This window comes from Oncorhynchus mykiss, chromosome 22 (assembly GCF_057628025.1).
Source record: "Oncorhynchus mykiss isolate SJ-2025 chromosome 22, ASM5762802v1, whole genome shotgun sequence".
NCBI classification, from domain to species: domain Eukaryota; kingdom Metazoa; phylum Chordata; class Actinopteri; order Salmoniformes; family Salmonidae; genus Oncorhynchus; species Oncorhynchus mykiss.
In genome coordinates this window covers 15,361,421-15,433,509 of record NC_143043.1, presented here as the reverse complement: position 1 = coordinate 15,433,509, position 72,089 = coordinate 15,361,421, and the positions used below count along the sequence as shown (strand labels likewise).

Genomic DNA, 72,089 nt, shown 5'->3' with positions numbered 1-72,089 from the left:
TGGCTTGTGGGCTATGCATGGAAAGCAGGCGATGTTAAAGATGTTTATGTTAATTAACGGTGAAGTACCATGAGACCGGCAATTATTTGCTTGACAATCACCAACTGTCAAAATGTCATGACCGCCACAGCCCTAGACACAACCCAGTCATTCGTTCTTTATGTTCTGTTGCCATGCTTCTCGCTGGCAACGTTCTTATCCCTTGCTTGCTACTGCATCTAGCCAGCTAGCTACAGCTAATACAGTCACAACCTCTGCAGCCAGAATAACATGAATACATAAAGTAGCTGTTCTCTATTGACATTCGTTTGGATACATCGCATAACAATAGGCTGATAATGCCCGATTTTGCCTGGCATAGCTAGAAAGGTTTGCCTTCTCGTCAGGACACTCAACACTGTTCATTACGAGGAGATCGCATTGCATATCAAACACTAGGCTAAAAGCTAGATAAATAGTTGGTTGCTAGCAAACCTGCCAATATGATAAGCAAGTAGAAAATGATCAGATGCTCAAAACAGCTGCTCAAACTAGAAACATGGGAGGATTTGACAGCATAGCGTCACTTGCAACAGTAGGACCAGAGAGATTAATCTTCATCACTCTTCATCAATCACCAGGTCAAATCTTCATCACTCACCGGGTCAAAAAATATGTCTCTGCAAAAACAAATCAATGCTAGCTAGCTACGCGTTTTCCATGTTGGACCTGCGTTTACAATGTATCCAATTTCGATTTGATATACCATGGCTGTAAGCCAATCAGCATTCAGGGCTCGAACCACCCAGTTTTTTAAATCTAATTTATACCACAGCATGTTTCTGATTGGTTAGAAGAGCATTCTAAAATGGACATTAAAACCTCTTTGGGCTAGACGTGCCGCAAGCAACCCACCTCGACAACATCCAGTGAAAAAATCTTAACTTCTTGTTAATCCAGCTGCTGTGTCAGATTTCAAAAAGGCTTTACGGCAAAAGCACACCTTGCGATTATCTGACAGTGCCCAGCACACAAAAGCATTAAAAACATTTTCCACCCAAGCAGAGGCATCGCGAAAGTCAGAAATAGCGATAAAATAAATCCCTTATCTTTGAAGATCTTCATCTGGTTGCAATCGCAAGGGTCCCTGTTACAAAACAAATGGTCCTTTTGTTCGATAAAGTCCTTCTTTATATCCCAAAAAAAGTCAGTTTATTTGGCGCGCTTCATTCAATAATCCACCTGTTTCCCCTCGTTCAAAATGCATACAAAATGAATCCCAAACGTTACCAATAAACTTGGTCGAAACATGTCAAACAACGTTCCTAATCAATCCTCATGTACCCTAATATGTAAATAAATGATCAAATTTAAGACGGAAAATAGTATATTCAATACCGGAGATAAACCAAGTGCGTGCCCTCACCGGATCGCGTCACAAACATTTTCCAACCAAGGAGTTGCATCACGAAAGTCAGAAATAGCAATCAAATAAATTGCTTACCTTGGAAGATCTTCATCTTTTTGCAATCCAAGAGGTCCCAGTTACACAATGAATGATCGTTATGTTCAATAAAGTCCTTCTTTATATCCCAAAATGTCTGTTTATTTGGCACGGTTGATTCAGAAATACACCTGTTCCAACTTGCCCAACATGCTTACAAAGGAATGTAAAAAGTAACCTGTAAACATGGTCCAAACATTTCAAACAACGTTTCTAATCCAACCTCATATATAATAGATACAATTTCAAACGGAATAAACTGTTTTCAATACTGGAGAAAAACAACAAGGAGCAGCCAGTCATTCACGCGCACCAAAATACTAGAGTCCTTCTGAGTGACACTTAGAAAGAATACGAATACTTCTGCATTAAAACATTTCAAAAAACATTGACCAATTTCTAAAGACTGTTGGTTGACATCTAGTGGAAGCCATAGGAACTGCAATCTGGTTCCTAATAATTAGGCTTTCCCATAGAGAAGCATTGGAAAGTCGAATGACCTCAACAACAAAAAAAATCCTGGATGGATTGTCCTCTGGGTTTCGCCTGCCAAATCAGATCTGTTATACTCACAGACATTATTTTAACAGTTTTAGAAACTATCAAACTACCATGCAATTGCATATCCTAGCTTCTGGGCCTGAGAAACAGGCAGTTTACTTTGGGCACCTAAGTCATCCAAACTTTCGAATACTGCCCCCTATCCCTAAAAAGTTTTAAGTAAAAGTCTTGCTACAAAGTTACAGAGAGCTAAACCAATAGTCTGCATGTGTAGAGGTTTATTGCGTCATGATTGCAAGGTGTCCCGATATCTTTTCCAGCTGTCCCAATATCTGCTTTTAATTAATTAAGTAATATTTTACTGGGTGACTTACTTTCGCTTTTACAGTCATTTTTTCAGTCATTTTCTATTTAGGTATCTTTACTTTTACTCAAGTATGAGAATTGGGTACTTTTTCCACCACTGGAAGTAGCCATTGCAACTCTGAGATTAGATGACTCATCTGCCAAGGCTGCGATGATGTGCAATTTTATGTGTTCGGTGTCTGAGTGGTACATGTTGAAAAGCCTGTTTTCTAGTGTGTCGTCTGCTCCTGCTGGATCCACAGATTTCTCCCCAACGAAATGCTGAAAAACCTTGTTGTACAGCAAAGAACAGTCTTCAATTCTCTTACAATATATGACAGTCCTTGGGGTCTCAAGACCCTTTGACTCCAACTCTGTGAGCAACTATGAAATCGTCTCTAGAGGGTCAGACAACACCTTCCTCACTGCCAGTCTGATGTTGTCCCTGTCAGGACTTTTCACCACCTCAACACATTGCTTCATTCCCAGGTGCATTTTAATTATGCTCTTCCTTGTAGCCTTGGAAGCTGTAGGTTTCACAGCCAATACAGGAACTGGAACTGGTAGGAGTGACGGCAGCTTGCCAACTATTCCACAACACTTCCGAAAGCCACCTCCTCCCCCTGTGCCTCTCTGACTTTAGGGGAAATAGGATAAAAAAAAGAATTTTATGAAATGCATTAGTTGTCATAATAAAGGACTAAATAAAACTGGCTCAATGACAACATTGTCATGTTGAAGGTAGAGCGTGTCCTTTGTGTTAATTGAAAGGAGTGTCATTTTAAGAGAAGGTCCAACATAATTTTATCTTATGTGATATATACTAAAGGCACAGAAATCTGATCAAAGAATTCGCAGGTTTCACACATCAGACACTCATTTTACAGGTCAAATAATACCAGGGCATATCAAATCATGTGTGGGCAATTAACATGTATACACATACACAATTAATACATACACATACACAATTAACATGCACACACATACACAATTAATACATACACGTACACAAAAACACATGGCATGCCGCCCATCCCACATACCGTAGCTGTAACCACATCTCCCTCCCCTCCCCCTCTGTGGACCTCGTTGACAGCCATTCCAGTGAGACGCTCGCGGAACAATGATGTTTGAAGTAGCCATTACTCTGAGCCATCAAATGTTTCAGGAGTCCTGAAGACAATCCTGTACTCACTCTTGGCAAATGTCTCGTCCTCCATCTCACTTTGACCCAGGTATGCGGCAGCAATTCCTTGAGAGTTCCAAACACAAACCTGATCCTCGAATATTGATATCAGTGGAGAAACTACTTTTACCATTGATTACTCCACTTCCAATTTCAATAAATCGCAGACTGACGACCACACTTGATACACTAAACTTTAAAATTGTTCTGCAAATGTTGCAAACTAGCCAGCATGAGGAACAACTTTGTACTAAATGGATCCTACCCGGTCTGAAAACAGTGATAATCATAACTTGTACTACCCCCTTCAACGGGAGAGTGGGGGAGGGTTTCTTGAAATATAATATCCAATCAACATCTTGCCGCTGGGAGCCAGAGGATCATTCAAACAGGTTTTGCAATACAAAATGATCCACTCCTTCAAGGGAGGTGTGACGCAAGACTAGATAGCACAAAACTCAACAATGATATCTTGATTTGTTGTCTATGAGGGGAAGAGATGACAGAGCAGAGAAAGCAAGATGGAGTCATAATTATGACGGTCAGATTGAAAGACATTGAGAGCAGACGACTGAAATGAAGCGGCAGTGCAGAATCTTGTACAGTAGAGTGTCTTTGACTGTGAAGAGCTCAGAATGGAGTGTTCATTCATGATGGAATGCAGTGTTTGATTGCCTCAGGTCACCCTGTTGTACTTCTGTCTCTGTCTATTGTCTCTCTCGCAAACTGTCACTCGGCTTTTCTCTCTCACCATTTAGGAGTGTCCCTCTTCTCTCTCTCTCCATCTCTCTCTCTCTCTCTCTGTCTCTCTCTCTCTCTGTCTCTCTCTCTCTATCTCACTGTGTGTTGGCTGTGCTTCTGAGAGGAGCAGGAGACAGACTGGGTCTTTGACTTGGGCGGTGATGTTATCTCTGCTTCCAGCCCAGTCTCCCAGCACAGGCCACATATTCTTCTCCTCTCCACCGCCACTGCTCTCCTTTTTCGCTGCGCTCACTCACTCTACCTCCTGCTGTTCCTCTCATCCCTGCCTCAATAGACATATAAATATAAACACAGGAAACAAACAGAGGGCGAGCAGAGGGAGCAGAGAGAGGTGTAGAGAGAGGGTGAGTGTTGGAGGGAGGATAGTTTGGTGCGATGGTTTGGTTTCTCTTTTCTCTTTCATCAATTAAAGGGGGGCAACATCATCAAGGGGACCCACCACCGCTGTTGGAGTCGTTACTGCAAGAAAGTTATATGTTACATATTATTTGTTACTTCTTTCAACAATAATACATTATTTTACTTATTACTCCCTGGAAAAAGTAATTCATTACATTACTTGTTATATTACTTTTGCGTTACACCTCAAAACTTTGAGCGTCTTCAACCAGTGTTAACACTGTCAACATTACGTAACGTAGGCTTATACACCAGCACAGGTAGCCTAATAATGACAGGTTCTACCATGGATAAGGGCAGCATTTCCTTACAGCAAACTAAGCTATAAGCTTGTTCAGCAGTTTCTGGGTTACAGCCTGTCCTCCTGAACGATCCAAATCGAGCCTGGGTTGTTTGGATGAGGAAGGCCTACAGTCATTTTCAGCAGCGGTGGTCAGGTCTGGGGGGTCTTTTTTCTACGAGTTTTGTGTTTGTGTGTTGCTTTTGCAGATGATTCAAGAGATTGGGAGTTGTGTTTATAGCAGTGGAGAGTTGATCCTTGCCTGGGCACAGTTAATATTGGACAGTTGTATCCTTGACATTTTGAATTTGGAGAGAGGACGAAAACAATTTACAGTTTGGGTGGGGGAATTTTTTATATTGAACCAACAGAGAGGGAATAATAATCCCAAATATGTATTTGATAGGAATATGTAATAGGAAAGGAATGATAACAAAAGTAACAACCTATTTCTTTGATCAGTAACTGTAATATTATTATTCACATTGGGAAGGTAACTATTTTATATTAGTCTTTACCGCAGAAAGTAATATTATTACTGTAACATGTTACTTTGTCATGTGTTACCCCAGCACTGCCCACCACCAGTCTCTCTGTCTGTTGTATTCCCCACCATCACTCATTCATCTCTCCTCTCCTACTATACAAGCACGCCGCACTGCCAGCTGCATACATTACCATAAGATATAATAGGCTTTAGTTCATTAGCTGCTGTGGTTGTGAGTTATGATCGCGGTAATGTGTCTTTCTCTCTCTCTTCCTACTCTCTGATGCACATTTATGTAGCCTATAGGAGCGTATACAAATGGATCATATTGTATATCCCTGGGAAGAGATTTAAATCTATATTCAGAGCCAGATATATTGGGTAAGTGTCTGTGAAAATGTCACTATGAAAGATGATGTTACTTATTAGAGCACACTCACAGTCATGATGTGAAGAACTGCTGCTGAGTGGAGTAAATCTAGGAATGGTTAAAGACATCTAAACACAAACCGAAACCTAAGCTAAATGGTAGCATTTTCCGTCTTATTGATCATTCAGATAGAAATGTATTGTGTAGATTAGAACAAATTTGATTCCTTGACATGGAGAGCGATTGTGCCAGTTCTGTATTTCACATTTATATCTGCAATGTTCTGAACATGTCAGCCTTCTGATCACACCTAAGATTTAAACACAACAATATTCTAGACCAGGGGTGTGAACTCATTCTATGGAGTGCCGCAGACACTCTGCCCTTCGTGGAATGAGTTTGACACGTGGTCTAGACTTTGCAGCGCTTGCTCTTTTACAAGGGTGTGGTAGCTTGATGAGACGGCAACAATAGAGCCATGTGGGCAGGCCAAAGGGAGAGCTCCTTGAGCTGATTGACAGGAACCCCCAATGAGTGGCTGGTATGTCATTAAACCTAATCAGTCAGTCAGTCTGTCTGCCTGTTTGTCTGCCATCTTGCACACATGACATACTCATCATCCGCCCACACACACGGCACACGCACGCATGCACAAACAACAACACACACACACACACACAAACACGAACACACCAATCACTTCACTACATTATGTGGGCTTCCCAGCATATCGCAGCAGCAGGAGTGTGTGTTTGTTAGGCGTGATGATATGAGTGAGTGGCAGGTCTGCTCTGGTGGTGAGTAGAATGGAGAGAGAGACAGAGAGAGCACAGGATCAGCGCAGTAACTCAACCAGGCAAGCCCATATACTGACACTGTTAAACACAGGGCTCAGACACAAGCCACACGGAACCATATCAATGGGTCCCAGTAGCACTGTGTACACACACTGATCTCACAGCCTCCCTTAACGTGTCCCCGTAGTGTTGTCTTATCATCCCACCACAGTCAACGAGAAAGGTTGAAATTGACATGGACAGTGAGGCGACCTAACATTGGGTTGAACTGGAAACGGGTCCCATGATTTATGTAATGCTATAAGAACAAGAATGGATGGTACAATATATATTCACCCCCAAAAAATCTTTGGATCTACTTAATTACATTTTGGAAAGTAGTTCCACGTAATGGAAACAGATCATTTTTACATTAAATTATTAATGCAGATCTATTTTATTTAACTGTGTTATTAAAACACTATCGAATTGAGAAATATTCATTACAAATTATTATGTCGGATTGAAAAAATACATTCAGGTAATCATGTTTTAACTCAATTAGAACAAGTGCCTCCCAAATTAATCAAATGTGTCAGTTCTAGCTCTTTGAGTTGAATTCATCCTAACTACTAAATGAGAAAAGTACTTCTTTACATTCAAAAGTTTGATTTCCAATTAACAATGGTATAGTGACAATTTCAGTTGGGATCTTTGTGCACCCATCTGCTTCTTGCTCATCCATGCACATCTCTGTTAGTTCTTAAACCAGCCGTTGTTGAAGTCCTACTTGACCCAGACCAGTTAAACTACAACAACATTCTCGGAATCAATTACATAAACATATTACTTTTTACATGTGGTTGTTTATCTATCTTAGTTGAATGCACTGACTGAAGTTGCTCTTGATAAAAGCGTCAACTAAATGACCAAAGTTGAAATGTAAATATACAAATGTACGGTTGCAAAACATGCTGGGTATTATTCTAATGAGCTCTGCCCCCTCCCAAAAAAGACAAACTGTTTGACCAAACAAAATTCAGACAGTTCTTTTCTACATTAATGAATCTGGTGTACATTAGGGTTGAATTCTGGCAGTCCGGTTACCGAGATGTAATGCCCAAAACCACTCCACTTTTCCTGGATAAATAACTGAGAGAAACCAGTCAATTATAAGAAATGATTTATATGAACAGCATGGCGTGAATTGGAAATGTTAAATTATATGCAATGTCTAAATCTGGCTTCTCTGCTCTTTGAAGGACCAATCATCAACGCTCAGGGTGTAGACATACAGCCAATCTCATTATGGAGCACAGTTCACAATGCATGTAGACCTATCATCTCATTATGGTAACTTTTTTTCTTGTGACAGGTAGACCTGCATTTGCTGCAACATAGCCTATGCTACATAGCCTATGCATGTTTAATTTACACATCTCCATCAGGCTTTTGCGGGACACCTTATTTTTTTATTGTAAATTGTCGTGGAATATTCTAATCAAGTGAGAGAGACTTCGTCATTTCTTCAAACAATCATCTTTATTTAACATTGATGAATTATTGCAATAATGAAACTGTTGACCCCACACTCTTGAGTGTTGGACCGAGAGCTTCCCTGATAATTGATAAACAGAGATTTTCTATGGGAGACCTAAACATGCTTAGTTGTTGCTGGTTCCACCACTCCCATGCAGATCGGGGGTCATCATAAGCCATCTTGGGCTCCTCTTATGATTATCTGCACCTCGTGCCATTTTAAAACCACCCCGGCTTAGTCTCCCAGATGCCAGGATGATGAGGAGAAATTAGGGTTTGTCTTATTCCTCCAGGCGCTTTCTATCTTGGGTCACAAACCACACATCTTATCTACGGAATGCCAGCTGTAGGTTTTTATCACCAAGTCATAAATCACTTGTCATCTCAAGCTATCTCTAGTACAACCAATGTCCTTTGCCATACGCCCAGACTAACTGCAGGAGGCTCGAGTTGATACTATAAAAACACAGCATTGGTGGAACAGAAATGTCTTACTATTGTTCAGTACAGTATATAATTGTTAAATATCAAACAAATCAGGTAAATATGTAATTTTCCTCTCACAAAATACATATGTATTATATATACGTATATACAGTGTGTTTGGAAATTCTTAAGACCCTTTGACTTTTCCACATGTTGTTACATTACAGCATTATTCTAAAATGTATTGCATTTATATGTTTTTCTCATCAATCTACACACAATACCCCACAAGGACAAAGCTAAAACGGGTTTTTAGACATTTTTGCTAATGTATTAAAAATGTAAAAACTGAAAAGATAGACTAGAGTAGCTTGCTGGAGGAAGTGATGAGGTGGCTGCCGTTTTACAGGCTCCTAACCAATTGTGCTGTTATTTTGTGTTATTTGTAACTTGTTTTGTACATAATGTCTCTGCCACCGCCTGGTATGACTGAAAAGAGCACCTGTATATCAGGACAGCGATTACTCACCTCGTACTGGACGAAGATTTTCTCTTTAAAGAGTTGGACGCAAAATATTTACTTCAGACACCTGACAAGGCCCAAATCCCCATCATTCGCATGAAGAAGAGAGATATTGGGGACGTAGGCAGGGGTGCCATGTTAGGATCTGACAGCGAGTGAGTAATCCGCTGTTACCATTAGTCCTATTAGCCAATGTGCAATCATTGGATAACAAAATGGCTGAGCTCCGATAAAGACTATCCTACCAACGGACATTAAAAACTGTAATATCGTATGTTTCACCGAGTCGTGGCTGAACGCCGACATGAATAACATACAGTTGGATGGGTTTTCACTCCATTGGCAAGATAGAACAGCTTTCTCCAGCCAGACAAGGGGTGGAGGTCTGTGTCCATTTGTAAATAACAGCTGGTGCACAAAATCTAATATTAAGAAAGTCTCAGGGTTTTGCTCGCCCGAGGTAGAGTATCTCATGATAAGCTGTAGACCACACTTTTTACCGAGAGAGTTTACATCCATATTTTTTCGTAGCTGTCTTTTTACCACCACAAACCGATGCTGGCAATAAGACGACACTCAACGAGCTGCATAAAGCAATAAGCAAGCAAGAAAATCCTCATCCAGAGACGGCGCTCCTAGTGGCCGGGGACTTTAATGCAGGGAAATGTAAATCTGTTTTATCTCATTTCAACCAGCATGTTACATGTCCAAAAAGAGGATAAAAATCTCTAGACCACCTTTACTCCACACACAGAGATGCGTACAAAGGGTCGTCAGCGAAATGGGACATATCTGGGCTCAGGTGTGTCCCACGGATAAATATACCTTTCCCCCATTCATTGAGGAGACTCTCTTCACGCAGACACACTGTATTTTTGGTTGTGGCATTTTGTGGCTTGTTTGTTTTGGCACCTCTCAACAATCCTCATAATCACCATCTATGCAAGCAACAACTCACTTACACTACTGATTACTGACAACGCACACCATTGTTAATTGTCTATAGTTTACTTAAGTTAATAAATATATTTTTGTTCATCCGTTATCTCCACAATGTCTCCCTCTTTGTTATGGGCTATGAGCCATTTCGTGACACAAGCAAAAACTAAAGCAGGATGTACCAGTGGTCAGACTGTTTTGCTAGCACCGACTGGAATATGTTCCAGGATTATTCCGATGGCCTTGAGGAGTACACCACATCAGTCACTGGCTTAATCAATAAGTGCATCGATGACGTCATCCCCACAGTGACCGTACGTACATACCCCAACCAGAAGCCATGGATTACAGGCAACATCCTCACTGACCTAAAGGGTAGAGCTGCCACTTTCAAGAAGCGGGACTATAAACTGGATGCTTATAAGAAATCCCGCTATGCCCTCCGACAAACCATGAAACAAGCATAGGGTCAGTACAGGACTAAGATTTAAGGCCTCAGGGCCAGACGGATTACCCGGATGTATACTCCGAGCATGCGCTGACCAACTGGCAAGTGTCTTCACTGACATTTTCAACCTGTCCCTGACTGAGTCTGTAATACCAACATGTTTCAAGCAGCCCAAGAACACCAAGGTAACCTTCCTAAAGGACTACAGAACCGTAGCACTCACATCTGTAGCCATGAAGTGCTTTGAAAGGCTGCTCATGGCTCACATTAACACCATCATCCCAGAAACCCTAGACCCACTCAAATGTGCATACTGCCCCAACAGATCCACAGCTGATGCAATCTATATTGCACTCCATACAGCCCTTTCCCACCTGGACAAAAGGAACAGCTACGGTCACTGTGGGGATGACGTCATCGATGCTATTCATTGACTACAGCTCAGCGTTCAACACCATAGTGCCTTCAAAGCTTATCACTAAGCTAAGGATCCTGGGACTAAACACCTCCCTCTGCAACTGGATCCTGGAATTCCTGACAGGCCGCCCCTAGGTGGTAAGGGTAGGTAACAACATATCTGCCACGCTGATCCTCAACACGGGGGCCCCTAAGGGGAGCGTGCTCTGTCCCATCCTGTACTCCCTGTTCAACCATGACCGCATGGCCACGCACGACTCCAACACCTTCATTAAGTTTGCCGACAACACAACAGTGGTATGCCTGTTCACCAACAACGAGGAGACAGCCTATGGGGAGGATGCCAGAGAGTTGGTTTGTGTTTTCTGTCTGTCTGTGTGAGTTAGTTTTGTTCGTTCAAACCTACCAGCGGTTTGCCTTGCTCATGTCTTTGCTATGGTCCCTGTTTTCTAGTTTCCTGGTTTTGACCTTTCCTGCTTGCCCTGAGCCTGCCCGTCTGTCGTCCTGTAACTTTGCCTTTAATCTAGGTTACCAATCTCAGCCTGACCTGACCCTGAGCCTGCCCGCCTGTCGTCCTGCAACTTTGCCTTTACTCTAGGTTACCAACCTCAGCCTGACCTGACCCTGAGCCTGCCCGCCTGTCGTCCTGTAACTTTGCCTTTACTCTAGGTTACCAACCTCAGCCTGACCTGACCCTGAGCCTGCCCGCCTGTCGTCCTGTAACTTTGCCTTTACTCTAGGTTACCAACCTCAGCCTGACCTGACCCTGAGCCTGCCCGCCTGTCGTCCTGTAACTTTGCTTTTACTCTGGGTTACCAACCTCAGCCTGACCTGACGCTGAGCCTGCCCGCCTGTCGTCCTGTAACTTTGCCTTTACTCTGGGTTACCAACCTCAGCCTGACCTGACCCTGAGCCTGCCCGCCTGTCGTCCTGTAACTTTGCCTTTACTCTGGGTTACCAACCTCAGCCTGACCTGATGCTGACCCGCCTGCTGTTCTGGTGCCTTACACCCTCTCTGGATTGTTGACCCCTGTCGTTTCCCTGCCCCCTGTTTAAAGAACAAACGTTTGTTTCTTCAACACTGTCCGCACCTATGTCACACTTTAAAACGTGATAGAATTGCATGTTATATCCCAACTACATCATGGTTTGAACGAGGAGGGAATTCCAGTCCACGTAATACAGTATAATACAATACAGCACAGTCCGCACTCAAAAATATGAGCCTACTGGAGCTTGTGTCATTTATTTACCAAGAGAAGCATATAGCTGGCTACATCTATGTGCTTTTATGTTTTTATGACATGTGTAATGTGCAGTAGCATATACTGTAGATCGGATAATGGCACAATCATTTGGGCTTGCTTGGGCTCATAAAATGTCTTCAATGTAAGGCTCACTAAACATATTTAATGTATGGCTCATCAGCCTCAGGTAGCATCGGGCTTGAATTTTTTAAAATCAAATCAAATGTGTTTATTAAGCCCTTCGTACATCAGCTGATATCTCAAAGTGCTGTACAGAAACCCAGCCTAAAACCCCAAACAGCAAGCATTACAGGTGTTGAAGCACGTTGGCTAGGAAAAACTCCCTAGAAAGGCCAAAACCTAGGAAGAAACCTAGAGCGGAACCAGGCTATGAGGGGTGGCCAGTCCTCTTCTGGCTGTGCCGGGTGGAGATTATAACTGAACATGGCCAAGATGTTCAAATGTTTATAAATTACCAGCATGGTCAAATAATAGGTCTGGGACAGGTAGCAAGTCCGGTGAACAGGTCAGGATTCCATAGCCGCCGGAAGAACAGTTGAAACTGGAGCAGCAGCACGGCCAGGTGGACTGGGGACAGGAAGGAGTCATCATGCCAGGTAGTCCTGAGGCATGGTCCTAGGGCTCAGGTCCTCCGACAGAGAGAAAGAAAGAGAGAAAGAGAGAATTAGAGAGAGCATACTTAAATTCACACAGGACACCGGATGAGACAGGAGAAGTGCTCCAGATATAACAAACTGACCCTAGCCCCCCGACACATAAACTACTGCAGCATAAATACTGGAGGCTGAGACAGGAGGGGTCAGGAGACACTGTGGCCCCATCCGATGATACCCCCGGACAGAGCTAATCAAATCCAGACAGGCCTATGTACAGTATATGCTTTTGAATTACACTACCAATTTTGATGCAAAATACTGGGTTACACATGAGAAAAGTGTTTTTTCTCAGAGTGGAACATTTGTAAAATACCTGTAAAATATTCAAACCTAGTGTACATCAAGTTCCACAGAGTTAAGTAAATTCTACAAGAAACAATTCCGCCACATTCTGCCATAAAACATGAATTGATTGTGTAATTTTAACAAACCACTACATGTTCGAACAAAACCAATTTTTATCCTTTGTAAAGTATTGGCCATCTAATATCATGGCTGTGCGTTTTCCACCACAAATCAAAGAAGATTTAGCCTGCGCCATCGCAGGACAAATATGATGTAATTCATGCACTACGGAAGAAAACGAGATTTTGACTGTAGTAACCATCCCCCATCCCTCTTTGTCACCTCACACTTGTCCCCGCTTCTCTCTCTCGTGCTCCATCATTCCATCATCTTCACTTCTTTCCCCCACCCCTTTCTCTGTCATCATCTCCATCCTCATTATTTTCTCTCCCACACCCTTTACTCCTCTCTCCCTTTTCTTAGCCTCTTTGCTTCAGTCTTGTCCGGCCCCACTAGCCTCTTCTTCCTCAAACACATCGCTCTTCCTCCCGCTCTTTCTGTTTCTCTCTCACACACACATAGGGCGCGCATATACATTCCTCTCACACATCTCTCTCTCTCTCTCATTTACTCTCTCTCTCTCACTCGCACACTTATCATCATCACCAGCCCTTCACTCTGATCAACACAGACCACCAATCTGGAGGATTGTGGGTAAAAAGGCTAAAGAGGGGTGTCTATTGTTTTGGCTCCTGTTTCCCCTCCCATTGTCACAATGCTCTAACCTGTCATTAAAGTGTCCTCATCGGGGCGGCAGAAGAGCTAATTCACCCATTAATATGTATATATGCAAAACCCCTCGCCAGCCATTAAAACAATGCCCGATGAAATTGAATCACCTTGGTAATTTGTTGCTGTTCCCCAAACCCCAAGACGGATGTGAATCTCAACCTCGATTTAGTCACACACCACTTGGCGTTAGGAAATAACATCAACATCCCCAACTTATAACGTTGATGAAACAGATCCTCGTCTTTACAATGGAGAAGAGGTGAGAAGGTGAGGAAGGGTGTGTGTGTGTGTGTGTGTGTGTGTGTGTGTGTGTGTGTGTGTGTGTGTGTGTGTGTGTGTGTGTGTGTGTGTGTGTGTGTGTGTGTGTGTGTGTGTGTGTGTGTGTGTGTGTGTGTGTGTGTGTGTGTGTGTGTGTGTGCAGGTGGAAGGTCTCTACTTCCATTGGTATGAGTATGTGTATGAGTATGTGTATTTGCACACGCGTGTGTGCGTTCGTGCCCATGTACAGTGGGGCAAAAAAAGTATTTAGTCAGCCACCAATTGTGCAAGTTCTCCCACTTAAAAATATAGGTCCACTTAAACTATGACAGACAAAATGAGAGAAAAAATTCTAGAAAATCACAATGTAGGATTTTTAATGAATTTATTTGCAAATGATGGTGGAAAATAAGTATTTGGTCAATAACAAAAGTTTATCTCAATACTGTGTTATATACCCTTTGTTGGCAATGACAGAGGTCAAAGTCTTCACAAGGTTTTCACACACTGTTGCTGGTATTTTGGCCCATTCCTCCATGCAGATCTCCTCTAGAGCAGTGATGTTTGCTGTTGCTGACTTTCAACTCCCTCCAAAGATTTTCTATGGGGTTGAGATCTGGAGACTGGCTAGGCCACTCCAGGACCTTGCAATGCTTCTTACGAAGCCACTCCTTCGTTGCCCGGGCGGTGTGTTTGGGATCATTGTCATGCTGAAAGACCCAGCCACGTTTCATCTTCAATGCCCTTGCTGATGGAAGGAGGTTTTCACTCAAAATCTCATGATACATGGCCCCATTCATTCTTTCCTTTACACGGATCAGTCGTCCTGGTCCCTTTGCAGAAAAACTGCCCCAAAGCATGATGTTTCCACCATCATACTTCACAGTAGGTATGGTGTTCTTTGGATGCAACTCAGCATTCTTTGTCCTCCAAACACGACGAGTTGAGTTTTTACCAAGAAGTTATATTTTGGTTTCATCTGACCATATGACATTCTCCCAATCTTCTTCTGGATCATCCAAATGCTCTCTAGCAAACTTCAGACGGGCCTGGACATGTACTGGCTTAAGCAGGGGGACACGTCTGGCACTGCAGGATTTGAGTCCCTGGCGGTGTAGTGTGTTACTGATGGTAGGCTTTGTTACTTTGGTCCCAGCTCTCTGCAGGTCATTCACTAGGTCCCCCCGTGTGGTTCTGGGATTTTTGCTCACCGTTCTTGTGATCATTTTGACCCCACGGGGTGAGATCTTGCGTGGAGCCCCAGATCGAGGGAGATTATCAGTGGTCTTGTATGTCTTCCATTTCCTAATAATTTCTCCCAGTTGATTTCTTCAAACCAAGCTGCTTACCTATTGCAGATGCAGTCTTCCCAGCCTGGTGCAGGTCTACAATTTTGTTTCTGGTGTCCTTTGACAGCTCTTTGGTCTTGGCCATAGTGGAGTTTGGAGTGTGACTGTTTGAGGTTGTGGACAGGTGACTTTTATACTGATAACAAGTTCAAACAGGTGCCATTAATACAGGTAACAAGTGGAGGACAGGGGAGCCTCTTAAAGAAGAAGTTGCAGGTCTGTGAGAGCCAGAAATCTTGCTTGTTTGTAGGTGACCAAATACTTATTTCCACCATAATTTGCAAATAAATTCATTAAAAATCCTACAATGTGATTTTTTTTCCCTCATTTTGTCTGTCATAGTTGCAGTGTACCTATGATGAAAATTACAGGCCTCTCTCATCTTTTTACGTGGGAGAACTTGCACAATTGGTGGCTGACTAAATACTTTTTTGCCCCATTGTATGTACTGTACCTCAGTATGTGGCTCTGCATCTGAACCTGCATTAGTAATGAAGCAAATCCTAATGCGGAAGAATGCAGGTGTGGTGGGGGCCGTCTACCAAAGGTAGAAGGGAAAACAAGGATGGAGGAAGGATTCACTGATCTTGAGAAAGCCTGTTCGCTCCGTGGGGGTCTATTAAGGTGGACTGGCTGGGCTCTAATGATGTCAGACTGATGCCCATGAGAAAGGTAGAAAAGGAGTATAATAATAAGGCATCGCCATGGCGACAAGGTGAGTGATAGGTCCACGTCCAGCGCTGACTGCATGAGATGACCGGGCCTATAAGTTAACAAGTGTTTGATAGGGTGTAATTGACACCTGCCTGGGACTGAAGCATCCTCAGCACTTAATGTGTTCAGTTAGGGACAGTTTGGAGGAGGACAAGGGTGATGAGGTTATCCTAGACTAGAGCTTTAAAGCTGCAATATGTGACTTTTCAGGGAAGCTGACCAAATGACCATAGAAATGAGAGTTATAGATCTGTCATTCTCATTGACAGCAAGTTTAAGAAGTGGCAGATCTTTTCTATGTGCACTATTTCTATGCTTCCCGTTCTTAAGCTTTTACTTTGGGTTTTGTACACCTGCTTCAAACAGCTGAAAATATCATATTTTAGGTTATTGAAAATATATTTCACAGTGGTTTAGATGGTACAATGATTAGCTACACTATGCATTGCTTGTTTTGTCACATAAAATGTAATTAGGCAAACTATCTTTAACCAAAGGTCTAGAGGTGTAAAAGCACCTGCTTTAGTTTACTTCCCTCTCAACCACAGAGAGGGTATCCTACACACACACACACACACACACACACACAAATACACACACATAAAGGTGAAGCAGGGGTGTCATAGATGTGTAATGAAAGGGGAATCTGTTCCGTAACTCTTTCCTCACTCAGAAGAGATGAGAGCTCTGTTAGTGGTTAGTATTAGCAGCTAATGTTAGCGTTAGCGACACAGAGAGACTCCCACTGATTAAAGCCACCATGTCGCCAGCAGAAGGCTTTGCCGCTCGCTAATGGGAGCCAGAACAGGGGACACTTCACGTTGACTGTACAATAATGTTAGTATCAGAAGGATATTCACTTGATCCTAGCCAATTACTGGAGACTCTCGGTGTGCAAGCCTGAAAAGGAATTCCATGATGTCAAACAGTTGTGAGCCTGACTGAAGTCATATGATTAACAGCTGAGAGACACGAGAGGGGAGAATGTGACTTTAACATGAAACGTGTTTCCATATAACAGAGAAAAGAGGAAGCAAAATAGCCAAGTTTAAAAGTGACAGAAAGGAAAAAGAAAGAAGGGCAAATGAGAGAAAGAAATGAGTGGGAGGAATGTGGGATGAGAGTAGTGAGGAACAAGAACATCAGAAAAGTATTTTCTCTTATTCCTCCTCTCTGTAACATCCACTAAACACATCCACTAAACACATCTACTAAACACATCCACTAAACACATCTACTAAACACATCTACTAATTTTTTTTTATTTTACCTTTATTTAACCAGGCAAGTCAGTTAAGAACAAATTCTTATTTTCAATGACGGCCTGGGAACAGTGGGTTAACTGCCTGTTCAGGGGCAGAACGACAGATGTACCTTGTCAGCTCGGGGGTTTGAACTCACAACCTTCCGGTTACTAGTCCAACGCTCTAACCACTAGGCTACCCTGCCGCCACTGAACACATCTACTAAACACATCCACTAAACACATCCACTAAACACATCCACTAAACACATCCACTAAACACATCTACTAAACACATCCACTAAACACATCCACTAAACACATCCACTAAACACATCTACTAAACACATCCACTAAACACATCCACTAAACACATCTACTAAACACATCCACTAAACACATCCACTAAACACATCTACTAAACACATCCACTAAACACATCTACTAAACACATCCACTAAACACATCTACTAAACACATCTACTAAACACATCCACTAAACACATCCACTAAACACATCTACTAAACACATCCACTAAACACATCCACTAAACACATCTACTAAACACATCCACTAAACACATCCACTAAACACATCCACTAAACACATCTACTAAACACATCCACTAAACACATCTACTAAACACATCTACTAAACACATCCACTAAACACATCCACTAAACACATCCACTAAACACATCTACTAAACACATCCACTAAACACATCCACTAAACACATCTACTAAACACATCTACTAAACACATCTACTAAACACATCCACTAAACACATCCACTAAACACATCCACTAAACACATCTACTAAACACATCCACTAAACACATCTACTAAACACATCCACTAAACACATCTACTAAACACATCCACTAAACACATCTACTAAACACATCCACTAAACACATCTACTAAACACATCCACTAAACACATCTACTAAACACATCCACTAAACACATCTACTAAACACATCCACTAAACACATCCACTAAAAACTGATCCATCAGTACATTGACACAATGAAGGGCTGGGCCGTACATGTGTACAATCAGCAGACAAACTGGCTGAGGCACATTTAGGTGAAAAGGAGGGAATGGCCAGCGGTGTTTGTAAACAAAGACACAGGGTTAGTTTCAGGGCTGAGAAGGTGTTGTCTACAGCAAAACAACTAGCTCATTGTCATGGCAACAGCACAGGTCACCACCACCCAGGGCTTAGCGAAAAAGTCCCCACAGTGAATCATACAGAGAGCTGTACTGTGCAAAAAAAACTGAAACGTGTGTGTACAGATCTGGGTATCAGTAGAAATATGACACACCATTTACACCAGTCCACACCAATCCAATTCAAGGAGAGCACACTTCAGGGAGAGAATCAGAATTGGGCCGCATTGTTTCTATGTTCGTCCTGTGCTACAGTACAGAGGTAATGAACACTGGGAATGGGCTGGGAATACTGTGTTAGGAAATGGATGCTACGCTACGGGACTGTTTTGGTAGCACAGACTGGAATATGTTCCGGGATTCATCCAATGACTAAATGACTGCCAAACCGTAGCACTCACGTCGGTAGCCATGAAATGCTTTGAAAGGCTGGTCATCAACAGCATCGTCCCGGAACTCTTGACCCACTCCAATTTGCATACCGCCCCAACAGATCCACAGATAATGCAATCTCAATCACACTCCACACTCTATGCATAGTCATTTTACCCCTACCTACATGTACAAATTACCTGAACTAACCTGTACCCTCACACATTGACTCGGTACCAGCACCCCTTTATATATCCTCATTATTGTTATTTTATTGTGAAATGTTTGTTAATTTAAAAAATATATATATTTAGTAAACAAGAGTAAACATCTCTTTCTTGAACTGCATTGTCGGTTAAGGGTTTGGAAGTAAGCATTTCACAGTATGGTCTACACCTGTATTCGACGTATGTGACAAATAAAATTAATAAATGACAGATGCACACAGAGCTTCAGCCTCTTCCCCTATGATGAACCAGAAACCTTCCTTGAGTTAAAACCATATTGAAGCATCGCAATGCCTCGTCGCCCCTCCACAGCCCTCTGTGGTCCCCGGCTTGAAAGAGAAGAGATGTAAAGGAAACTTTAAATGAAAAACATCTTAACTTTTGGCAATCAGAGCGTTACGCGCAGAGAAGATGATGACGGACCACCGTGACAGAGGGACGAGGGACGATTGGAGGCTTGATTTGGTTTCTCGCTTTGTTTGTCTGGCCCCCCCCCCCCCATCAACAGAGTCATCCTCCTCTGTTACAGTTTTTGGATCAACATTTAAGGGAAACCCCACACAAGCATAAGAACATTTGAATGATATACTGTAAAGTAAGAGTTTGCCAGAGAGCATGGCTATTGCACAGTTATATAGGCCTAGACTAGTGAATGGATTGTGATATGTTGCACACAGCACAGTAATCCAGGATGTGCTGTTATTAACCTTGACCAGTTGCTGATTTATGGAGATTTTGACCTCGACACAGGAATCTGTTTGGTGTTCGGGTCCTAGGCAGTAGCAATGGTGACATATGTAGCTAGATGGAGGACAGTGGCTGGGTTTGGAATACTCCAGCCCCTAGTTTAGACTTGGCCCAGGCAGGGCAGTGGCTGGTCTGGTCTGCACTAGGCTGTTGAGCTGTTGGGCCTATTCCAGAGAACCAGTGTCCCCCGCTAGGAGCCGAGAGGCCCCCTTAATCACAGCCCCGCTTTGACATCATCACCCCTAGCTAACACACAATGGACCACCCTGTACAGGGAGCAGAGCAGAGGACCACACCTATACAATTGTGTGTGTGTGTGTGTGTGTGTGTGTGTGTGTGTGTGTGTGTGTGTGTGTGTGTGTGTGTGTGTGTGTGTGTGTGTGTGTGTGTGCGCGTCTACTGACATGTACAGAGATACTGCTGCATTCTAACAGTATATAGAAATATTGGCCTGGACATAAACATACTCAGACAATGAAAATACATTTGCAGACACACAACATAGAGAAACACATTACTTTTTTCCTAGCAACTACACACGAATATGTAATTGTCTCAATGCTTATATTAACATTGACAGACCATATTGTAACCACAAGTCTTGCATAGTGTGATGTCCTGTAGAGATCCACATGTTCATAAACTCCATCTATTTCAGACATAAATACAGACAGACGGCATGTCCATAGGAAAAACATTTTATTGAAAAACATTTTCAGTTCGTAACAGACTGGTGGAATGTGTGTCATTTTTCCTCACTTTCATTTCTTTCTGTTGTTGAATGTTTAACCATTTCAACGGTCTGGCCATCTCAAACTGCAAGGGGAGGGGCTACAGATACAGCCACCTGGAAACCTATCAAAACAGACTAAAGAAACCAGGGAGACAAATGAACAACGCAATCATAATACTGTGTTACTTAAAAACTGGACAGAAATCAAATCAAAAACAGAAGAAAAAAAACGAATTCAATAAATATTTATGGTACACACTTATGGCACGAATATGCAGCAGTCGGTTTGGCAACTTTTTCTCAATTTTTTTTTAAAACCAAATTTCCATGGAAACAGTGCAAAAGGGGAGGGAGTGGGAGGACACGGGGCTTTCCAACGAGCACTAGCTAAAATACATAGCAAAAAATTGAAATTTTATACAAAACATCTTACTTTAAGAGTTTATAAAAAAAAATGTTTTATTGGGTTCTTGTCAATATTTACACAAGCTATTTACCAAAAAAAGTAGTATGCTCTGTTTTACTGAAGTGTATTCTGTTTTTTCATTTTTTTTTTCATTTACTTTCCTAAAAAGGTGAATAAGGCTATCGTAACAACCCAGGATCCATATACAATACAAACATTAATGTATTTACAGTTTCTTACCTACAGAAGAACGGTGCAAAATTACTGAGTCAGGTGACCAAGGGCTGACCAATACGAGCAAGGCATTTTACAGTAGCCTGAAGTACTTTTCCTAGCCAGGTTACTAACATTCTCTCAACATTGCCGCGATATTTCATCCATGTAGCAAGACAGAAAATCTACCCTAGTAATGTTAGGAGGATATCAGTTGTACGTTAGCTAGGATAAGGACATCAGATTCAAAGAAACTAATAAGATTGTCATATTCTGCCGCAGACAGACAGCAACTAAACAGCAATTTGTTTGTGATTCCTAGTGTTTTTCGCTATTTCTTAAATAACTGTCCAGGTGCATTTCATTTTGAAAATGTTTCTTTTTTCACAGTTTACCTTGGAACTACGGCACACAGTAAAAAACAAACAAACAAAAAAAAAACGTTTAAAATAATACTACAAATGAAAACCTAACAGCAGGCTCGTGTGACATACTTTGCTAGTTTTGTTTTGTTTAGTTTGTTGTTACATCTCTCAGTGGTTTAAGAACACTTTCCATAGGTGTAGGTTTCTCTCAATTCTTAAAAAAATAAAGAAAAATTGCATATTGCAGATTTTGTAGCCTCTTAGAGGCACAAACCTTGTATCATACAAGGCTTGGCTTTTTCGGTGAAATTTGATGTTCTTAATGAACTAATGAGAATGTTGGTAGTGAGCAGATACATGTTTGGGGTGTGGTCTAAGTCACAATCTAGTTCTCGTTTTCTTTAGTCAGTGTTTTCACGTATGTGAATAAACAGACAAATAGCTGTCTCACTGGACTTGCTCAAGAAGAGGTACACACACACACTCTCACACACAGAGAAAACACTATCACGTGGTAGTGAGGGGGAAGGGGGGCACAGGGTAATCGTGGGAATCTTCCCATGGTCCTTTGGGAGATGCTACAGTGGAGTGTGGGATATACTGCTGGTCAGCCTCGTGCACCCGGTTATGCTATTTTGGGTCCAAAAACCTCCTCTCCCCTTCGTGACATGCGTCCAGGCTGCCCTCCCTGTCCCCTTCCCAGGCCCTAGCCCTGAATATCTGGAAAAAAAGGCAGCCATTTGGGTGGGAGTTGATGAAAAGGTGGGACATTATGGGTGAAATAGATATCAAGTCATCAAAACCCTAGCTTGCATAATGTGCACTTTTATACCATAATATATTAACGTTAACTTCTCATTACCGCCTTTCTGACAACACCTGTGCTCTGTGTCTATCATAAATAGATTCTGCTTTTTTTTCAGATGTTTTTTTGCCTTCCTTTTTTGTGTTTTCAAATGTCCTCCTTTAAAATGTACACCTATTTTGTTACAAAAAATGATAATAATCAAAAACTCACAATAAGGAAATGCTAAAGATGATGCTTGAAAAACAGTGACAATGCGCTTTGATGTCCCTGTGCTTTTTAAAAGTTGAGAATGAGAGCACCAGTCCACCTGTTTGGGCCATTTGGGGGCCTCCGGGGCCCTTGCGGCAGCAAGACAATACAGTACCTAGAGCTGTTTTAGCCAGCGGCTGGGTTAAACTCAACTAGACCTGGGACTCTCTTATCTTTACCTTTCTTCAATGTCTCAGAAACTGCAGCAGTAAGCAGGTTGGGATATCTGATTGCCTGTACTTCCAGTTTAATTAACACCTCTTCATGTTGTAAAGTCCTATCTGTGGAAAATTCAAGCCAGCCCTCGCTACTGTGATCCCTTTACTGAAGGGATACAGTCTCTCTCTCTCTCTCTCACTTTCTCTCACTCTCTCTCTCTCTCTCTCACTCACTCACTCACTCACACTACCACTGCCACTCTCTCCCTCTCTGTGACTGACTGCCTGGGTGGAGGGATATCAGGGGGGTTAAAAGTGCTGCTCTATTGTTCGCTTAGCTCCCACACCCTTCCCAGAAGCCACCTGGCTAGCCCTGACCCCACAGAGGGGGTATAATGGGCACCCTATACCCTGACGGGGTGGAGCCCACATAAAACCCCTCATCTTCTTCTCCCTCTTTAAGTCCTGCTCTCTGCTCTCCCAGTCCTGGGTTGCAGGGTGTTTGTTTGTGTGTGTGTGCGTGTGCGTGTGCGTGTGTGTGTGCGTGTGCGTGTGTGTGTGTGTGTGTGTGTGTGTGTGTGTGCGCGCATACACCACATACACCATCACGACATGAGCTGCGACAATACCACATCACAAAAAATATATATATCTGCAAGTTCAACAATACCAGCAATGAAAAACAGAAATGAACCAACAATATGACACTACGAAAAGGAATCATGTTCTTTTACAAACCTTTTTTTTTCAAGTAACAACTTTAATGAATCTTGACGCTAGAAAGTAAAAGGTGTCTTCGGACAATGAGGGAAAAGTGGGCTGTAACTAGTACGAGGACCTGAACAGTTCACAATGAGTGAGAGTGGGTGAGTGGGTGGGTGGGTGGTAGGGTGAGTGGGTGATGTCCTTGTGTCAGTCAGGAAAGTCCCAGAGTGGATATTTCCAAATCCCCCTTGTTTTTTTCTCCCTCTTCCGTCATTTAATCCACAAAGTGTCTCTGGCCAATGAGGAGAGGGACTGACTGACATTACTGACATGAGTTCATGGTCGGGCCCTTCCTTCCTTTTTCCTCTTCTAGTCTCTCTGCCATCCCTCTCGTTCTCCCTCCTGTGTCTCTTCCCCAGCAATAGTCTGTCTCATGGAGAAAACCAGGGTAGGATATCGACTCCTCCCCCTTCTCCTCTTTTTCTCTCCATCTGTCCATCCTATTTCAAAACAAACGCGTGGGTGCGTCTTTCTGTCTCTCCGTCCGTCCGTCCGTCCACACACAAACACACGCGCTCGGATCCCCCCAGCGTCAGTCGTAGTGCGCAAAGAAACAGAGGGCTACTGTTAGAGGAGAGGAGCAGAGAGGAGGGATCCCCAAAAAGCCCCAGAGAGCAGCAGCAGCTTTACTCTGTAAGTTCTCCAATGAATCCCAACAACGAAGAATAATAACAGGAATAGTAAAGTTTAACAAGAAAAACAACAGAGATGTGGGGAAGGAAGGAGAGATAGAGCGTTCTGGGGGGGCGGTGCCTGGGGGGAAGGGGGGTGGAGCTGAGCTCAGACCTTGTAGTAGATGTTGGCAGGGCTCTGGGGGGGCATCTCCTGAACAATGTACACCGGGTGACCGTAGTCCCCGCTGACTTTCTCGTAGTGCGGGCAGAAGACGCTGTCTGCAGTCCTGAGCGGGATGATGATGTCACTGGGCTCCGAGCCGTTGTTGTTGCCGCTGCCGCCCCGTTTGGGCGTGGCCAGTGTGCTGAGGGACAGCGCTGTGGCGTGCTGTGGCGAGTGCTTGCGGTGCCGCCGCCGGTACTTGAGCAGCAGCACGACCAGCATGATGATGATGATGATGAAGATAACGCTGCCCGAGGCAATGCCGGCAAACAGGGCCACTTCGGAGCCGATGACACTTGAGGATTTCCCGCCCGTCCCTTGGTCGCCCTCGCCCTCCCTGTACGACGGACCTGAGAGGAGAAGAAGGGAGAAAAGTGAAACAGAGTGAGTGAAATTCTTTCTAAAACAGAGTGTCAGGTCATACAGATTGAGAGTGGCATGGAGGGAGGGAGAATGGAGAAAGCGAGGGTGGGGTCGTAGAAGGATTAGGGGTCTCCTTCCAGTTTTATCTTTCCATTCTCTCTCTCTCTCTCTCTCTTCCCCCCTCCTTCTCTCCCTCCCTCTCTCCCTCCATCTTCATTATGTCAGAGTGAAGGTGAAAGACAGGCGGACGGAGGACAATGACCAGAGAGTAAGGGCTCCTTTCACACAGCTCTACCCTTAAGGTCACATTCGATCTCTGGTCTATTCAAACACAGCTGGTGGTCACTACGGCCTTGGAGCTACGGCACAGCACAGCACAGTCCCACATAGCACAAAATGGCTGAAGTGGGTTTTCAATGCAGTAGCATGTCAATGAAAAACATGGTCAAAATGAATGTAGAGCCATTCCTTTTCTACTTACGACTAAGTCCACAAGGAAGTTGATAGTATTATACGATGAAGCCACATTCACTGTAAAACCCAAGCAAGCTGTGTCATCTCTATTAATTACAACGATTATTGTATACATCCAGGACTCAAGGACAGGTCGGTTCACTTCCCCCCTAGGATTGGGGCCTGGGAAGCAGGATTACTGTGTCTCCCTGTCTGCCTCCACTCCCCTGAGGGCTAGTGCTGGAGCTATGGTGGATGGCAGTGGGCCCAACGCAGGTACCCTTCCGTTGTTTTACAAGGGGATTATGCTGCCTCAGACACTTTTCTCAAACCACTGACGCCCATATGCTCCTGTTCCGAGCCGGGGAGGAGGGATGAGGTGAAAAGGGAGGGGAGAAGATGCTGAGGTCTGCAGATTGGGGTGCCAACGCGGATTTAGTGGCGCGCTGGCAGATTTGTGCGCCGGTTGTCAGAGGGATTTGAGTGTGAACACAGAAAGGTGGGGCTAAAGGAGCCGCGCCCTCGGTAACAGGGCAGCGAGCGTCTCTACGCCTCCACCGCAGCAGCGTTTATATAGGTCAGCTTGTTTTCTCTCCTCGACTGATTTTTTCCCCCTCAAAATAAAGTTCATTGGGGAAATTGCGGGTCTGGTTTTCTTTGGCGATTTTAACTGCTATTTAATAAGAGAGATAAGAGCGGTCGGTGTGTGCGTGCGTGTGTGTGAGGAGAACAAGCGTGAGTCTGTGCTCCGAGGCCGGTAATATGTTGGGTGGCGATTGGATCATTTTCCTGAAAATGTCACTTTGCGGACAGGAAGTGGGGCGGGGATGGAGATACTGTAAGTTTGGGAGCCCAGCAGAGATGCCTATCAGTTTTATAGGCAACTTTCAATTACCAGGAGAAAAATTGCTGACCTATACTTCCTACGCTTACCCACACTCACACTCACACACACACACTCACACACACTCACACACTCACAGACAGTCTCAACCTGCTTTTACCGAAACTGTCTTAGAGCGGTAGACTTGAATGCCTGATGATTTCGTCTTTCTTAGCACGCTTACCTTTCTTCTCCAGCACTTCGTTTGGTTTGTATGACTCCTTGTCGGGGTGCTTGGGAGGGTATCTGGTGGGGTAGTCTTTGGGTGAGATAGGGTCAGAGGGATCTGGAAGACATAGATAAGAAACACAACTATCAGACACAATGGACATGGATGATTCACGTTCACTGTGTGTGTGTGTGCTGTGCATATGTCTCGCGCAGTGTGTGTGTAGCATGCTTGCACGTGTTTGTGTTGTGTTGTGTTGTGTTGTGTTGTGTTGTGTTGTGCTGTGTGTGTGTGTGTGTGTGTGTGTGTGTGTATGTGTGTGTGTGTGCGCGCAGCGCTGCTCTTAATGAAACGCAGCACTCCTGATTAATTCCCTGACCTTCAGCAGTTTTCAGTGAGCTGCTGCTGTTGTGGATGGCAACCTCAGGAAATTACCCCATTGGGTGGCGAGGCAACTGATTTATGAATAATCATGATCATTAATTACCGGCAGGTGCCGGGCGGCGGGTGTCGCCACAGAGGACAGATGTGGTGTGTGTGTGTGTGTGTGTGCGTGTGAATGTCAACTGGGGACATTTGGTCAACTGGGGACATTTTGCTCGTCCCCAAAAGGTCAAATGCTATTTCTAGGGTTAAGGATAGGTTTTGGGGGTAAGGATAGGGTTAAACCTGGAGGCCCACCCCCTCTCTCTCTCTCTCTCTCTCTCTCTCTCTCTCTTTGTCTGTTGTAAGTGTCATGGAGGCTATTGGGCTGAATAATGAAATACCTCACAATGCCTCAGATTACCTTACTGTGTGTTATGCAAATACAGTCCTCATACAATTTTCACACATTCTGTATGGTTATCTGTTTATAACTATACGCCACCAGCACTCACATACACTTACAAATGTCGTTTGAATGAAGGAGTAACACTCACTTTGTCCCACTTTCATGATTATCTTCATGGACTTCATCTTGCACACCCCTCCTTCCTGGTTCTCCAGGCCCTCCATTGTGCCATTTGATGTTGCTGAGAGAGAGAGAGAGAGGGGGGGGGGGGGGGGGGATTAGCATTAGCCACTGTGCTAACATCATCGCAAACAGCAAAATAACAGTACAGTGACATGTACATTACGTCTGTCTTGGGCTGTACAGCCACATTTGAAAGACGTCAGGGAAACGTTGAAAGCCCCTAACAAGCGAGTGATTTCTTTTTAATAAAGTCACAATCCATCCCCTCGCCACCCCAGTCACCACAAACTGCTGCCAGAATATTCCACGTAGCCCACGCCTCCAAAGTCAATTAGCTTGAGTAATTATGTTTGTAATATCTCTAACTGAGCTGACTGGCCCAGTGGAACAGCCAGTTACGGAGACAGAGAGAGAGAGAGAGAGAGACGGAGACAACGGGACAGGAACAATAGGTGCTGGGACACAGGAAACTCTACAGTGGCTAACAGGACATTAACACGTACGACACTCTGTAGAATGCTACAGTGGTATTAGAAGAACCAACTACCGCAAATACAACTCTCAAACACTCCCCTCTAACCGAAACCTGCTGAAGGGTATAGAAAAGAAGAAGAAACAGGAGGAAATAAATGATTAATAAAAGAGAGGGAAATAAACAATCGCAGGAAAGTCAAGTGGGCTTTTTTTTCCCGTTGAAGGCGAGATGAAAAGGCAGTGAAAACAACCGAGGGAATGGATGGAGGTGCTAAATATTTCAGTAACCCTTAAATATAAAAGAGCTTAAAGGGTTTGAGAAGCTGTTTAAACAGCGGCAAGAGCCGCAGAAGTGGTGCACTAAACACGGTGTTTTGGGGCGCGCCGAGCAGCGGTGAGCAGATGTCGGAGAGCGGAGATGAGGGAGGCGAAAGACTTCCCACATGTGATAGAGGAACAAAATGGGCCCCTAAACAGATGCTGGGAGGACTTTTAAAGACAGAAAAGCAGATTAGAAAATAACATTAAAACGCTGTATACAGATGTAGCCTTGCACGCCCATGGGCAGAATCAGTAGACTGTGACTAGCTACACTATAAGCAGTGAGTGCTGCTCTGTGGATATAGCCATGGCATGGACCTCCATACTGATTTCACACTGGACCTCCCTGCCTATTCTCTCCCAAACCCTCCCTGCTTCAGCCTATTCTCTCCCAGTCCCTCACTTCCTGGGCCTTTTCTCTCCCAGTCCCTCTGCTGCCCCTAGAGGCAGCGGGTAGCGCTGCACCTGGCATGGGGGGGTTGGGAGAGGGGGCTTGTGATCTATCAGGTCAGTAACACAGTGGCTAACGAGCAGCCAGGGTTTAGCGGGTTGGCCTCCTGCCAGCGTGCAGTGGCCCGCATTCAATGTTCCCCCCTCCCGATCCTCTCTCTCTAAACTCCCTCCCTCTGTCCAATGCCCCTCTCTCTCTCTCTCTCTCTCTCTCTCTCTCTCTCCACCACTCCCCTCCGCAAGAAGACAGGCGCCTCACAGCCTGCTCCCTCCCTCCCTCCTACCACCCTCACCCCCTCCCCCCCTCACCCGCCTTGCCCCTCACCCCCTGTCCCCATCTCTCCCACCCACACCTCCTCGCGCCAAAGCCTTTTCAGCAACCGGAAGGGAATTTAAAAGCAGGTGCTTCTGTGCTATCCCTTCGGAATCGGCGTTGGAAAAAAATTCAGCTCTGTACTGCCCACCACTTTCTTCAGCTCTGTACTGCCCCCCACTTTCTTCAGCTCTGTACTGCCCACCACTTTCTTCAGCTCTGTACTGCCCACCACTTTCTTCAGCTCTGTCCTGCCCACCGCTTTCTTCAGCTCTGTACTGCCCACCACTTTCTTCAGCTCTGTACTGCCCACCACTTTCTTCAGCTCTGTACTGCCCACCACTTTCTTCAGCTCTGTACTGCCCACCACTTTCTTCAGCTCTGTACTGCCCACCACTTTCTTCAGCTCTGTACTGCCCACCACTTTCTTCAGCTCTGTACTGCCCACTGCTTTCTTCAGCTCTGTACTGCCCACCACTTTCTTCAGCTCTGTACTGCCCACCACTTTCTTCAGCACTGTACTGCCCACTGCTTTCTTCAGCTCTGTACTGCCCACCACTTTCTTCAGCTCTGTACTGCCCACCACTTTCTTCAGCTCTGTCCTGCCCACCGCTTTCTTCAGCTCTGTACTGCCCACCACTTTCTTCAGCTCTGTACTGCCCACCACTTTCTTCAGCTCTGTACTGCCCACCACTTTCTTCAGCTCTGTACTGCCCACCACTTTCTTCAGCTCTGTACTGCCCACCACTTTCTTCAGCTCTGTACTGCCCACCACTTTCTTCAGCTCTGTACTGCCCACTGCTTTCTTCAGCTCTGTACTGCCCACCACTTTCTTCAGCTCTGTACTGCCCACCACTTTCTTCAGCACTGTACTGCCCACTGCTTTCTTCAGCTCTGTACTGCCCACCACTTTCTTCAGCTCTGTACTGCCCACTGCTTTCTTCAGCTCTGTACTGCCCACCACTTTCTTCAGCTCTGTACTGCCCACCACTTTCTTCAGCTCTGTCCTGCCCACTGCTTTCTTCAGCTCTGTACTGCCCACCACTTTCTTCAGCTCTGTACTGCCCACCACTTTCTTCAGCTCTGTACTGCCCACCACTTTCTTCAGCTCTGTACTGCCCACCACTTTCTTCAGCTCTGTACTGCCCACCACTTTCTTCAGCTCTGTACTGCCCACCACTTTCTTCAGCTCTCTTACTGTCCACCACTTTCTTCAGCTCTGTACTGCCCACCATTTTCTTCAGCTCTGTACTGCCCACTGCTTTCTTCAGCTCTGTACTGCCCACCACTTTCTTCAGCTCTGTACTGCCCACCACTTTCTTCAGCTCTGTACTGCCCACCACTTTCTTCAGCTCTGTACTGCCCACCCCTTTCTTCAGCACTGTACTGCCCACTGCTTTCTTCAGCTCTGTACTGCCCACCACTTTCTTCAGCTCTGTACTGCCCACTGCTTTCTTCAGCTCTGTACTGCCCACCACTTTCTTCAGCACTGTACTGCCCACTGCTTTCTTCAGCTCTGTACTGCCCACCACTTTCTTCAGCTCTGTACTGCCCACCACTTTCTTCAGCTCTGTACTGCCCACCACTTTCTTCAGCTCTGTACTGCCCACCACTTTCTTCAGCTCTGTACTGCCCACCACTTTCTTCAGCTCTGTACTGCCCACCACTTTCTTCAGCTCTGTTTGTTTTTTACATTCCTCAACTTCAATGACTTTTATACGAACATTTTGGCCTGGGATGGAAATGGACCGACACAAAGAGCATGTTTTCAAGGACTGTGTTTTTCCTTTCTATCTCTCGCTCGTTCGCTCTTTCTCCCTCTCTCAAGCCAACGTATGGATTTTTGTGGTGGGACGACAAGCACATTATGTGCAAAGCATCTTAAAACCTTGTGCGTTCTTGTGTGTGTGTGTGTGTGGGTGAGTGAGTGTGCGTGCGTGCATGGGTGTGTGCATGTGCATGTGCTTGTTTGTGGCTAGCAGGACAGGGTGCAGGCCTGAGGTCTCAGGATGAACTGTAAGAGCAGGCATATCTCGGTCTTCAGTCCCTCCAATACCTTAAAGGTGCCCCCTCTCTCTCTCCTCTCTCCTCAGCCACTCCTACACAACCCCATTGCACCACCAACACACACCCAAACAGTCTACCCCCTATAAAAACGTGACAACATAGGCTGCTAAAAGTAGTGGCCCATAGGCACAGCTCTAGGATCAGCTCATCCTCCCCAACTCCATACCTTAACCATTAATATAAAAACACACAAAACTGATAAGTCTCTGGGTGAATATTCATTCCTTCTGAGCTAAAAGAACACAGCCTACCCCCTAGTTGGCTTCCTCGGCAGTATGGCAGGGGCTGGAGGCTAGCAGCAATGAACTGGTTATGAACAGAATGGGATTTATGACTGGCCTGCATGGCTACCTGACTGCCTCGTTACTCTGAACTGGGCTGTTTGGCAGGAAAAGCTAGCTGCCAGCTGTAATCCCTGTGCTAAAGGAACGTCAGGGAGGATAGACTTCGCTCATACATGCCCCTCACAAATGGATTTTCTTCCACCACCGGCACCTTACAGAGAGCAGATAAGACTTAGCTTGGCAGAGAGAGAGAGAGAGAGAGAGAGAGAGAGAGAGAGAGAGAGAGAGAGAGAGAGAGAGAGAGAGAGAGAGAGAGAGAGAAAGATTACTCCATCATGCCCAAAGATGAGAGAGTGGTTCGGCTGCTGCTCGACCTAGCCCAGAGAAAGAAAAAAGAGTGAGAGATGGAGAGGACGAGAGAGAGATGTGACGTGTCACTTTTCCTTCAGGCCACATTCACTCAAATGTCCTTGCAGATTTAGAAGTCCATTTTTTTGTCATGCTAACTCTTTTAGCTCTCACTCAGGTTTGCACGTTTGCTGAGGCTAGTTCCTTTCAGAGCACTTCCAAAGCATTCTGTGTTAAGCCACAAATTCACCGCGTGCACACACACACACACACACACACAAACAAACCACCGAGGGAGATGACTGATCAAGAGAAATCCCACCCTGAAAATGGCAAATCACCTCAGCGGATAGAAGTGACAGCTCTCACACACCCACGACCAATTTAGACGACACACAAACACATACTCTCAAACAGCAATACACACACCAACACAAACTCACAACATACAGCAGTAAGTGTGGCCAAACATTCATTGCTTTGAAGGCTTTTTTGGTGTGTGTGAAACAGTAACCAACAGAAATAGCACTGCCATAAATATCCCAAACTCTCCTAATTCTCATCTCTCAACCACACACTACAACTACCTCCCTTTGTCTCAATAGCACCGATACTTCAAAGGCTATCGTCAATCATTCAGCCCCTTAACTCCATTTATTTGTTTTGATCAAATCAGGAGACTGAAAAAAAGAATCTGCCTCTTTAATGAGCGCTATTCAATTGTGTGTTTCAATCAAGACCGAGGATACAGACTTTCAGCACTTAACTCAATTTCCCCGCCCGGCTAATACAGCTCCTAGTAACAAACCCCCTCTGTGCGTGTGAGTGAGCATAATTAACACACCACTCTGAGCCAATGAGGAGCCATCAAAACACAGAAATAGAGCGAGAGCGAGAGAGAGAGAGAGAGAGAGAGAGAGATAGAGAGCGAGAGAGAGAGAGAGAGAGAGAGAGAGAGAGAGAGAGAGAGAGAGAGAGAGATTCAACTATGGCATAAATGACGCTCTCTCTACTTGCTGTGGAGCATGAAGCCATCGTCATGGCGCTGGGGTTGTGGGCTAGTTAGCGCTAGTCAGTGTTGTGTACCTTAATCTCCTGCGACAGAGGGGGCAACCTCTCATTCAGGCCCACCGTGAACCCCCAGAACAAGCCGGAGAAAGGCAGGGTCAACCCAAATATATACCAACCCCCCCTCCCTAAACCCTCCCATCACATCTCAGCCCCCCCCCCCCCCGCCGCTCCTCTGATGTCTTAATATGGTAATGTAATAATGTAGTCATTAATCAGACATTCATCCAGAGCGACTTGAATAATATTCACTTTTCATCAATACGTGTGGCCCATGTGGCAACCAATCCCCCCAAACCATCATCTGTCTGTGTGCACATACTGTCCTACGGTTGAGAGGTTGGAGCGAAGTTACGACAGGAGGAAATCCCCTCAGTGCATGCATATAATAGAGACTGAGAATAGTTTTTTTTTTTTTAAATCTATTTTCTATTTTGACTGACAAATAGGTGATTAAAATCTTAATGGAATTCCCCCATGCAGCTCCATAAATTCAGTCAAAGATTCTGTCTCTCTCTTGCTCTCTGTCTCTCTCTGTGTCACCCCCCCATCCATCCCTCCCTCCATCCCTCCTCCCCTCCCTATTTAGCTCATGTAATCATCTTGCTCACTAAGTTCCCGGCTGCAGGCAATGCTGCCTACCACAATCACATCAAGCTCATCTGCCTCCAACTGAAGCAGCATTGTAGCCCAGCTCATAGCGAGTATGCTGCTCTAGAAGGCATACATATACACACACACACACACATAAAATAGTGCATACTCCGGCAGGAAAAACACAACCCACACAAACACACACATACACAGAGTACAGCAAATACGCACATAGTGTAACAATGTAGCTTTCAAAATGCAGAAATCTGATCCCATATGATGCATTTTGCTGACTTGAGTCCCACTATATTAACAATGGATTCATGAAACAAGTACCAAAATATCGATTTTGGGGAGGAGTTTTCCTTTAAGGTTTATGATAGGATTAAAAAAAAAATCTAAATCTCCCAGTGGACTGTATTGAAATTGTATGCATGCAAAAGGCATCTCTGGGGACATGGACAAACATCTAATGCTGCATTGGATCTGGTGTGACCATGCTGAGAATATGCACAACTACACTGACAACCAACTACGTGCACACTAATAATTCCATATTAAATTGTTTATGGCAATAGGCCGAGTATGACATTAGTCATGTAAACACCTTATTCTGCTTATCATAATTGAAGTAAAGTAAGCAAACGTCCATTAAAACATCTGGTTTCATGAGCAATCCCTTGAATTACTAGGACACGTAAACGGATCAATTGCCGTTCAAGTGGTGTATTTGATTTGATCTGCGCACATGTCCGCATGCAAGCCTCATGCCGCGAGTGAAGGGAGTTTTGAAAAAACTGAAAATATGCATCTCAGAAAAGTGTTTTCATGGACAAACACACAAATGTCCGAAACTCAGAATCAAATAGGCGTCACAAAAACTCCACGGCCGCTGTGGTAGAACGTTTATTTTTGATTGGCCATTTCCTGTGTCTTTAAGTGCAATCAGGCGGCCTGATTTCAGATGTGCCCATGCAAACAGGACTTTTAGGGACGTCGTTCCTCTTGCAAAGCATGTAAACGTTTTAAAACAAACGATTATATAAATCTGACTATCAACAATAATCGTATCATGGTCCGCATGGATCCGTACTCAATAAGAGTGGGTCACGTTTAGTTTACGAGAGGGTTGTGATGTGTTTAAATCCAAAACATTATTTGAGACACAAATCGAAGAGCTAATGTCACAGTTGTTTGAAAAGAGCCTGAAGGGACGTTCCCCTTGAGTCTGTGTCTGAGCTAAACACAGCTAGGCAGAGCTAATCCATTCGGTTGATTCAGAGATCCCATTGATGTGGGCCAAACTGATTAAAAGCAGAAATCGGGATTAAACACTCTTTAATTAATTACTTATTGAGTGCCGCTCACCACCAAAAACCCAATGAGAATCCCAAGTGAACTTTTCCAAGGCGGAATTGGTCACAGTTCGATGCATTTTTACTGCACAACTTATGCCACACACACACACACACACACAAAACACACAAACACACAGTCTCACAGACACGGTCACATTTTTCCGAGGCGGAATTGGTCACAGCTCGATGCATTTTTACTGAAGAACATATGGACATACACACACACACACAAAATACAAACACACAGTCACACATAGTTATAAAAAATGTTTTGTCTAAAATAGCCTTTGTCTATTTAAGATCTCACACCAAATAGACAAAGGCAAAATACGCAGCAGAAGTCATTCACATACCCACATTTAGCAAACACAAACCGACTCTCCTTCTTCCCTCCTACACACACTCACATTCATCCCTCCATTCCTCCTTGTTCTTCTCTGGCCCCGGTGCTAGGGCTTGTGAAGCGGAGGCTGTGTTATCTACCTACTGTATGTATATACATGCTGCAGTGCAGTTCTGCCTTGCCTTCTTGCTTTTCCAGCTGCAAGCCTCTAGCTAGCTACCATGCTACTGAACAAGAGGCAATTAACAGCTATGTGAACCCATGCTCGGCTGGAGAAATGGCCCCTTTCTCTCTCCCGGCTATACATTAGCATCTGGGTAAAAAAAGAATAGGAGAGATGGGAGAGATGGGAGGGATGGGGCATGGGGGGGCACCATGAATCTGCAAGTGCAGCAAAATTGGATTTTCTTCCTTTTCTTAAAAGAAAGTTTGAATAGAACTTCTCTCTCATCTCTCTTTCTCACACACACATACACACACACACACTATATCTTTCCCTACCTCCCTCTCCCTCTAATCTAATCGGCTTGCAAGCCTGATTGAGTGTGCTGGTGTTTGAGAGGAGAAATGGTGTGAGTGTGTCAATTTGAACTCTGAACTGAGAGAGTTTCTGTGCGATAGAGAGGACTGACAGAGAAATGGATAGATAGAGAGGGTTTTGTTGACATAGCCGTGTACTGTGTGTGTGTGTGTGTGTGTGTGTGTGTGTGTGTGTGTGTGTGTGTGTGTGTGTGTGTGTGTGTGTGTGTGTGTGTGTGTGTGTGTGTTTGTGCGTGCGTGCGTGCGTGTGTGCGTAAACGTTAAGTTGGAATGTGTTTGTGTTTACTTTTTTCCTACACAGCCCTAGCTGTGGAAGCCAAATAGAGAGATGTGCTGGGCTCATCCCAGAGTGTGATCATAAGCAGCATTGGAGACGCAGGATGAATAAACAGCAGCATAGCCTCATTAATAATGAACGCTGTGTTGAGGCAGGCGGCTGTACTGTACTGTGTAGTGGCTGCTGTAGAGGTGGGGGGGGGTGTGGTCTCGCTCTGCATCACCCTCTCTCTCTGCCCTGCAGGTAGCTACTGAGGGAGTTTGATCAACCCTTTGTAGTCCCCCCATCAACCCTACCACCACACACAGACCTGTTTATACAGCTGTGTGTGTGTGTGTGTGTGTGTGTGTGTGTGTGTGTGTGTGTGTGTGTGTGTGTGTGTGTGTGTGTGTGTGTGTGTGTGTGTGTGTGTGTGTGTGTCAGCGCATTGGGTCCTTTACAGTTTATCTTAACGTAACAGACTGTCAGAGGTGAGACGTTCAAAGCCTAGCCTGCTGTTAGAGAACACAACCCATGTGTCTGTGACCCTGGCATAACATATTGAACTGTGACTGTTTACCTAACACTTTGCACGTGTGGGTGTCTGAAGGGTAGTTCAACACAAACTATATTTACTAGTCTCCACTACAGGCTACTGACATGGCTAGCTTGCATAAAAACGTGTTCCATCTGCAAACTTAGAGGACTCTATTTACTAAGCTGACTGGGAAACAGTTTCTATTCGTTCAACGTATAAGTGCTAACCCTCCTTTCCTTCTCTTCCATCCTCTCCTCCTCTCCAGTCAGTCAGAAAGAGGGCCCTCCCCTGGTTTGACAGCCCACAGATGGCAGTGGCAGAGCCACCCAGATGGTGCTGTCCCCCCCACCCCCCCCCCCCACCCCCCCCGTTAGCACACCACAGATGGTTCAGTCCAACACCCATCTTTTAAAACCAGGGGGTTGTCACAGCATCACAAAGTATGAAGACACCCTAGTAGCAAGGCACCCTAGCCATGATCACACAAGAACTGGAAACCAAAAATCGGTCATCTTTGCCTAGCAACAACAATAGCCAAGTGTGATTGGCTATCAAACAGCTATGAGTGCTCATGATAAAAACAGAAAAGGAAATGCGCTTATATATGTGTTACTATGAGGCACTTACAGATGATGTAGTAGTCTTTCCCTCTGAAGAACTCCAGGCCCCACAGGTTGGGGCTGAACTCCTGAAACTTGAGTGTGAACTTGACATCCTGGTCAGGCTTGTCACAGTTGAGCAGCGGTGTGTCAGCCTTGGTGATGGTGCAGCTCTCCAGCTGCTCCCTGGGAACCATGTGGATCTTGTAATACTCCACCCCATCACGCACCCCTCCATCCACCCGCGGGCACACTATGTCCAACTTATCTCCGATCTGAGGATATAACACCAGGCCCTGCCCTGGCACGAATCTGGAGAGAAAGAGATGGGAGAGGGAAGGAGAGGGGGGGAAGGAGAGGGAGAGATGGGGGGGAGAGGTAAAAACCAGTTCGATACGGTCAACAATTGACCTCCAGTTCTAATTCATTAGGTATTCAGTATTTGTGCACGTTAATGAATGTTCCTTTCCCCAAAAGAAGGCAAAGTCAGTTGAATTATTGATGAGTTAATTACTAATTAGCTTCATCAATCCAAGGCGACGATGAAAGATAATGACAGTGTATAGCAGTTGTTTCGACAGAAGTGACCCCAATATTTCAGGACAAAGTCAAAGAAGTGTTTAACACTAATCTGGCCGCGATGGAGGGAACACGTAATTACACCGATAAAGGACGAGGAGACAAAGAGATAAAGCTCCTACACACTATCAGGGAGATGTTGGCGATACTGAACGTCCCCGTGTACAAATTAGGAAGATCTTGCTCATAATAAAATGAGACAACTTTTCACACAGACATTCACACCACACACACAATGCCTAGAGGCCTGTTCACAGGCCTACTTTTACTGGTGGGGTTTCATCCACCTACCCTCTGAGGTAAATTCCCCCTAAATGCAAAACATGAAAGTTTAGGAGCTTAGTGGAGAGCCCCCTCCAGCATTCCCTGACTGGCTTTCCTCTTCTCTCCTCTCCGTACACAGTCGGAGGCGCTACCTCAATTCATGGTGTTAACTAATCGGCCCCGTGCTTGAATGAGAAAGGAAATGTTTTCCAATGTTATCCTTGAAGTACAACAGGTTCTATCCAGAATACTGGAGCGGGGGGGGGGGGGGGGGTTGAGAACCCCTTGTTTTTGTTTTTTTAATCTGAGTACTACTGTATTTGAAATCTTATCCATTGGCTTGGGTCTATCTGACACAGTGTTGTGTTAACCTCTGGAGGGGGGTCCCAATACTTTGACCCTACTGTTGGGTCTATATGGGGTCTATATGGGGAGCTAGAGAGGGACACACACAGTCCTCAGGGGTCGCTTTTGCTTTCATTTCTCACTCCCGCCCTCCCAATCTCTCTCCCTCCCTTCTCAGCTCCTTGGGTTGTGTGTTGGATTGTGCTGGCAGAGGGCTCATTATCTTCAGTCACCTCTGACCCCTCAGAGAGCGCATGAGGAGTTGAGACTAGGCCATCAAGGGTGATTATAAAGCCTAAAATACAGCACTTCTCTCCCAATGGAGGGGAACACACATATACACACACGTATTTTGCCTGACTACAAAAGCATGAGCAAACTTGAGGAATTTGTACGCAGGGGAATGGTGGCAACCATTGTACTCAGACTATATTACAATGAACAGACAGTCATAAGGAATACTAACAGTGCAAACTGCAGAGCAATGCTACAGACAATCACTATTTACAGGCTAACTATACCCGCTCTTTCTGAAACAAACACACACAATCACATACTGATCTGGGATCTTAATTTGAGCCAGTTTGATACAGCAGGAAAATAATCCTGCAGCAACACGAAATGTGAATTATTATGTGGATTATAATAAATAGCATTTCTGTAGGAAAATCAAGAGGAAGTGGACATTTCAAACTATAGAATACTTTTTGAGCAAGTTGTACATTTCCGGCATCGCAGGACGTTATCCTGCAACATGGCGATCAAATTGAGATCCTACATCTGTCATATCTATTTGTCTCTGTCTCTGTCTCTCACACACACAAACACCCCATGTGCACAGTTGCATGCACACATGGCCAGTGTGCTTATCTAGGGCGAGAGAGTGCTGTGTGTCCCCTGGGGCGCTACTCAGCAGCGCTATAGTACAGCATGTCTACTGAGAGCCCAGAGAGAGACGGAGCTGATGGGAGACTAAATGTATGGATGTAGTATCATCACACTACTACAGAGGCGGGGGGGGGGGTCAAGACAGAGAGAAAGAGAGAGAATGAGATAGGGAGAGCCGAAGGAGAAAGGCCTACAGTGGCTTCAGGGATGAGGAATGGAGAATGGAGATATGATTGTAGAGCTGAGAGATATGTAGAACAATTATTGTGTGTGTGTGTGCATGTGTGAGAGAGAGAGAGAGAGAGAGAGAGAGAGAGAGAGAGAGAGAGTTGACGGGCCAGGGAAGTAAGTGTTGAGGCGTTTATCTCCATGGCTGATCTAGCTTGGCTAAAGCCTGTGGCTGGTGCGGAGGGCGTCATGGGCTTAATGAAAACACTACTGCACAAACAGCTAGACATCAGATCACTATCTCTCTCTCTCTCTCTCTCCCCTCCCTACCTCCCTCCCTCCCTCTACTTCCTTATCTATCTCCTTGCTCTGTTTGTCCCTTGTTTGGATAGTCAGGATCGAGGAAACAGTCACTGCCCACCTGTGCGTATGACTGTGTGACTGTGTGTTTGCGTACGAAGGTGAGACTTCTCCTCCCGCCCTCTGTCCACTCCCTTCACACACAAGGAAACGTGCACGCCGACACACATTCAAACACACACACATACAAACGCACACACACATTCACACACACAATGACGTAGTCTGTTTCGAGACGTCATTAGAACCTCTACTGACAATACTATCGGAGTCAGCAACATACAGCATTCTCACAGAACCGCTTAACTTCCCTTTAATACTAGTGGTTTGACTGCATGAAAGCTATCTCACAGGGAGTTGTACCTTCAGGAGATGAATATAAACACCTCCACACTCACTCACACAGAGAAAGACAAACACACACTCACACAAATGTCTTCCGTCAAACACCCGACCAAACACACACACACACACACACACAGTAGGCTACTCGACCTCGTCCTTTTCCTTCTCAGAATTTTAATTCAAAATGGAGATCTGCCTTCGCCGGGTGCAGAAAGACACAGAGAGAGAAAGAACGTTCTTACTCTGAGACAGTTACATTTCAAAAGGGAGGGGGGGGGGGGGCGATATAGAGAAAATTAGAAAAGAAGAACGGAGAAATTGCCTGCTTATACACTCGTTCTTTTGTATCCCTCCATCACCCCCTCCCCGGGGTGTCCTGTGTGGAGGTATCTGTTTGTAACACACACCCTGTCCCTCCCACTGGCAGCCATTAGAACAAAACACCAGGTAGGCAAGGTCACCTAGACGGGTGAGGAGACAGAACCAGACATTACAGATCCGCCTGCCCTGCACCTCAACACAGTCATGACAGCCACCGCTCAACAGCTGCATCTCTCACACCCCGGGTACAGACCAACGGGAGAGAGAGCGAGTGGATGGAGGGCGAATGGTATGATGGAGAGAAGGGGGAAAAACGGAGGGAGGGGGGTAAACAAGTAAAAGCCTGTCCTAGCGTCTCGTGTTAGTAAATGGCTTTAACCCTCGCTTTAAGGCACACTTGCCCCTTCACCCCTCCACCTCTCCCTCCCCTCATCCCTCCTCCCCTCCCCCCATTTGCCATTTGTCCCTGTGAGTGACTGAGGTTCGGTGGGTCATAAATATTTCCAGGGCTGTGCTTCATGTGGAAGGGCCAAGCAGAGTGCTGTACGAGGGCCACTATACAGTGTTTATCACTTGGCTGTACTGCTGTTAACAAGCCCACCATGGGCCTCCACACATACATTATGACCTGCTATAATCACAGCGGCTGGGCCATAGAGAAAAAGTGTGGGGGTGGAGAGGTGAGGGGGACAGGAGAGTGTGTGAGTGTGCATACGTGATGGTTTGTGTGCATGGACATAAAGCAGAAACCTAAGTCCAACCCTGTGGGCATGGAGTGTGTGTTTGTGCATACGTGCGTGTACGTCTGCGGGCCTACCCGTGACATACAGTGTCCGGAGAATAGGCACAACAGCGCCCACCTCAGGAAAAACAGAAGAAAAGTGATCACAACCCCTCCTATACCCCTCTACTCTATTACGTTTGTTCTTGAATTACATTCGACCCTGTCTAAAACGACTGGTGTTGGGCTCGCCGCCGCCTGGAGAAAAGTCACAATGTGGGTAAAAGCAAAAGTAAGAGTGTTGCCTCAGTTCGGGCAGGCGGCTCTCCTATAAACCTACTGTCACTCCATTTGGTGCAGAGGTGAGAATAGCCACAGGTGCCTGCTCTTACTACAGCTCTCTCTCTCTCTCTCTCTCTCTCTCTCTCTCACTCACTCACTTACTCACTTCAAGGATACGTGACAAAAAACAAGAGCCGGAGCACAGGTGGGTGAGACACGAAAAGGGGCTTGACAGTAAATCAACGAGCTGACATCTGTTTTCCTCATATATCTTATCCCCCCTTACTCTCTCTTTCAACTTTGGTGTCTTTTTTAGGGGGTGCCGTGGGAGGATGGGGTTGAGGTTTCGGGCCGGGCCGGGGAGGGGAGGGGGTGGCGTTTCTGCTTCCTTGGGGTTATGACCGTCCCATCTGCTGCCAGTAAAAACCTGTAAGATCTATCCTTCATTTCTGTCTTTCTCACCCCTTCTATCTCGCTTTCTCTCTCTCTCTCTCTCTCTCTCTCTCTCTAAATCCTACATTTCTTCTCTCTCTCTATCTATCTTTCTACGTATCTTTCTTAAATCCCGGACAAGCTATTTGTGTGGCCTGCCAAGAACACAAACACCACCACGATGACAGCCAAGACATAATCCCGTCCCGATAGCCTCGGCTCCTCAATCCCAGAGTTATAAGAAAGCCCTGAAAAGAGGGAGGATAACAAAGGAGAGGAATATAGAACGATGGAAGACAACACAGTGGGAAGGCGGGAGGGATACAGCAGTGTTTGACTTTTAATCATCGGCCCACTATGGATATGAATTAGTCTAGGGGGACAATGAGACAAGACAGGGGATAGCGGGAGTTAATCCACCCACGCTGTAACCTCTTCGCCCTTTGTCGGCCGAGGGGACAGCGGTCTTTATCCTTCCTCAGTAGACTGCCACCCTACCCCCCCCCCCTCCCTCTATGTCTCTCTGCCTTCGGCCGTAACTTTCATCCACTAATCCAGGCCTATGGGGCCCTCCTCAGCCCACCCATAATTACCCCACGGCCCCTACATTTGTATATGAAAACATACAACTATAAGGCAACCAGCTGCAATTGGACCTTGAGTTTGCTCAACACAATTTTCACATAAACCTTTTGTTAAGCACCCTCCGATCCTATCGCAGCTGGGCGCCTTACAATTGTACATTGAACCAATGTCTTTTTTAAATTATTTTTTTTACAGTGTAGGGGCCCATGCTTCTCTCCTTCTCGCTTTACCTCTCTTTCTCTCAATCTCTTTCCCTTCCTCCAACTTTCATGAATGCGACCTTAATCAACAACTTTTCTTCTGGGCGTTGTCATGGGAGACCTGTCTATTGAACCCTACCTCTCAGTACACTGTGTTAACACAGGATGATTTCACTCTTCCCCCCCACAATCCCTCTCTTTCTCGACTCCCCTTTTCCTTCTCTTTCCATTTTCTCCATTTTGCAATCCCAGCCCGAACCCGACCGACCCACCCTTCCCCAATAGACAGAGAGCTAAATTAAAACAAGGGGATTTTTTTTGTATTTTCTTTCCTTTGAGAGAGATAGAAGGGGGGAATAGACAAAATCAGTGGGGACTCCCTGGGTAGATCGTGATGGGGTAAAATGGTAGAGGGCGAGATGGGGTGGGGAAGAAGGAGGGCAGCATTACAACATTCAGCCTGCCCTCGTCACTCATTCATGATGGATCTACATCTCTATGCCCCCTTCCCCTCCCTCCCCCATCCCTCCCCCCTTTCTCCCCCATTCACAAAAGGACTGTGCCTGCCTGCCTGCTACAAAGGCCCGGGGTTCTATGTAATCTCTTAATGAACTGCACTGGAGAAGAGGGACCGTTCCCTCACATAAACCGTGTAAAGCAGGCCTCCCTTTTGTTTCTCTCACCCAACTACAAAATGGATTACTAGAGGAAGGAGGCAGGGGGGTGGCCATGGCATGGGGGAGTAGGGGCGCTAGTCTTTCTGGGGAGGCTCAGGCATCAGTCGTAAAGTAGTAAAGCGTAAACAACAATGAGGTTTAAATCGACACACTGAGGGCCCTATGGTGTGAGCAGAGAGAGAGAGAGAGAAAATAGCATAGCATAGCTCCGGTCTTCTCCACTCTCTCAGCCTACACACAAAACCATTGGACTGGTCTAAAGGCAAGGCAAAGCAAAGCATTTTAACACCCCACCCCCCCCCCCCTCCCTCCCTGAACACTAAAGAAGAAGACTACTCAAACTACTAGGGAGAGGCTCTGTTCAACTTATTGGACTTGAAAATCAAAGATTCTTTATTGAGAAAGGCATATCATTGAATAAAATTAAATACAAATAAATGTTTTAATGACAATAAAGTCAAATGTTTTATGGAACCGGTATCTTTCATGACAATTGTATAGCACATTTAAAAACGTCAATAGAGAGAAAATTAGATTAGGCGTTCAAAATACAGTTAGAGGCTGTATTTCAAGGCCCACTCGACAGTTTGATCCCATATGACTAGGTAGGCCTATTCCAATGATGTCAAATGTATTTAACGTTGTAATTGTGCCAGCAGAATATAGCAACGTTGAATTAGGCTACTCAGGGTCAAAGGGTTCGTATATGACCAGAGAATAACGTCCCCTGACCTGATCATTAGCTTTGAACTCATCACCCAGACAGAACGTAAAGAATGTGCAAACACGCTCATTCCAACTCTAGAACACACGCTAATTCAGTGGAATGCCCGCTGTCTTTGTGGGCCCAGCAAAGGCCTATACTTGCTTCGAGGGTAGACACTTTCTGGGGCTATTTTCAAAAAGAAGAGTGACATGCCACATTAAATTACACATAGCAATTTGAAAGGCATGCTTTTGCTGCTATAAATGTGGCATGTGTTCCATTTAGAACGTCCCCTTTACAGAAAAGAAAAGATAGGCTATTTCTACAAGCACACAGGCCTATATATGCATGTATTGTGGAGGTCTGGGCCTGCTAAAAACATAAAATAGTTTAGAATAGGCTTTGACATACGGATAGGCTAAGCATATGCCAACCATTTATTAATTAGGCTATTGTATTATCATTATTTTATGATTTTAACAATTAATAATGTATTTTATTGATGATGTTTTTACCCTCAATAGACAACAACGTGCCACGGTGTAAGGTTAAAAGTTGGCCTAAATAAATTCACACTACGCCTCGAGTGGTGTGTGACCAATTTTGACTTTGCGGCTGGCCTATCTAGCAAAAACCGCTTTTAGCTCTGCCTCCAGGACAAGATTCATCCCAATAAACATGAACCTGCAAACGCTTAATGCAAAGCATGTGTCATTGCGACTTGGTGTAGCCTATTCGCATCAATCGTCTCGCATCCGCGCTATAGACCCACTCAACTCCAAACGGTGATCTAAGAGCATAACCACTGCGAGTGCGTCTCATACTTCGGTGCAACCTTATATCTCCATCTCACACACTCGAGGCTGGTGTAATGATTTCAAAACATGTACAGTAAATATTGTATAACATCGAAAGATAAAAAAAATGATATATATACGTATTTGGTAGTGATTTATAGGCGATTCAATGATAACGACTTCTGCCAATCCTTCTTCATGATCATCATCATTCCTGCCGAGTGCAAACGGTTGTTTCCGCCATCATTCCACGGCCAGAAAAGCCTACATGCAAAAGCCAGACACCAATCTATGCATGCGGAGCAACTCTTCATTAGGAAGAGGTACATGCCGAAATCCTCTAATAAATTCCGACGATAAATAGTACAGCAATAAGGCCAACAACGCCATCAGAACTCACAGAGGTAAATCCACAATCTGATAAAGGAGAGAGCGCGCATTCATAAAAAGGTGATTACCAATCTTTAAGAAATAGTAACAATGGACACCTGTTAGACTTTCTGTCGTAACGTTCCCGATAGCACTTGTTTCATATTTACTTATCTATGCCTGATTAGGGGGGATAGTTAGGCTATATTTGCAAGATCCTTGTTGAATTGAAGCCAAAAGTTAAATTATTAAGCGAGTTCGAGTTTCGCCGTGACGAAATGGGCACAAAGAGGAGAGCCCACCCATTGGGGTTTGACCCCCTGAAATTCCCCGTCTGAGGTTGCAATGTTTAATGCATAATTCAACTCTGGGGGCTATTTTCTGTCCGGTTAAATTCCATTTTCATGGGGCTGACTAGAGTTAGTGATGGTTGCAAATGAAACCACAGGTTAAAAGGGGATATAGGCCTTCTGCCCTTAACGTTTTCAGTTCAATAGTTGTGACTACACTATCATATTTCATCCCATATTATGCCATATTTACATTAAGTAGATACTTAAACCAAGTATTAATTTGGACTGGGCACCTACTGTAAAAATTATGAAGTTGGTTAGGCCTACCAAACCAACAAATGTGGCCCATAGAACAGCTACATCGACTAAAACTATTGTCAACAAATATGATCCAACTTTCTGTGAATAATTTATCATTAAAATAAGGCCTCGTGCGAACATTTATTTTGATAAAGGCTAATAACATTCGGTTAAAAAGCCAATGATGTATTTATCCAAATTGAATGTATAATGTCGTGTATTCCATTTAGTGCGGAAAATGGAAGCAAATGAAGATAAACAATGAAAAGGCTTCATCATATGCCTTCCATTTGAATTCGAATTATTTAAATTGAGCGATTTTCCATAATTTGGTGAAGTAGGCCTGACTATTATTGACCAAGGAGAAGTGGGGCGTAATATTAATTCCAAAGTCAGTTTGGCTCAACATGCTATAACCACATCTTGTTGAAAAGCATCCGTTCTCCCTGGTGTGCACAATTTAACGCGATGCCATCTACAGAAGACACACGAAAACTAAGAATCTTCTAAATACCTAGCGTTCATCATCTCACTATCAACATCGCCTATAGCGTACGTTACCACCATCACCCCGTGCGCGTCCGTCAGCTCAAACCGGCTTCTCCACGCAAAATCACCCATTAAAATGGATATCAATGAGCTGTTCTATCACTTTATACGTTAAGAGTATTACACCTATCGTGTCAGGCAGCTTATTTCTATAGAAACCTTTGTAATTAAATAACGTCACAAGTCTTATTTACAAAAGTCACGGACAGCGCTAAATAGTGTATTTTTGGACATATTTTTCCCGTGTTCAATGAGTGTGGACGACGCGTGCTTCACTTACTTGGTATTTGTTGTGTTCCAATATATGGACTCCAGAATTATCGCCCGGGACAAGTTCACCTTGCACGCAATAAACAAAACTCCAAAATAATATCTCCACATCGAGTCCCCCATTATTGCTGTTTTCAGGGAGGGTCACAATCCGTTCCGAAATGATATGTCCAAAAAAGAGACGTGAAACGCACAAGAGAATGACCGAGGCAATTAGACTCTATATCCCGATCAAATAAGCTAAAAGGGACGAAGAAGCAAATGCGTACGCCGATCAAATATAGAGCATCTCCAAGGAAGGACCTGGTGCCGAGTTAGTCCCTTTATAAGAGCTCCCCGGGAATACAAAACCAGAGGCGCACGGCAGTCTTTCATACAGAGAGTCGAGAAGAGAGCGCGTTGATATTCTCCCTCAGTGAGCAGACCTTAGCACCGGGTACATTCCTTACAACAGAAAGGCGACCCGTGTCGCCGCCGATGTCCACTTCCACAAGCGCAGACGCAAATAGCCTATTAAATCCCCAGTTTGTCGGGTTCTAGATAAACCAGCCAAGGTACCAATCCAAAGTGCGCGAGCTTCTCTCGAATAGCAGCAGACAAGAGAGAGAACGGCTCGAGGTATAGTATTCCCCTTTGAGCTGGTGGTGTGTAAACTGATTGCAAATGAACTGTGGATGAGAGTAGAAAAATTAAGAAAAAACGATGATATCGAATGAACAAAAATAAAAATGAATGAAACCAAATCAACTCAAATGAAAGTTATCATACTATGCGTCCGTTTCGGTTGCAAAATAATTGCTGTGGGCTGAATCCTGCAGATCCGAATGAAATGCTTGGCGAAAACGTAGGGATGCTTGAATGCAGCGCCGAGCCTGGATTGCAAGTAACTGCAAGTGATCGCGACTCGGAATATTTGGCAGAGCTAGTTTTACAGTGACTCCGCCCACGTTTATGTTCATTGGGCAGCTCTCCGAAAGTCAATAGGAATACTCCTGTCAATCAAACGAAGCAGCTCGGCAACTGGTTCAACTGCAAAACAGCAGTATTAGCTAATGGAATAGAATTGGAGAAAGCAGTCGAATCACGTTATATTGTATCAATAGACCTAGTGCATTGACCAAGACGGATATTTTATCTAAAAAACGTCTTTAAAATAAAGTGCAATAGGCTATGCGTGACACTTACTCCGTGCGCTGAAAACATCACTTTAGGCAACATGATGTATAGGCCTAGCCTTTATCATACTATAGGTCAAATAGTATAATAACCAGGGGATATGAGCATTTGATCATTATCTGTAATAGCCAACCTCTCACATTGGAACACTTTATGAAATTCCTACATTATTATAAAAATACCCCCCCCCCCCCCCCCACACACACACACACACACACAAAACAAGTCGCAACAACATGCACGACTATTTTCTACATGTGGTTTTGTTAAATCAATACAGGTAAAATACAAATATTCCAAATGTGAAAATGTATCATAGTGTACATCAGATTGTATCTAAAATGTCCCATATTAGGATCCACATTGAGCGCCTCACACGACATGGCACTGAAGACAAGTTTTTTCCAAAAGGCAACAGCGCACACTAGCGGATGCGCGATTGAAGAAGGGTGAGTCTAAGTTTTGAACCATTGAATATGAATTTTATTATGTTTTTATGCAAATGTATGATTAACATTTACCAATAACTTATTTGAAGAGTGATTCTAAATCAGTAGTATCGATAATTATGTAATTTATGATCAACAAAGCTGGCTATTATAAAACACAAATCTTTGTCTTCTGGTTTCAGTGTTTGATTTATTTCCGACTACAATTCATTATTTTATTATAATTATTTTAATTAGTCTATTATAATAATCATTATTATTATGTTATTACAAGCTTATCAACACCAGTCTACAACAATGTGATTTCTAGATAATAGGCCTATAGAACACTTTCCTTTTTTTTTTACGAGATTCACCAAATGTAACCTATAATTAACTTCTGTAGACTAACCCGGTAAATTGAGACAGCTCAAGGTAGCCTGTAATTTAGTTTAATGGACGGTGATTTGATGAGTCATTGCAACCCACACACCTTTTCCAAACTAAATTAGGCCTACGTGTATCAGTCCAAACGTGTGAATTTGACACATTTGAACAGCTTCATTTAATCAGTGGTGTATTTAAGGCTACAATTGCTTATTGCACTGTTTGTTTAGCTGATAATCAACGGGGGGAAAGTCACACGAGATAGATAATTGGGGGTCAGAGTGGAATGCGGCGGCCGGGTTCCGATTCTCTTGACTGGAATCAACACACCGCGGACTGTGACTGTGACAATCTTTACCAGTCAGGCTACACCGCTAGAATGCCCGCCGTCGAGTTGATGCATATTGGCGAAGATTAAGAGCATTAGATAGGCTACATTCAAATGAAAGATGAATGAACGGTTAAGGAGGAATAACAAAAGGTCGAGATACACACGTTAATGTTATAAAGAAACGGATGCCTGCATATAGTGCTAATGTAACACTGAAATAAGTTCCTTGTTTCTCCATTTTATGGGCCTAACGTTACTTTAAAAAGGATCAAATACAAAAAAGTGCAGCCTATATAGACGCTTAGCCATTTTAACTTCCCTGAATACACCGTAGGAAGAGGGTCCTGAAATAGTGTCATGAGTCCAGATAATATCCTGCCTTCGGGAGAAGAGAGGAAGCGGTGAGTTCCTCTGTCTTAAAAATACCCTTACCTTGCTAAAATAAGCCGCGAACGATCGGTAATGACTGCTCTGCTCTTTTCAGTCAGCAAGTCTAGAAAGGGATCGGGAAATACACACAACCTCTCTTCAACACATTGGGCTAAGCCTCTGAATACGGTCTTACACTTTTATAGCACGTTCAGCTTCGAGGAAAAACTAATCATTTGTAAGAGGAATTTGAGAGTTTTGTGAAGCATATAATCATTGAATATGTCCATTGTGAAATAGGCCTCAGGTGAAAGGCCTTAATATATATAGGCCTAATAATAATTATACATTTATGCCTCTTTACAATATCAAAACGTTTTAAATTAAACACCAGACAGCCCAATAAAGTATTTCAATAATTATATTATGATTATCATCATGTACAGTTTAGCTAGAATAAGTCTCTAATCAGGAGCATATAGACCTTTGAAAAAGTTCGAACTTTCCATCTGTAATTAGTCTTGAATTGCAGTACTAGGCTATGAAAAGTCTGTAAAAACAATAGGCCTAAAGCATTGCGTTGTTAAAAGAGCACTAACATTGATAGAAATAAGTGTGTGAAATTGTGAAATCTCTATCTCTTATATAAAAACTATATATAGTGGATTAAAATGAATTTAATATGAGGCTATCACTGAGAGTGTCTGTAAATTGCTGGAAAACCTTTTTGGCAAAAATAGTTGGGCAGAAAATAGACAAGCAATTAAAAAGTGGCTGTGTTGCTTTTATCTTTACATAGCCTACTTATTAAACAAACAAAAAAAGAATAGACTTGATGTGGCTAAACTTTCCATATTTTCTCATTTGAAAGGCCCTCTAGCCAGCGGGACTCTCATGGGCCGTACCTTTGTTTATTCAGTTGCTCCTTAGTGTTACCAACTTAAAACGGAGAACATCTCAGGTCCATGGGGGTCCTGAGCCTTTATCGTGATCAAACGGAGTCCTGCTGAACCCCCTATGCACCATGTCGATGAAAGTACATTTGCCAGTGAAAAGTGGCCTATAGCCTACTCTATTTTCCAAAGTTTTCCCGGACCTAATGCATCGTTTCAGAGCTGATGGGCTCTTTCAGTTGTGTTACAATGGTGTCATATTTGTCTTGGCACTTAGTTTGTGTGCGTGTGCGAGAGAGAACATCACTGTCATTTTTTTTTTTTACCCTGTATGTCTATATAGTCGAGGTTCGAGCGAGGGTATAAAGGTGGTTACTCACGCATGGGACGGTCGCTCTCACGTCCAAGGTTTGTCATGTCAAATATGTCAGTTGATTCTTGGGGCACGAGGTCCTATGATGCACCTGGAAGTTCAGTGACTCGCGTCAGGTTCCGTCTTCCAAAGAAGTCGCTGAGTAATTACAAGCACATTGTTGACTTGACATTGATAAATAGGACCCACAGAGAACGTAGAGTCACTGACGGATAACTGATTTTGCTATTATATTGTGTAATAACTTGCTGACAACTTCAAGATGTTGCCAATACTTGCATTACTTTATGCATTTTGACCGGACAGCCTTGCCATTGAAAGGGACTAGATAAAATAATTTCCAAGCCACGCGCAAATTACGCATGCATTCAAAGGTGTGAGGAACAGTACTTACCATGGGGCCGCAGAATAATTGAGACGACCAGCCAATCATGAACCTCAATTTACATCACTACAGAGACCAACTAATTGTCCAAATACAAACTCATTTATTTAAATGCAGTGCAAACTGCAAATCGCCTCTCCAAAACATCTACGCCATTAATTCTAATTAACAATATGTTATATTTGACAAGTAAATACAATATCTCTAAAAGGGGTTACAAACTGTAATCCAGCTGAAAGGTGAACTCCCCTGGAATGTGTGTGGAGAGATCCAGTAAGGAAATCCTATTCGATGAGCAAAAAGTGATGCATTGGCTGTATCTTTTGACCAATCAGATATTTTGCTAATAATTGAGCTGCCTATGTAAATGCAGCAATTGACATGAGGAAATAACCATTGACTAAAAACCACAATCTGAGACAGTTGTACGCATTCAATGGTTTTATTGGTGTATTGTTCAGTTCCCATTAACACAATCAGGAAAATTACCACAAGACAAGTTTCACTTACTCAAGAAGCCCCTTAAACCTACCAGAGATCAGCCAGTCAGACATACTGACACACACACACACACACACACATCCAAACATGCACATCCACCTGGTTAGATCTCAACATGTAGCTAGTGAATCTTACCTGGACATCCTTTACGAACCAATAGTCATTTTAAGGGGACCCTTTAAGGGCGAGGTTAATATACTACACCAAAACTAAGGAACAGAGGTGCACTGCTTCCACCGTCTACTTGACTTGAGAGAACAATTCACTCGGCGATTGAACAGTTAAGAGTTCATTAAAATGATGCAAGATTATAAATCCCTGTCGCGCTTGTCTTTCGTTGTTGTGTGGATTCATTTCTATTTTACAGGAGTAGGACACCAAATCACAGCAATTCTAATATTACATCATACAGGAAATGTCTGCCCCCCCCCCCCTCCCCTCCCGACCATGGATGAGACGCATCATATCCCGTTCCAATCCTGCAACGCGCCCCGGAGCCACTCTATGGGCAGTTTGGGAATTGGCCTGGGTTCACCTGTGCAGCAGAGCGTCTTTGATCACATGCTTGGTTTTTCTATTTGCCGCTAAACTATCGAGGAGCAAAACATTGTAGAAACTTGGTAAAAACACGAGGATCAATCATCAGAGCAGATGTGAGGTGAAGGGAGGTGGAAGACAATCCTGTCAGCTAAAGTGGAGGTGACTGTGTGCTTTACTGCATATGTTACCCCTGCCTTGTCAGCTTTCTACGTTAGACACACACGGCACAGGAAAACCCAGGCCAACTCCCAAACCACCCACAAAGTTTTAATGAGCCTTAACTGGACACACACACACACACAAGTTATGAGTTTCTGTCCTAGCTTGCTTACTGTTCAAAGTAAGACCTAAGTAAGGGCAGAACCAAGTAGTGACAGCTTTCTACACGACAGTTCAGATCCTTAAAAATGGAAATACCCCCCCCCTAAAAGAACAAACAATAGTCACTGGGGGGGGGGGGGGGGTTGAGAGAGGCCGAGGAGAGGGAGGGAGGGAGGGGGGGGTCAGGGGGCGAGACAGGTGTTAGACGGTGTGCGGGCAGCCGTCCCTCCAAGGCTTGGTTGGGAAAGGTCTGTAAAGCAGGGAGGTGCGTGACAGGAAAGGAGCCATGGCTCTTCCGGCAGCCCTTCGTTCAGCTTTCCACACTTAAAAACACACAGCGAGCGTTCCAGAGAGGAGGAGAAGGTGAGCACTGGGGGGAATGGAGGAGTGCAAGAGGAGGGATGAGAGGCTCATTCGGTGGCCTTGAGGGAGAAGGAGAGCTTGGGCCGGGACTTTCCCTTGCCCAGGATCATTTTCTGCTCCTCCTTCTGCTGCCGCTGGCGATCCTGATCCAGCTTCATCCTCTCCTCGTGAATCTTTCTCTGCTCCTCTACGATACGCAACTGCTCCTCGGCCTGGTGGGGAGACACACACAGAGAACAACGGGTCAGTTCAGGATAGAGATTCTGCAGTGCCAAAATACTACAAACTGTTTGCTGTTACTTTTGATAGACTGTTTGATATTAGCCTTAAGATATTAAATATAATCTGTTTGTTTTGCTTTCTGCCTTGTTTACTACAATCTTGGCGTGTCCATGTCGTGTCCAAATCAAATAAATAAATCTTACAAACGAGTTAAGTGCCAGACAGAATATAAACAGGCAAGGGAAAAACAATTATTGTTAACGGCTACTGATAACCATCAATGTAAAACCTATGCCAGAATGCAATACTACGTTGTACTTGAGTTTCCCTGGAAATCTGTCAATAACCTCAATTTCATAACAAAAATGCCAATACCACTTTCACATGAAATCTACAATGACCACGTATTTCAATATCAGCACGACCACATTTCATCATGGAATTGCCCCGTTTGCATTTTGGGGTTTGGGAAAGTAGCTAAATATATTTCTCTCTTTGTACAGAAAAGAGAGGAGAAGCAGAGGCGAGTAGAAGAGGGCGTACCAGCTTGGCCTGAGCATCGGCAATCTTGCGGTTATTCTCCTCCAAGATTTTCTCCAGCTCCTCCCGTTTGGATGTTTCTTCCTCCTAAAGGGGTGACACGATGCCATGTTAGCGCGCACACAGGCTACGGCCGCACAACATCCCTACACAGACACACACTCCCACATCATTGACCTCAACATACACGCACACAGTGGCACACTCACTTGTCTTCATCCTACCACAAAAGGAGTCTGCTCAGGCTCTCCCTCGCACATCATAACCACTCTTTCCCATTCTTTCTCGCAATCAACCGGCAATGCTTTTAGAACACAGGAGAACAAAATTTGTCAAAAGGGAAAAATAACCCCCCTTTTTTTTTCTCTCTCCCGCTATTCGTGACAATACCCTCCCACATAGGAATCCCTCAATCACACCTTTAGCCTTCACTTGATTATTAAGACATTAAAAGGGAAACCCACTCGGCACACTCAGACAGAAACAGATATAAAAAGACAAACATTCTAAAAAATCTATTTGCCTCTTATCATCATCATCAATAATAAAGAGAAAAAGGATACAAAAAAGGAGTGAATAGTTTTGGCTCACCAATGTACGTATACCTACGCATTTTCCTTGCCTGTGTACCTACACAACTGGTGAAAGCATTCGTCATTAAACGGTTGAATATTTACTGTCTCGTCCAGACTGTGTCCCCTGCAGAGACAGAAGCGCTCCTGGGGAGGGGAGGGGGGCTGCCATACGCGCCAGGCCCGCCTGTGGCCTTCCTCTTTAAAACTGATCTCTGTACTGCTAGCCTGCCGCCCAGCTCGCAGTGACTCTTTAAAGCCGCTCTCAGCTCACATCGAGACAACATAATGCAGCAGCAGAGTACAGTGGTGTACAGTACAGTGGAGCAGCACTGTGCGGAGGAGTAGGGCTGAACACAGTACAGTACGTGAGTGAGCTGGGAGCTGTCTGCAGGCCAGTTCAGGTCAAAAGGTGTTAAAGAAGGTGGTGTTAACACAAGTTGTGTCCAAAATCAAAATCATGAACAAAAAAAAAAATTTAATAAAAAAAACACCCCTAAGGAGAAGCAAGTCATGAGGACGTCACAAAGAGTACATTTGTTGTCGTTTTTCTTTAAAAACAAGTTAGTTTCAACACAAAAAAAGGAATATTAAATAAAGAAAGAGGGTTAACAGACAGGGATAGACCAGAGATTGTTGACCTTGCAAACAGGAAACTGGAAATGGAGGTCCGTCATTGTTATGTATTCCAGAGCGGATGCCTTCTAATGGGAGCTTTTCAAAACAAGGATTATTAAGAGCGGGGAGGATAATATCAACTTTATAGGACACAATAAACTAAACTGTGTATGTAATTGTAGCCTATTAAAACAAAATTCACTCAAAACAGAAAGCGGCCTTCCTAGTGTCAAAGTAACTATTACCCTCCCTTCCCAAAAGGTACGTCTAGGATGTGTGTGTGTGTGTGTGTGTGTGGGGGGGGGGGGGGTGATCTGAATAGGAGAGATGGGGGAGGGAGAGCTCAGCGAGGCGCACTGGGGCCACATTTCTCACCCGATTAGTACCGAGCCACTGGCCGATTCCTGTTTGAGTCAGGGTCGCTGGACATTGGCTGCTCCTCTCATTCACATAACATTATGACTGTACAAACCATGGCCCTCATTAATGAAGCCTGGAGAGAGAAGAAGGCCCAGCATCTAGTCTACTCAGCAAAGTGAAGGGCCTCAAGAAGACTACAGTCCACACTAGCCACTAGAACAAGAAATAGAAAAAAGCTAATTGGGCTATAGGGGACTGATTTGTCACTAATAAGCCAAAGCTTCTCATCCCTATTTGTTTGTGGTTGGGCAAACCCGTGCTCGCTGCCTACCTGGGGGAATAAAAATGTGCACTGAATATTGGACACAAACAGAGAAAGTAACTGAATGGAATGTCAATTTGAAGAGAGCTCTTTATTAGAGATGTAAAAAGGAGACATTTACAATAATGAAAATAAAAGTTATGAATAACTCTGAATAGGAATGTATGAATGGGGAAGGAGGGAGATTTATGAGATTGAATAAAGGGATGAAGTCTGTAAATTCTCATGTCTGCCATGGCAAAAGTTTCACCTGAATCCCCCAGTCTTACTTTGACTGTCAACTGCCAAATATTGTCCATTTCTCCTTCAATCTACTACCTAAGTGGAAACCTGGGCTCTTGCCCTTTTAAAATCACTCAATCTACAACTTCTGAAGCTCACAGAACTCTATCACCCATCCCACCGATCCTGTACTGACCCTCAGCCATGACAGCAATGCAATACCCCCACACCCTCCATGTAGAAGTGAAACTTGTGCCATGGCCATGTCGGGGGAAGGGGGGACCCCACTTTCCAGAAAAGTGGGGAGGGGTGGGGGGGGAGACGACTGCGTTCCCAACGACCGAGCGTTACCTCTCTGGCCTTCTGGGCCTGCAGCTCGGCATGCCTCTGTCTCTCCAGCTCCTCCAACAGCTGGCGCTCCATGATGCGCTTGGCCTCCTCCACACGCCGCAGCACCTCCCGCTCGATCTCGTCCCTACGTTTCTCCAGCTCCTCCTCCACCCGCTTGGCCACCAGCTCCTCCACGCGACGCGCCGTCTCCTCCTCGATCAGCTTCTCCTCTATCTCCACCTGACGGCTGCACGGCATGGGTGGGGAGAGAAAGAGGGGAGGGTTGCTGACATGGTAGCAAAAGTGACATGACACGATCAATGCATATTCAGTTACCGTTGAATCAATGTACCCTAAAAGCCAGATTTCTACAGAAACAACCTCTGGGAATTGTTCATTTGTAAGCTTATCAGGGTTATAAAACTACTTACATAAAAAACTTTTTTCCCCCCAAGTATACATCTACATATATATCTATATCTATATAAAGGTTTAACTTAGTGTTTCATTGATTTGGGATTGAATTACAGCACATGGCACTATGGAATATGTACTAAATGTGCATGGGGAAACAGATTTACCCCATTGACTAGACAGACACCCTGGACAACAGGAGATAAGAGTCCCGATGTGACAAGACAACACCCCCCCCCCCCCCCCAACTTTCGTGGGAGGAAGTGAGCCTGTCCAGAGCAGCAGAAGACTGGGGGGTAAAGCTAGGTGTGGGTCAGTCCAAAAGGCATGCTCGAGGGAAGTTGGTTTGTGCACATGAACACAAGTCACGGATTTAAACCATTTCAGCTGCCCTATCAAAAGGACGTGATCGTTGTCACATTGCCTCAGGCACAACTGAAAACACGGTCCCCCTTTCCGATTTAATTTGGTTTAGTCAAACATAACAACCAGGAAACCTAAAACCCGGGTCCTTGCTTATCTGGTATCCATGTCTTTATTGGACATTGTGTGGCTGGTTAAGTAGCCCTGTGGTTAGCCAGTAAAAGGACACAGCAGACTAGATGACTACTGTGTTGTAAGTATCAGGTGTCAATCAGCCACTGGCCAAAAGGTGCACAACAGCTGCTTCCCCCAGTCTTTATTTCTGTCAGACCAATATCACCTGCCTACAAACAGACAGCTATAGCAGAAATGATGTACAGACACCTACTACAAAAGTAGTTTCCCCCCAAATTGCACTTAAATTGTGTGACACCTGGATAATGCAGCAAGACAAGTGAAGGAATTTTGTTGAGAAACAAATAACAGATGAAGTTGTCTGATCGTTCATCATTACATTTCCTGACTGAACTGTAGCTTATCATAAGTCACTCACTCAGAATGCTACTTTTAACTGACAGTCAATCTTAGTGTTGCAGGGGCCAGATGAAAGTCCAGTGGTTGGACTTCAGTGGTTGAGAGCCAGAGGGGCATACCTGAAATTTCTCATTTGACAGGGGAGCAACTTACTGTAGTTGACGCCCTTCCCTCCCCTTTCAACTGTTTCATTTAACCAGTGATTAGGCCTAAATTATAATTATGACATTAAAATGTATTAACTCAATTTGGAAATAAAATGTCACACAAGGCACAGCTTGGAGTCAGGATTAATATTGTTGACAACCTTTTTGAGGACACGTAAACTAGCCAGAGAAATCTGGGTCACGTCATCCTTAGATCGTTGATATCGTCACTAAATCGTTGAATTGTGATGCATGAAACATGATATACAATGTGGCCACTCAGATTGCCACTTACGCACAAATACACAAATGTATAGTTACTAGATGCATGATAAAAGGATTTGAAATGTATACATCCCATTATCAGACTAAAGAAACATGTGATTTGCAGCCAAGTGCCTTAATTAGTTAGCTGGTTGGCTAATGGTGCAGGTACTAACGTTAGTGTTGTAGGCTTGCATGGCTGATTTGGGCCTCCTCTCACAAGACAAGTAGCTAACGTTAGCTAGCCAGTTTACTAGCTTGCTAACTAACGCCTATGCCTGAGTGTATGGACGGGTCTATTAGCATTGTAGCTAACTAGCGAATGTAGCAAGCTAGTTAGCATGTCTTTCATATTGTATAGAATATTCAGTTACGACTCACATCTTCCTCTGTCTTTCCATCTCAACCTTCTTCTCCTCCTCCTCTTTTCTCTGTTTTTCGTCCAAGGCGCTTCTCTTGCTCAACGTCCTGCCGAATATGTCGATTCTCTCCGGCGGTGTGACCGCTCTCTCCCTTTCCCTGCGGGTCGAGACTGTGGCTGACCGGGAACGAGAACGCGACTCTCTGCGCCGGTTCCTCTTCGCTTCACGGGACTTGGATCGCTTCTTGGACCTCTCCTTGTCCCTTGAACGCGACCGGCTCCGTTTTTTGCTGTGCTTGCTGCTTTTGGAGTGTTTGGAACGGGACGAACTGCGACTCCTCGAGCGACCCATGGCTAACGTTACCTCCTCAAGTCGAACGTTCCCAGTTAGCTAGTTCTATCGTTGGAAATAGCACGGTGATACTCTTACACCTCACTACCTGCAATATTTGCTCAAACTGTATTGCTAAACCATTCGTATGTCTCAAAATGTTTCATTCGAACGTGGTTATTATTCTGCCCTGATAATCTGCGGCGCTAAAGCAAGATGGCGACAAGCTCCCTTTTCCCACAATGCAATGCATTCGGCCTTTTCCGACTATCTTCGGAATCTGCCTCGCCTGTGCTGAGTTGAACTCGGCTGTGCTATATGCAGCATGATGGAAATTAAATTTAGTTAAACAATCATTTTTGATAACGTCGTTTGATAACATCAAGGAGGTGAATTGACAGGAGTGTGGTCAGACCAATCATGTATATAAACCCTGGATTGATGATGCTATTCTGTTTTTATTTGTTTATAAATGTGCAAACATTTCTACAGTGTACTTTCTGAATGCACTGTAGATTTCTATGATTGGTCTGGACCAAATCTGAACCAAACAGACATCTATGTTTGCTTCAGATTTGGTCCGGACGGGACCAAGAATCAACATCCTTGGATGTTAAAATCAAGGTTGGTCCGGACTGCACACAAAAAAAGACCATAAGACCATGAGCTGCATAAGTTCTCCCAAACTGCCACCTAAAGTCACTTCTGTTCAGCTGTACTCCATCTAGTCATAACCGCGAGTAGATGTAGCATATTTTGAAATCCTTGAAATAACATGATTATAAAGTCAGGTGTTACAGAATAGCAAGCCTACCATCAGTGATGGGAGATAGCAGGCCTAAGATACTTACTTCATCAGCATTTCTGCATTAGGCATATAGTTCCAATGATTTGGGTATACTTTGCCGATTCCTCTCTGATAGGCCTTCCCACTCATACTGTACAACTAAACCAGATAAATTCCATATCTGCACCACAAAGCCAGTGCCACTGCTGATATTCATTATTCCCTTCAAATCAAGGACTGATTTAGACCTGGGACACCAGCCTTCCTCCCCTCAACCTCCTCTGGACACCAGGTTGGTGCAATTAATTATAGAACAGAAAACCAGCAGTGACAGAACCTCCAGGCTTGGATTTGAATACCTGTCCCCTGCCATAAACAATATACAATGAGAATATGTGTTTAGTGAATTGTTGCACATCATATGGGTAGTTATTTGGAACAGGTGGATAGAGCAATAACTAACTATGCCACAGCACTTCTACATTAAGTAGTTTAATTACGTTACAAAAACATGTTGTGTCTTAGTTTTCAAGATAGCTAACTGATCTAAATGGACCTGTAGCAGTTTATAGTTGAACCCTTTTCAGAGCACTCAGTGTCTACATGTGTCTCAGTATTTATCTGTGTTAATCTCTGAATGTTATTTTCAGCTGAGATACGTCCCAGCAAATATGTCCACATGCTGGATAAAATGTTGGCCCCATGTAGGCTGCCCACATTCGCTCCACATTGGACCTAGCGTGGACAGCCCATATCTGGTGAGAGGAGCCCTCACTTTGCTTGAAATAAGCCCATCCTTTCCCAGCAAACATTCCCACATGGGCACCATCTGAGCCCAATGCGAGTAAAAACATTGGACCCATGTAGGATGTCCACATTGGCCGATGCACCTTTGCTCATCGGCTCTACATTGGCCCGAAGGCAGGGGACCCCAACGGCAGCCCTCACTTTGCCTGAAATAAGCCCATCCTTTTTAGTGACAGTTCGTTCGAAAACGAACAGCTCTTTTTGAGCTCTTTTTGGTGAACGTTGGGAACTGAATCGCATCGATGGTTCCCTGATTTGCATACTGCTACGACTGCTTTTTTTTGCTTCAAACAATGATTATCTGCATATAGATGGGTTAATTGTTTAGCAACAAAACCGACGTGTGTGCAACTATGGGGCAAAACAGACAGGGTTGGCTTAAATTGTTGACAACATGTAAACTATATTTAATATCCAATGTTTATTGAAACATAAATACATTTGCACAATGAGCACTTGTCTCTCTGATCCATTGATACAGTTGTTGGTTAGCTAGATAGCAATATTTTTTTCCATATTACCATTGACATGAAGTTAGTGAAAACCACTCAAAACATTGTTGGTAGCTATCTGGCCATCCAGAACTCACGGACTTCTGCCCCATTGAAGCGTCCACATTGTTTTCCTGATGTTGTCAGCTAACTCATCCATACGTTAGAAAACCATTCTCCGAAGATGGTGAATCATCACTGCAGAAACAATAAATAGTGGGGGGAGCACGTCATTCTGGTGCACGCTCATTTTTGCAGTGCGTAAATTTGGATGGGTAAAAATGTATTTTGAACGTGCATACGAAGATCTGACATAATGGTGGCCTACTGTTTTGGCTTTACAGTACTAGAGATTTGCAATTTCCATGGTTCTAGGTACATTTTCAAGCATTTTGAATGAACAGCCGTTTGGGAGCCAAATGATCCGGCTCAACGAAAAGACACAGAATGCTCATAACTGACTGTTTTGAATTGGCTGGATGTTACATTGAATCAGAAAGACAACAGTGGTCCACCACCCAAAGGACACCCAGCCCACTACACACAACTGTGGGAAGCATTGGAGTCAACATGGGCCAGCATCCCTGTGGAAAGCTTTCTAAACCTTGTAAGAGCCCATGCAGCAACGAATTGAGGTTGTTCTGAAGGGGGTGCAACTCAATATTAGGAAGGTGTTCTTAATATTCTGTGCAGTCAGTGTGTGTGTCTATATATATGACAGCAATAAGCAACTATATGACAGCAACAAGCAACTTTGATACATACGGGAAACTTTTGAGCGTGAAAAACCCAGCAGCGTTGCAGTTTTTGACACAAACCAGTGCGCCTGGCACCTACTACCATACCCCGTTCAAAGGCACTTAAATATTTTGTCTTGCCCATTTTCCCTCTGAGTGGCACACATACACACTCCATGTCTCAATTCTCAATTCTCTCAGAAAATCTTTCTGTAACCTGTTTCATCCCCTTCATTTACACTGATTGAAGTGAATTCAAGGATCCACCCCATTTTTTTCAATTTTCACCTAAAATGACATACCCAAATCTAACTGCCTGTAGCTCAGGACCTGAAGCAAGGATATATATATAGATCTGGTAAAAGATAATACAAAGAAAAAAAACAACTGTTTGTATTTTCTTTGTACCATAATCTTTGAAATGCAAGAGAATGACATAATGTATTATTCCAGCCAAGAAACAATTTAGATTTTGGCCACTAGATGGAAGCAGTGTATGTGCAAAGTTTTAGACTGATCCAATGAACCATTGTATTTCTGTTCAAAATGTTGTATCAAGACTGCCCCATGTGCCTGATTGGTTTATTAATAACTTTTCAAGTTCATAACTGTGCACTCTCCTCAAAAAATAGCATGCTATTCTTTCACTGTAATAGCTACTGTAAATTGGACAGTGCAGTTAGATTAACAATAATTTACGCTTACTGCGAATATCAGATATGTCTATGTCATGGGAAATTTTCTTGTAACTTACAACCTCATGCTAATCGCATTAGCGCACATTAGCTCAACCATCCCGCGGGTGTGACACCGATCTGTAGAGATCCTTAAGAGGTATAACATCAACAAGGGATCATAGATTTCACCTGTATTCACCTGGATAGTCTATGTCATAGAAAGAGCAGGTATTCATAATGTTCTGTATAATCAGTATATACAGTACAGCACCAGTCATAAGTGTGGTCACACCTACTCATTCAAGGGTTTTCTTTATTTTTACCTTTTCCTACATTGTAAAATAATAATGAAGACATCACATTTTGAAACACCAGATATTGAATCATGTAGTAACAAATAAAAGACAAACAAATCAATATATGTTTTATATTTGAGATTCTTCAAAGTAGCCACCCTTTGCCTTGATGACAGCTTTGTACACTCTTGGCATTCTCTCAACCAGTTTCATGAGGTAGTCACCTGGAATTTCAATTAACAGTTGTTCCTTGTTAAAAGTTCATTTGTGGAATTTCTTTCCCTCTTAATGCGTTTGAGACTATCAGTTGTGCTCTGATATGGTAGGGTGGAATACAGAATATAGCCTTATTTGGTAAAAGACCAGGTCCATATTATGGCAAAAACAGCTCAAATAAGCAAAGAAAAATGACAGCATCATTCATTTAAGACATGAAGGTCAGTCAAAACGAAACATTTCAAGAACTTTGAAAGTTTCTTCAAGTGCAGTCGCAAAAACCATCAAACGCTATGATGAACCTGGCTCCCATGAGGACTGCCACAGGATAGGAAGACCCAGAGATACCTCTGTTGCAGAGGATAAATTCATTAGAGTTACCAGCCTCAGATTGAAGCACAAATAAATACTTCACAGATTTCAAGTAACATACACATCTCTACATCAACTGTTCAGAGGAGACTGCATTAATTCATGGTCGAATTGTTGCAAAGAAACCACTTCTAAAGGACACTAATAGGAATAAGAGACTTGCTTGGGCCAAGAAACACGAGCAATGGACATTAGACTGGCGAAAATCTATCCTTTGCTCTGATGAGTCCAAATTTGAAATGATTGGTTACAACCACCGTGTCTTTGTCAGACGCAGAGTAGGTGAACGGATGATCTCAGCGTGTATGGTCCCCACCGTGAAGCATGGAGGAGGAGGTGTGATGGTAAGGCGGTGCTTTGCTGGTGACACTGTGATAATCACACTTAACCAGCATGGCTACCACAGCATTCTGCAGTGATACGCCATCCCATCTGGTTTGCTCTTAGTGGGACTATAATTTATTTTTCAACAGGACAATGACCCCAAAAACACCTCCAGGGTGTGTGAGGGCTATTTGACCAAGGAGAGTGATGGAGTGCTGCATCAGATGACCTGGCCTCCACAATCCCCCGACCTCAACCCAATTGAGATGGTTTGGGATGAGTTGGACCACAGAGTGAAGGAAAAGCAGCCAGCAAGTGCTCATCATATGTGGGAACTCCTTCAAGACTGTTGGAAAATTATGCCTCATGAAGCTTGTTGAGAGAATGCCAAGAGTGTGCAAAGCTGTCATCAAGGCAAAGGGTGGCTCCTTTGAAGAATTTCAAATATGACATATATTTTGATTTGTTTATTTGGTTACCATATGTATTATTCCACATTTTCATGTCTCCACTATTATTCAACAATGTAAAAACAGTAAAGATAAAAAAAAAACCTTGAATGAGCAGGTGCATCCAAACTTTTGACTGATACATATATATTAACAGCAGAGAAAATGAAAGTTTACAATATATATCGTGTGCACTTATCAATCTTCTTACAGACTTCATCATTGGCAGTGTACAAGTAATTTTATTTTAATGTCATACATCACAACAGATAAACTGGAACGACACTCTCACTAACGGTAGCACAAAAATAACTTGTGACCTTTGACCTATTAGGTTCTGTCTGACAGAAAGATTATTCCGAGATAATTGGCTTTAAAGCACCGAAACCTCATTGGTTTGAATGTTATCAGCGATTTTGATCTTGCATTCTTTTTTAACTTAACAACATGAATTGGGGAATTTAAATCCACAGCCCCAATTCAAATGAGCCCCGCCTCTACATTATGAAGCAGCTGGGCTTGGTATGGGCTGGCATGTTTGGCTGGTGTTCAATAGTCTGTGTTGGTCTGGTATAGGCTAGCCCATGTTGGGCTTAGTGTGGGGTAGCCTGTGTTGGGTTGATGTGGGCTTGTTGTGGGCTAGCCCGTATCTGGCTTGTGTAGGCTTGTAGGCACATTGGGCGAATGGGGTCATGTTTGCTGGGGTTATCAGGTAGAGTTTTTCTTATTTTAGGTCATTCTACAGGCACAGGCAGGGACAGATAGGGGCATAGGCCGGTCTATGGCAGAATGAATGGGGCAAAATGACTTGACAATGATACAATCACAACTGTGAGATTACCATCCTACTCAGGCAAAATGAGGCCATTGTGATAACTCTTGAATCTTTGGAGTGCTGCTCCAAAAATAAACTGCCATTACTATATTTAACACTCATAACTCAGTGGTCCAGTGAGTCAATGGAGAGGTCAGTACCTGTGCTAAGAATGAAAGTGCTCTAAAGAGAGATATTTTCCTTGTCAGTTTGTCTGCTATTTTGTATCCAAACCAATTCTAATTGAAGAGGGGCACGACTTTTATCATTGAGTCATGTCTTTCTAAACATAGTTGTGATGATGACATCCATAATTCTGTTTTGTTTGATGCAGTTCCCCTCCATGTTTCCTATGACATGACAGTCACGTTGGTACTTCCTGTACCATGTAAAAAGAGACCTATCCTCATCCTTAGCGTGTGTTAGTGCATTCTGCGGGGAGGTTTTAGTTGTACTGTCGCTCTCTCTCGCTCTCTCTCTCTCTCTCTCTCACCCTCCTGCTCCCTCCTTAGCTAGCGAATCAATTTCCTCCGACTTTGGTGTTTTTTTAATGATTCATGATTTCAGCTCCTTGAGATGAGTTGAATCAGCTTTAGAGAGCCAGGATATCTTATTTTTGCTTGTTACAGTTTGACATCAAGGGGAGATGCTTAAAACTCTTTTGATGAATAATAGAAAGTGTTACATAAAAGTCCCAAAAAACATTACTTATATGATCTCATGGGGGGGGGGGGGGGATCGGAGAAATGGTAGCGCTGAAATGAGAGTTTGGAGACTTTGTGGTTTCTTTACTAGAGGCTGGGTGAGAAGTGGTGGAAGAAGTGAGGTGGGCAATAACATGAGACGTGAATAGCAATTATCAGATTGTCTCATACCTTCCAATGATAACTTCACCGTTCCTACATCTCTCAGAGATAGATAGAAAGACAGACAGGCTACCACGCGCAGCACTCAAGTTAATCAAAAGTCTAGTCCTCTTTCAGGTGTGTGATCAAAGTTTTCACCGGTCACTTTTCAGATCCCCTGCCCCTGCCTTAGGTGCTCTTCAGGGGCAGAAACGCTTAACAAACACAGGATCTCTTTTAAAAGGGCCAGCACATTGTCATATTGTCATGTTGATGTCTCAAGGCTCCTGGCATAAAGCCCCATTGAAGGGGAGAAAGACCTGAAAGCAAGCTTTTCCCTGTGAATGAGGGTGTTTCTTTCCCTTGGGATGAATGTATGAGGGTAAGGAGGGGAGGGTAAGGGAATAGAGATAGGGGTTGGGGTGAGGGGTGAGGGAAGGGGGGTGGCAGAGGTTTAGGGGGTCAGTGGAGTGGTCAGTCCCAGTCAGTGAGTCCCTAAGGTGTCCCTGGGGTTGGGCTCTGTGAAGGGCCCATTTCCTCATCTCAGTGATGGGGAGCTGAGGGCCACACATCAGATACCAGGATGAAATATGGGCACACACCCCTTCCCCTCCCCAAACTTCATTAGCGGTTGTAATCAATAGGTAATGTAGAGGAGTAGGTGCTGAGAGACATGCTATCTCTTCCAGCATTCAATGATTCAAAACCTGGCCCTCTATAAATGTCTATTAACCATGGGCTCCATGTATCTCATATTTAACTCAAAGGTCTGTATCTGCGAGGGTCACTAAAGGGTTTGGCCTCGTGTCTGTCCACATGTGACAACTGTGTCCCATCTCTTCCCAAAGGAGACGTGATTATGTGTCACATAATGAGGATCCTCAGAGGAACTCTGTGACAAAGAATTATGGGCGGTGAAGGTTGTCACCACTATATATGAGATATGGTCACAGCAGTAGGATCAGCTTTCCCAGGGCTGGGTGGACAGAGAGAGAGACAGGTGAATCTGACAGACAGGCTGAGGATAGGGGTGAGAGGTCAGAGGTCAGGTTTGAAGTATTGGACATGAAAGCTGATCTGGTTAAGCTCTTGTTTCCATCTTAATTTGAAAAGGACGGTGATGTCCCTCTGCTCTAACTAGGAACATCCTGGAGGTCCCCAAAGAAAACAACAGAACAAAAGTTAGAGAAAATGAGAAGGTTATCAGTTGAAATTAAAATCTGTCAGGCAGTGAAGAGTATTCCTTCCTGTGTTTGTTTAACTGAAGTCAGCACAATGTGGAGAGGATTGATGGGTGCATGTATTGTGTTGTATGTCAGTACACCACATCTACACTCATTGCCTTACTTTTATGTGGAAAAAGAAGTAAAAAAACATAGCCTGTGACTTAAAAGACTCTCCTGTCCTCCTCTGTGTCTTTGGCAGTTCCTTTGGTCTAAGGAGAATGAGATCTACCCCTTCTCCTCTTTCATCTCTCCTTCCTTTCTTCTCCCTCTCTCTCTCTCCCACAGTATGCCTTTAGAAAGCGTGTCTGTTTACCGCTATCCCTTTTTTTAGTGTGTCTCTGTGTGTGTGTGTGTGTGTGTGTGTGTGTGTGTGTGTGTGTGTGTGTGTGTGTGTGTGTGTGTGTGTGTGTGTGTGTGTGTGTGTGATCCACAGCATGGGAAAAGGAGGTGCTCCTACACAAACAGGAAGAAAGACACATCTATCATGAGTACAAATCCCCCCCCCTCCACCACACACACACACACACACACACACACACACACACACACACACACACACACACACACACACACACACACACACCCTTTATCTTAGAACCTGCAAGCGTTCTCCACTGTAACAATGGGTATATCCTGAAGGCTTAGGTCACAGTGACGGAGTGAGTAATGGTGTGAGTGTGTGAAAACCCTGGAACTGGCGAAAGGGAAGAGGCCAAGGACAGGCCTTACTCAATACCCACCATCACTCAAAAGGCTTTTACTGCAACAAGGAAGGCTCATACTTCATTCCTTATTAGTCATACCAAAACTTCTCACTCAACACTTCGCATCACAGCATTACTCAAACGTTTTAGAGCAGGAAGCACAGCTCAACGGCTCTCTGCTTATGAATACAGGCATGAAGCAGCAGTTTGGAGGTTTTTAGAGGAGCAGAAGCCGGAACGTTGCTGGTTCACATCCCAGATATGGACTTGGCTGATGTGCAGAGGAGAGATGAATGCCAAGTTATCATGATTGACCTCATGGCAATTTACAGAAAACACAGTTGATAAGATGGTAACCCTGGAGGTTGGCAAGGAGGCACTTTACCCCCGCTTTACCCACCCCTTCCTCTCCCAAAAATGAAACCGTTCCCATCAGTTCTTTTCAGGAGAAGAGTCGATTGTTGTCACACGAGAGCAGGCTGATGGGTGCATGTGTCATGTCTTAGCTCATACCCAGTGTGTATCGGAGTGACAGGGGTGTGTAGCTGGGGGGCGACTGCACCCCTTCTGCACCCCATCGGCTTCAGTGTCCTGGCTGGGCACAGCTGTGTTTCTCCCAGGGTGACAATATGGAGTGTGTAGACATGTGGGCGAGTGGTGGGGTGCTGGGAAAGACCAGGGTGTGACAGGGAGCCTGGGTCTGTTTGTAGGAGCTGATCGTGTTAGCTTTCATTAGAGCTCCACCACTAGGCTAATTTCACAGTGTGTTTGTCAGGGTTGGGCCGCTCAAAGAGCTGGGTGCCGGGGGGACAAAGGAGAAGGGACCAGGGTCTCGCTAGGGCTCTTGCCAGGGGGTAGAAGCTCACACATGGCCCCACCAGGAGTCAATGCCCCCCTCCCCCACTCTCTCCACCTGCTGTTCTGCACCAAAGCTAACGTGATGCTGTGCTGGCAAACTTTGAATGAATAGATTTTTCTTTTCATTTCTTTTCAAAGTAATAATTTAGGGCTTGTGTTTATCATCAGCAGCTGTAGGCTCCATAGTTTATATGTGTTGTGAACTTCTAAACTAAATGATGTGTTTGTGAATAGACTTCGAAGTAAATGCATAATTTCTTCTCACACTCTTGCTTTCTCCCGCTACCTCTCGATTTGATGAGCACCAAAACACTACAATTAGAGCTGTAAGCTCTTGAGACAGGAGTTTGAGCTGTAGTGGTTCTCTAGCCTGCATTGAGACTCCTGGAAGTGACTTATTAAGTCTGAGGATCAATAGAGCACAGTCTGTTGATTTCTCACAGCGCTGAGTGTAGTAAGACGAGTATGTGCCTGTTGCTTACGTGGAAGTGGAGAGAGACCAGTCCTTCTCCTCATTTCCTCCCCCTCACCACTGCCGGTCCGGGGGTTAGACATGTTCACAAAGAGCCCCTGAGTCATGCCCCCTCCTCTAGGACACACACACACACACACACACACACACACCTAGTCTTGTGCTTTGACTGATGTCCTGAGTAAACCGAAGTGTGTGATTGATACGTCATATCCATCACCTCATCTGTCTAAGGCACAGTATGGTGTCATCCCCCTCGCCCCTCATTGTGAGTGTGTGCAACAGTGTGTGTGCACGTTTGTGTGTGTGCGTGACAAATATAACTGGACTTTCAAGAGGCAGGGGTAATCTAATGTATTTGACATGTGAGTCCATGGTGGTTTGTGAGTCCATATGTGCACATGAGAGTGAAAGTAAGTGAAGTGGTTGCACACAGGGCACGGGGGAGTGCGCACGTGTCAGACACAATCTAGATGTCACGTGCCTTAAACGAGACTCTTTCTCTGTGTTCCTCTCCTCATCCATCTCCCTGACATAGGCAGAAACAGTAGCCTCAGTCCCTTAGCAGAGCAGAGCTGCAGGGGGTGCTGCTAACCGTAGGTGGGCCTAGATGGTATGTATGGAAGCCTTGTCTGGCCTGTTCCTGGGGACACCCCACAGTAGCTGAGCTGACCCCTGAATGCACCGCCAGGGCCCAAACTCGTTTGTCTTCCACAGATATCACTGTGATAACGTGAGGAGGAGAAGGGAGGGAAGGGGTAGTATCAACCCCATCTGGAGATAACTAGGAACAGAGGTGAGGGGTACAGAGAAAGGACAGAGCGTTTATTGGCAGACAATTTGGTACTCCCCCATCTCTCTTAGGAAAGGCGTTGGAGATGGACTGATGAGATAGCTTCTGTATCTAATGGTAGAGGAGTGAATGAGAGTGTTTGGTGAAGTAGATAAAATCCTAGTATAGCTTTACTGGAGTCTTAATTTGGCTATGGTTGACATGGATTTCTTCCCAACTTATCCCTCTCTCCAGCACTGGTCTGATCAGCACCCTGGTATTATGAGACCTAGAGGGCAGCTTAATACCGGACATGAAAGAAAACACATTATTTTATCCAAACAATAGGTTTATATGGGCCTTCCTTAATCCCAATTCAATATGGAGGTTAAGAGATAGCCGCACTAGATGTGGCTTTTCTCCTCTCTGATGAAACAGTAAAAGAGTCCCCGCCTCTCAGGGGTACTACTAAACTTAGCTGACCTCTGACCCGGAACTTAAACCCCTAAACCTCCAGTCATAAACCGCCCCTGCTCTGGGGTTGTAAACATTGTTAATTGGTAGGCAGAAGGAAAAGTGGTGTGGTATAAAACCAGTAGTCTGAGGAGCTTAAGACCCAAATGGGGTAACATTGAAGGGTTTTCAAATCAACTGGCTGTTTTGATTTTCAGGTTGGAACTGATCATGTATTTGAAGCAAAAAATCTACCTTTGCACAAAGTTTAATAATCAAGGGATAAAGTAATCCCCCCCACACACACACCCTTCAGTGTTATGCTCTGTAAAGGCGGGTTGACAGGCCCTTTGATGGAGGTGAGGGGCGTGACACTGTGCCTCTAAAACGGAGTGGACTGATTTAAAACACCTCTGACAACTCATACCAGCCCTTTTGACACCCTTAAAAATCCCTTACGACACCCCCTGTGTGACACGTAGCACCTTAGCACTGTCACCCCTGACCCCTCACCCCTTACCTCCCACCCTCTATGGTCAAGATTACCCACCCACCCCTCATAGACACAGACACAAAAATGCTTATATAGTGTAACTAAGTCCTCATGAAAGAAGGGGGGAGGTATTAACTTTAGGTAATCAATCGATAAATGAATGTTTGATTGAATATCCAGGTCCAGCATTGACAGTGGTTCAAACATGGGCAATAGTGTTAAAACCACACCATGTGAAATTATTTGGTCAAATAAAATAAAATACGATTTTGTTGGTCACATACACGTGTTTAGCAGATTTCATTGCGGGTGTAGTGAAATGCTTGTGTTTCTAGCTCCAACAGTGCAGTAATACCTAACAATTTCACACAATACACACAATATTCAGGTAGTTGTTGTCCTTGATGATCTTTTTGGCCTTCCTGTGACATCGGGTGCTGCAGGTGTCCTGGAGGGCAGGTAGTTTGCCCCTGGTGATGCGTTGGGCAGACCCTACCACCCTCTGGAGAGTCATGTGGTTGTGGGCGGTGCAGTTGCAGTTGCCATACCAGGCGATGATACAGCCCAATAGGATGCTCTCAATTTTGCATCTGTAAAAGTTTGTGAGGGTTTTAGGTGCCAAACCAAATTTCTTCAACCTTCAATGCGCAGTTGCGCCTTCTTCACCACACTGTGTGGGTGGACCATTTCAGTTTGTCAGTGATGTGTACGCCGAGGAACTTGAAGCTTTCCACCTTCTCCAGTGCAGTCCCGTCGATGTGGATAGGGGGGTGCTCCCTCTGCTGTTTCCTGAAGTCCACGATCAGCTCCTTTGTTTTACAGGAGGGGGCTGATATGGACATATTTACGGAATATGTCTGTAAACACTCTAGCCAGCTGGTCTGCGCATGCTCTGCGAAGAAGGTGTTTCGATTGTCCGGAAGCAAGATGTCGGTGTCCGTGACGTGGCTGGTTTTCCCTTTGTAGTTTGTGATTGTCTGTAGTCCTTGCCACATTTGTCTCATGTCTGAGCCATTGAGTTGTGACTCTTTGTCTCTACACTGATGTTTTGCCTGTTTGTGTCACGTGTGCTCCCTCTCCAGCCTCTAGGTCACCAGGCTGCTTGTTATGGCGCACACCTGTCACCATCGTTACGCGCACCAGCGCATCTTCAGACTCACCTGGACTCCATCACCTCCCTGATTACCTTGCCTTTATATGTCACTCCCTTTGTTTTCTTTCCCGGGGCGTTATTGTTTCTGTTTCAGTTTCCTGTCTGTGCATTGTTTGTGTTTTTTGTTTTGTTTATTAGCCTCTCTTGGGTAGGGGGCAGTATTTTCATGTCCGGATGAAAAGTGTGCCCAAAGTAAACTGCCTGTTACTCAGGCCCAGAAGTTAGAATATACATATTATTGGTAGATTTGGATAGAAAACACAGTTTCTAAAACTGTTAAAATAATGTCTATGAGTATAACAAAACTGATATGGCAGGTGAAACCCCGAGGACAAACCATCCCAAAATGAAAAAATATTCAGCCTACCACTATTTTCAATGGCTGTTACTTTTATTATAAGGCGAAGTCCTCCCAGATTGCAGTTCCTAGGGCTTCCTCTAGATGTCAACAGTCTTTAGAAAGAGTTTCAGGCTGGTTTTGGGAAAAATTTGCCAGAAATTGTAGTTTTTCTAGGTGGCTCCCATTTTGGCTGTAGTGTTTCCAAGCGCGTGAATGAGAGCGTGTTCTATGAGATTTTTCTCCGGTAAAGACAATAACAATTCTCCGTCTTAAATTGTATTGTTTATTTAAGTATTAGGGTACCTAAGGTTTGATTATAAACGTTGTTTGACTTGTTTGGAAAAGTTTATTAGTAACGTTTGGGATTCATTTTGTATGCATTTTGATGGAGGGAAACTGGGTGTATTATTGACTGAAGCGTGCCAGCTAAACTGAGTTTTTATAGATATAAAGAAGGACATTATCGAACAAAAGGACCATTTGTGATGTAACTGGGACCTTTTGGAGTGCCAACAGAAGAAGATCATCAAAGGTAAGGCATTTATTATATCGCTATTTCTGACTTTTGTGTTGCACCTGCCAGGTTGAAATATGTTTTTCATGGTTTTGTATGCGGGGCGCTGTCCTCAGATAATCGCATGGTGTGCTTTCGCCGTAAAGCCTTTTTGAAATCTGACACAGCGGCTGGATTAACAAGAAGTTAAGCTTTATTTTGATGTATTACACTTGTGATTTTATGAAAGTTAAATATTTATAATTCTGTAGTTTGAATCTCGTGCCCTGCAATTTCACCGGATGTTGGC

The 72,089-nt window shown here is 44.2% G+C and overlaps 2 protein-coding genes across 3 annotated transcripts; both read right to left on the bottom strand.

The window, feature by feature from the left end:
• Nucleotides 1-20,655: 20,655 nt before the first annotated feature.
• On the bottom strand, nt 20,656-47,238 carry efnb2a (ephrin B2a). Its single transcript, XM_021578990.3, has 5 exons — nt 46,345-47,238; nt 36,912-37,195; nt 27,296-27,388; nt 26,391-26,492; nt 20,656-24,857 (listed from the first exon to the last, which is right to left on the bottom strand). The coding sequence occupies exons 1-5, from the start codon at nt 46,455-46,457 to the stop codon at nt 24,451-24,453; spliced, it is 999 nt and encodes a 332-aa protein (XP_021434665.1). The 5' UTR covers nt 46,458-47,238; the 3' UTR covers nt 20,656-24,450.
• Nucleotides 47,239-51,102: 3,864 nt separating this feature from the next.
• arglu1a (arginine and glutamate rich 1a) lies at nt 51,103-58,275 on the bottom strand. Of its 2 annotated transcripts, none has more exons than XM_021578992.3 (4): nt 57,690-58,275; nt 55,609-55,834; nt 53,167-53,250; nt 51,103-52,613 (listed from the first exon to the last, which is right to left on the bottom strand). In XM_021578992.3, exons 1-4 carry the CDS (start codon nt 58,019-58,021, stop codon nt 52,449-52,451), a joined length of 807 nt encoding a protein of 268 aa, XP_021434667.1. In that variant the 5' UTR covers nt 58,022-58,275; the 3' UTR covers nt 51,103-52,448. The 2 variants fall into 2 exon arrangements, with proteins under 2 accessions (XP_021434667.1, XP_021434666.1); XM_021578991.3 differs by having other exon boundaries at nt 55,609-55,873; nt 57,690-58,251.
• Between the last annotated feature and the right edge of the window lie 13,814 nt (nt 58,276-72,089).

Coding starts and splice junctions, on each gene's coding strand:
- efnb2a (XM_021578990.3), bottom strand. CDS start 46,457: ATGGGGGACTCGATGTGGAGATATTATTTTGGAGTTTTGTTTATTGCG. Junction 37,196..46,344: donor TGGAACACAACAAATACCAA/GTAAGTGAAGCA, acceptor CTTTCTCTCCAG/ATTCGTGCCAGGGCAGGGCC. Junction 24,858..26,390: donor CGAAGTGCTGGAGAAGAAAG/GTAAGCGTGCTA, acceptor TTCTCCTCTCAG/GTCCGTCGTACAGGGAGGGC.
- arglu1a (XM_021578991.3), bottom strand. CDS start 58,021: ATGGGTCGCTCGAGGAGTCGCAGTTCGTCCCGTTCCAAACACTCCAAA. Junction 55,874..57,689: donor ATGGAAAGACAGAGGAAGAT/GTGAGTCGTAAC, acceptor CTACCATGTCAG/CAACCCTCCCCTCTTTCTCT. Junction 53,251..55,608: donor AGGCCCAGAAGGCCAGAGAG/GTAACGCTCGGT, acceptor TCACCCCTTTAG/GAGGAAGAAACATCCAAACG.